General features: G+C 31.8%; 3 protein-coding genes and 2 long non-coding RNA genes across 6 annotated transcripts in view; all 5 read right to left on the bottom strand.

The window, feature by feature from the left end:
* Positions 1-9,673: 9,673 nt before the first annotated feature.
* Positions 9,674-12,748, bottom strand: LOC136276337 (uncharacterized). The gene is made up of 3 exons (XR_010714838.1): positions 12,603-12,748; positions 11,033-11,126; positions 9,674-10,927 (listed from the first exon to the last, which is right to left on the bottom strand). It is a non-coding gene; the product is annotated as an uncharacterized lncRNA (long non-coding RNA).
* Positions 12,749-13,826: 1,078 nt separating this feature from the next.
* On the bottom strand, positions 13,827-17,360 carry LOC136276131 (contactin-4-like). Its single transcript, XM_066087198.1, has 7 exons — positions 17,309-17,360; positions 16,581-16,701; positions 16,287-16,465; positions 15,982-16,167; positions 15,652-15,771; positions 14,191-14,607; positions 13,827-14,002 (listed from the first exon to the last, which is right to left on the bottom strand). The coding sequence occupies exons 1-6, from the start codon at positions 17,358-17,360 to the stop codon at positions 14,507-14,509; spliced, it is 759 nt and encodes a 252-aa protein (XP_065943270.1). The 3' UTR covers positions 13,827-14,002; positions 14,191-14,506.
* Positions 17,361-37,380: 20,020 nt separating this feature from the next.
* Positions 37,381-41,983, bottom strand: LOC105329637 (uncharacterized). Its single transcript, XR_010714971.1, has 3 exons — positions 41,850-41,983; positions 37,625-38,018; positions 37,381-37,479 (listed from the first exon to the last, which is right to left on the bottom strand). It is a non-coding gene; the product is annotated as an uncharacterized lncRNA (long non-coding RNA).
* A 15,150-nt stretch (positions 41,984-57,133) lies between these two features.
* On the bottom strand, positions 57,134-60,463 carry LOC105327487 (perlucin-like protein). The gene is made up of 4 exons (XM_011427991.4): positions 60,304-60,463; positions 60,134-60,213; positions 58,269-58,356; positions 57,134-57,448 (listed from the first exon to the last, which is right to left on the bottom strand). The coding sequence occupies exons 1-4, from the start codon at positions 60,356-60,358 to the stop codon at positions 57,213-57,215; spliced, it is 459 nt and encodes a 152-aa protein (XP_011426293.1). The 5' UTR covers positions 60,359-60,463; the 3' UTR covers positions 57,134-57,212.
* Positions 60,464-66,402: 5,939 nt separating this feature from the next.
* LOC105327558 (contactin-3) overlaps positions 66,403-72,089 on the bottom strand; it is a 10,344-nt gene continuing 4,657 nt past the window's right edge. The window contains exons 7-9 of one of the 2 annotated variants that reach the window (XR_010714714.1): positions 71,314-71,410; positions 70,936-71,117; positions 70,663-70,833 (exon numbers count right to left, since the gene is read on the bottom strand). Coding sequence is in view for 1 of the 2 variants with exons in the window: in XM_066087782.1 (XP_065943854.1) it covers positions 67,362-67,704; positions 71,314-71,410 (440 nt within the window). In the remaining variant the exon portion in view is untranslated. Of the gene's footprint in view, positions 67,705-70,662; positions 70,834-70,935; positions 71,118-71,313; positions 71,411-72,089 lie in introns of those variants that run through there. The other variant, XM_066087782.1, reaches the window with a different exon arrangement.

The following is a 72,089-nucleotide window of genomic DNA, read 5'->3' as shown; positions in this document are numbered from 1 at the left end:
TGTATTCCATCAAATGACGAGATAACTTTGTATTACTTCGTAATGCACAAATTTTAACCTCTAAGGATAGGAAGCTGCGTTTGGTTATAGTTCTGTTGTATTAATATAGGCATCAATCAATCACTGTTTGTTGATCGGTATTTTTCAGGCTTATAGTTCATTCGAGGGCTTAGACGACCTAAATGCATTCATTGAACGACTAGCTACATAAACCAATGAATGGGAAAATACAATACAAAATGCCCCAATAACAAAGTTTTATCCACGATCAAGTATATTCTGAAGTCTTTGTTTATATAATAAATACAGGGAGGCAAATTTGAGAAATGACGCTCAAAATAATTGCACATCATGTGCACATGCACATATAACAGAAACCACAATATTCTATCTAGCGACCTCTTATATCGATGGAAGAAAAATTGTTTCCACATAAAATAAACCGGGTTCCGTAGATATTTACTCATTAGATATCCTTCTGCTATCAGAATAAAACTCTATTATTTAGATTTAGTATGTACAATTCTATGTTAATATATAATTAATCAAGATAGTAAAAAGTGCAAAAAAGTTAACTCAAAAAAGAATTTCATGATTTTGTTCCGTTTTAAATTCTCAAAAACTCTCTGTACATTTGCTTTTATTATTCTTTGACAGCTAAAGTATCTCGATTTATCTCATTTTTTATCAAGAGCGCTGGATGGTCCTGGTCAATTTTAGACTATATTGTTGGTTTAAAAACAAGAGGAGCTCTGTATAAACATATAGTGAAAGGTTCAGATTTTAAAGCTCAAATAAATGAAATAATTTTTTGTTAAATAAAAGTTTATAGCTGAAAAATTATTTATAATAAAATAAGGTAGATCTAATGGCTAATTTGCTAGCCACCAAGCTTCCCTTTGGTAAATAAAAATTAACACCGCATACATTTTAATTGCGTAATTAACTAAATACACCAATACCTGTTATTTCTATGGTATTTAAAGTATAGATTGTAAGGTGCTAAAATGAACTTAAAAATTTCAAGGAAGAATGACCTTAAAGACTTTTGATTTATTTTCATGTATCTATCCTCTCATGAAAAAGAACAGGACTTGATGTCAATACACCTTATTAATCATGTGAAAATAAAATGTTATACAATGAGAAGGTCTGAAAAAAGGGCAATAGATATTCAAACTTCTTTTAAACCATATGATATGAATGCGCTTAAAAACTTTTTGTACACAATTAATGTCGTGTTTGATCATTAAGCTTAACGTCAATGCAATTAAAACTAAACAACATTGAGATGGTGACCATCTCAAAGGGCCCCGCTTAAATAATGGACATTAGGATGAAAAGCATTTCAGATAGTTTTTCTTTGACCTTGACCTATAACTATAACTAAGGCATTTTTTTTTTCAACCAGAGCAAAAATAAGCAAATGGGAAAAAATCTTCGGTCTTAAACTGATTTCAAAAAGACCAACTATGACCTTAACTTTGTTCAAATTATGAAGTCACTGCGTAACTTGAAACCAAAAGCTCTGTTAATGTGAAGTAAGAGCCGAATGGGGCTAAGTAGAGAGTATACATATGCTCTGAAAAAAAGAATTTTGTTTGATCCAATACGACCTTGACGCTTGACCTACAAACATCATTCAAGATCACTCATACATGTTATCTCTACCAATTTACGCGGAAGTCTGACGCATTTTAGCTTTGTCTCTTGTCTACCGCTTTTATTTTTAAAAAAAAACAACCGATTTTCTTCAAAATATATTCCTTGTCTTGATAGATAGTCATTTTTGAAGCCATAGTGTTTTAAAAATCTAGGCTGGTTTGAAATTTGCGTATGCCTTTGAATCTGGGGGACACAAACACTTTTCTAAGTCGGGTCAATGACAAGTTTTCAAGCATGTGTTTTACATTGAACGATGAGAGAAGCCACTTCCCGTGATTACATAAGTTACAAGACATGTCAATATTATCATTGCAAAGGAAAAAGAAACTTTACAATTCCACACGTGGCTTTAATGATGACTGAATAAAACTTTCAACTTGGCCATAACAGTTGACTTGACTTGCAGTTAATTGCAATGCTGCATGATTTGTGCTAAGCATGTAAACATCGTTTTGATATTGAAAAAGAATATACGATTCCCACTAGTTCTCACTGGATCATCATTACCCACCCTTTCATTGTAGGCACTCTTTACGTGAAGTATCAGCCAGATTGGACTAATAGGAGAAAAGATATCCTCCGGACAAGGATTTTTCATATATTCTGCTATGACCTTCCCAATTTTACCTTGAAACTTGGTTCAAAAAGTTCAAGGTCACTGCACACCCTTTACACAGAGACACTCTGTGGTGAAGTATGAGTCATACTGGGCCAAAAGGAGAGAACATACGCTCCGGACAAGAGATCTCGGATGGACAGAGGGAAGTAAGGACAGATGGAAGGAAGGAAGGACGGACAGACTGATCACTATAGGGCGCCCGCGGAGCTGGGCCTTATTTATACTTTTGTAGTATACAAGTAGTACAGAGTAGTACACGGCCAACCATACATTATGATATATTTATCAAGGCACAATGCCTTCACTGAAGTATATGCCTAAAACGTTAAAGCGCGAGCATAAGTCTTACGGGCTTACGGGCCACAGAAAATATCAATTAATATACAAATGTTAAACTATATATAGACGGGATACTTTGAAAAAAAAAATGCAAGTTTATACATGAAGTTTTCTGATAACAAAAGTATTATAAATATATTTACTTACATTGCACAAATCTTTTACATTTTCCGTTGATAATAGTTAAATTAATTTGAAGACAGAGGGTTTAATATAGTAATATAATTCATCAGGAAATTTTATCTTAAATTAAAATAATAATCAGAGGTTTTTTTTTTTACACAAAACAGACACCCATTCTTCTAAAATGGTATTGCACACCAAAAGCATCAAACATGTCATAATCTTATCAAGCAACCCGGTGTTTATATTTTCAATCACGAGTAGTGTGGCTGAACACGAACAATAACTCTGTTCTGAATATCATCGTTTAGTTTAAATAACCGCTAGATGATGAAATAAGACATACATCATAATATATTTTCATGTTTTAGGATAAATCAAAGTAGGATATGAGAAACGACCAGTCATCCGAACCCTACACCTAAGCTCAAAATTTCACAAGAACTGATCAAATCTGGGAATCTCGTAAATGTCCTTCAAGCGAATCTGGATTTATTACATACTTAACAACGATGAAGAAAACATTCCGCACACATTCGCAGGGGTGTTATTGTTTTACATAAAACAAATACATATCTATTATATGAAATGTTTTAATTTTGCACACGAAGAGTATCTCCAAATAAGATGAGCTTAGTGTACTGATATAAATTTAAACTGCTAACAAAACAAATTGTCGTTACACAGTTACTAGGTCCAAGAGGCAAATATTTGTGAATTAGTTATAAAAGTAAGCGACAGTTTCCCTTCGCAGGTTTTTAACTTATAGTTTGATGGTCTATTTGAAACAAACTAAATACATAATAATTTTTTTGCTTTGAATTGCAATAATACACAATGCAGAAGCATTTTGTTTTATTTATTAACAAAGATCAAAAACTAAATTAAACCGAAAATATATAAATGAAAAAAAATATATAAAAAAATAAATTTAAAAAAATGGTTTGTATTCCCTGAGAGTATACATATTTCATCTTGAACCATTGTGTGTAACGAAATGCTAAGTCGAGTACTACTATTTTGTTCTCATCAGGTGCGTGGATAACTATTTATAAATAGGCAATATAATATATTGAAAGGTTATGTTCAAATTTTCATATTCTCATACTTTTTGCACATTATCTATTTATGCAATGTGTCTCCCTTTAAATGAGCAAATTGATGCAAAGCCACTCTAGGTGCCTTATAGATGATATGATGCCCCCCCCCCCCCCCAAATAAAAAAGCTGGTTGTAGATTTCCCAAATTTAATCCGACAATTTGCAGATATTGTTACTGGTGACAAAACATGGGTTCACAATTTCGAACCAGTAAGAAAATTTGAATCAAGGTATGGCTACCTAAACACGGTAAAAGACCCGTGTGTCATTTTTAAAAAAAAGAATTAATTTGAAACAAATATTCAAAGAAAAATTCAGAACATAAAGTTTATCTATACCCATGGCATTCTTTTTCTTATATACTATACTATTGCCATCAGTGTTTGGATTATATTTAGTTGTGTCTTGAATTGTGATGAAACGAAATCGAAAGCGATAATACAGTTTCTTCCACATACATACAGAACTTTCTATTTACTATTTTAAACAATATTAAAAAAAAGAATATCAGACCGGGCGTAAAAACCATCCAACCCAAGGGAGGCGTGCTCTCAGTGTTCCATCATCTTTGCCTATAAAGTCTAATGGGGAAAAATCTTCTGGAGTGAAAAGGTGGTACATGTAGAAAGGGCATGTTTATGGCAAAATTTTAATTATCTCCTTTTTAAAATTTCCCATTCCTTGTCCATCTAACTCGATCAACCTGTGCATGCACAGGTTAACTATACTGTACATAATATCATTACTTTTCGCCTCGCCGTTTATTCCATTGATCAATCCTATATATGTATTTCTGTAGTCAGTCAGTATCAAACCTAATAAGCGTTTTGTTTTCTGGACTACAATCAAGTGAGAAAGTTATTCACATAATGCGATGGTCTACCCAAATCCATGTAAGAGCAGCCTTACATCTCGTCCATTTTTACACAGTCAAAGTCCTTAAAATTATCATTGATTATCACCTTTTAAATACTCTTTGAAAATATTTGCTGCACCATTCTTTAATTACAATGTTTTATTGATATTCAATTTTAGGGGGGATGTCTACACCAAATAAGTGTAGGAGATTTTTGTTGCATGCATTTGTTACTAATAATAGGCAAAGTATTCAACAATAATAGTTTGTTTAAAAATGAAAAACAAAATAATCATGAATGAAGTTTTTGTATGATTTTTATTGGAATCCACATAAATATGAAACTAAAATATTTAAAAATTCTTTTAAGGCAAACTGCTAGATGTTTCCCACAAAAATCTGAAAATAGAAACAATATTCGTTGGTTAATGAGATGAAAAAAAGAAATTGAATGAAATTGAAAAATTAAAAGGAATACTGAATTATTTCAAAAATCTTGGTTGAAAGATCCTGTTTAAGAGTTGTCTTTCTTGATTTAACTTGGTCTCAAATATCTTGGGAGCAATTTTATAAGTTAAAAAAAAATCACGAAGAAAAATTTTATAAAAAGGTAAAGGTATATGCTAAAATGTATGAATAAGGTTAGTAGTGCTTATGATAATGTTTGAATCTGAAAAATTATTTTTTTGATGAATGCGTTATATTTATATTTAACTCTTTAAAACAAATTGTTAGTAGTTATATTGCCTTTTACTTTTTTATATACAATACAAATTATAAACAACCATACATAAGATGTCCATAGTGATACACATGTGTGTGTGGTAATTAAAAACACGCTCTTTTTCAAGATTCTGTCGTTCCCTCATTTGGCTTGCAAATCCAGCTTCCACTGCTATTGCTAGCCTACCTAGCTATATCTATTTAAATTAAAATACATTAGTTAAGTTTCAAACTTTCAATGCAAGTCTTATACTGCAAATGTTTTAAATTTGGGAAGTTGGAATCAATTAATACAAGAGATGGTACTACGGAACTTTAGTTTTATATTGATCATACATATAGGGTTCAAGTGAAAATTATCTGCTCACCTTTATCGATAATCCGTCACATATTTATGACCGTCTGTTGCAGATGACATGACAAATATGTATTGCCATTAGCAGGGAAACAGTATATTATTTCGATTTCACGTTTTCTCTACATATAAGCTGATAATCAATGTTAGTTGAAAGCTTTAATCACGAAGGCAATTGACATATTTTCTAAGCGTTTTGGTGATTTCATTCTAATCTCATCTCCCTCGTTAGAAGAGTACAATTGAACGGTGTACATGTATAGCTATTTTGTACCACGACATAATGCTATCAATCCGGAAGAAAATGGCATTTCAAACGTATGTCAGACATATTGTGACAATGTAGCCTTCCACCTTAAACGTTTTCCCCCTTTAATTCCTCTACGGATGTTTGAGCAAATCTCGACGCTGCAATTTTATTCTGCTCCAGACATCACAATGTGACCTCAATTCAAAGGGTAACAACTCTGATTTAAACATTATACCAAAGGGCATTTACACCAAATATTTCAAATACTAATGGAACGCCGTTTCGGTATTAAATATTATGAAATGCAGGGAGGAGTGAGCTAATCATCGGCCATATTACCGAGTATTAATTATCACCAGAAGAAAAATAGATATATCCAGCATTTACGTGACATGTTTAAACCAATAAAAGTGTAACATTTCAGTCCGAGGGACAACAAAAATAATTACATTGCTAAAATATTAATATCATACTTTAATTTTAATGTAGATGGAAATCACTTACAATATTATTGCATGAATTTTGTTTTCTTGTGATATATTTGCATGGATTATATGCAAGTATACTAAAAACATGTACAGCACCTATGAATACGCTGTACAAACCCTCAATGGACGTTTTTCGTTCCTGTTACTTAGATCGGATTATTAAAAAAAAGTGAAATTATCTAATTCTATAAAATTTAGTACCCATAACAGAAATTCTCCATTATCTTCTCGTCATCGAACGCGAAGATGTGCAATGACTGCTGGTAATTAAATCCTTTTTGAATGAAGTCAATAAAGCGATGGCGCGATCACACGATGACGATAGTACGCTATAAAACTAACAATGACACGATAAAGCATCGCGTCGTTGCTATAGCAACATTGCTATCGCAACATCGTGTTATCGCTTTCTTACCATTGAGTCATCGCACAAACACTTCATCGTACCATTGCACCACTCTCATCGCATTGTCGCGCTATCATACTACCATAACATTATACTAAAAATTTAGGTACTATCTTCTCTCAATTTTTTTACTTGCAAGATTTTGATTAAGCCTACCCCTGACAATAAAACTTTCTAATACGGGTCTAACAGTTTTGATTTTACCTTAACTTCCAATGGTTTCTGACCAATTTCTTAAAACAAATGCGTTCTTTTTTTTTCAATGTACGTTTGTTTTGACAGATAAGGATCCAGTTAAAAAGAGATTCTACAGAAATTCTAGAGACAAAGTATCAAATAAATACCTGTGCTTTTGTAAGCCTGGCACAAATAACCTCTTTTACAAGCGTTCAAATAAATAATGCGTGAATCTAAATCCATCTGGTGTCCTTATGTTTGACAGCAACATGTGCTTAATTGTCCTAAGAGTTTTCATCAGATATTTAGCTGTATTTTAGAACTCCTTTTTGGTCATAGCTAGGTCAGAATCAACACCGTTTTTTAAATAGTGTCGGGAAGTGAATTTGGGAGGAGCATAAAAAAGTTAATATTAAAGATAATGTGACAATGCATTTCTAAAATCCATAATTTTCTAGGTCGTTAACAAGTTTTTTTTAAATTTTTTATTTTACCTTTTATGGAATCACATCTAAGTCGTTTCAATTGTCCTTCTTCATATAGTATAGAAATCAATATCATTTTATATATAATAGGAGATAAACATTGTATTGCTACTTGCCATCTGCCCTGAACCAATGACAAGATCAATTGATAGTTTTCAATAAAAACTTTTGTTATCGTTGCGAGTATTTTTTAACTTTCGTGTAAATAAACTTTAGCGCAACATGTTTCTAGAGGAATTGAAACATTACTTATTGTGTATATGAGAATGGGTTTGCAGATTATTGTGTGGGTGTATTGGTGTATTGGTGTGCAACACCTTGTCGACAAGGTTGGAAGATAAGTGTAGACTTAGAATCGTCGAACATTTAATACTAAATAAAAAGAGTAGTAAGCAAATGGTATACCCCAACCCTCTTCCTTGCGATTCAAATTGGTGAAAAAAGTCTGGAGATATCAAACATACAGTACCAATCAGACCCAACCTAACAGAAAGTAAACCCAAACTAAACCCATGTTTTACTCTCTGGGTTTACTAGAGTGAACCTAGAGTAAACTCGAAGTAAATTCAGAGTGGACACAGAGAGTAAACCCGGTCAGAAGTATACCCTTGAAATCAGACGCTAACTATGTATTCGGAATGGATGGTAAGATAAAAGACGGGTCTGCTTCACACTTCCTTTAGTACAGTTGACCTCGAAAGCATCCCTAAAGTAAATCCCGAGTAAACCCAAAGTAGACCCCGAGTGGACCCAAATTTTCAAAAAATAAACCCAGAGTAAAGCCAAAGTAAACACCAAAAGAAAACTCGGAGTTTAGTTGGATGTGCTCTGGTGTTGAGTTGGGTCTGATTGGTACCTTAATCAGTAGGTACATGTACAAATTGTACGATTCAGCTAACAATAGAAATCAAACTTAACACGTTTAATTTTTTAAGTTTTTTTTGTCAAATTGTCTGGATGTGTTGACGTTATTCAATAAACACCGAGTTTTTAACGATCCCCGATCTTCAGTGATGTTCGATAGCTCTAAAAATACCCGGCATTTTTTATTTGTACCATAAATCTGTCTTTTTATATAAGAACATTTATTTAGTGTTGAAGAGTTAATATGTTACAAAGCCTTTCAACGACCTGGTTAGGAAAATAAAACCATGTGAAAAAAAATTCAATAACCCCCCCCCCCCAGAAGACCAGAAGGTCTGGCAAGGGGGCAATGGATATTGAATCTACCTTTAAACCATATGATATGAATGCGCTTTCAAATATGCATGCACTATGTCAGTAGACATTCATAACATAATGCCTTGTTTAATAATTAAGCTTAACATCAACCCAATTAATATTAGACTGTGTCTTGTTAAATTACTCATCGATACGCTTTAGAAGATAAAACAACATTCCAGCTAAATGTAAAAAAAAATTGAAATTTTATTTTGGAGTAATATGATGTCAATCCTTGATTCTTGTTTTTTGATAGGTTCAAAAGATATAAGCAATTATATTTCTACATTCTTATGGGAGCATAAGATCTTCAAACCTGATAAATCATAGGATGAAATAGATATTCTTTTTTTAACACAGCGCAGTCAACTGAAGTGGACGTGTTATAAAAGACATTATTGGTTTGATATAGAAGTCAAGGAAGACATTACAAAACGAGACTGATATGAAAGTTATTTGGCAGAGGGAATGTACATTTTTGTAGTATATTTCACTTTAACCAATATAATATTGTGCGGGATTGGACATCCTGTAGTGCCTATGTAAGTCCTCTTCCCCGTGTGCATCCTGTCAGACATATACGTAATACATGTATATTTATCAAAAACCAAACACCTTCCAATGTCAATGTACGAGCAGTAATTTTAATAGCATCTGCCCGAGGCTGATATTCATACAAGATTTATACAAGGTAACATATAAAAAGATATTTCTAACATTATAGTAACATACCTTGTGAAAAAATATTTCTAACATTATAGTAACATACCTTGTTAAAATATATTTGGAACATAACTTGTGAAAGTACATAAATAACAACTATTTGGGAAAAAAATTCGCCATTATAATAACATGATCAAAAAAACAGGTAACTTGTAATTTGACTATCTTTAAAAAGATAAACCGTATCCAACAAACAAACTATTTCAAAGATAATGTGAACGAAAACTCAATTTGTTACATATATCAAATGGTTACACTTTCAATATTACATTTAAACTTTAATAAACTTTTAAAATTTTAACTACCTATAGAATTTTGCAAATACATGCATCACACATATTATTTCATAGCCCTATATTTTGTGTGTAATTTGGTGTTGTCGGAGAGGACATTTTAGTTAAGTTTTATCCCCGGCATTGGAACAAGAGGCAATAATCAGTTGTAGAAATTAAACAAAATATTTTTATAAAGATAATATGATTAAGCAAGATAACATCTGTGTCTTTTACCGTCAAACGTTTGCTGTATGACTGTTGCATACTAGCGCAAAATAATCCAATATTCTATTCATAATGTACATCAAATACAGCAAATTTCACAGTTTTAATTGCAAAGTACTCTTTAAGTGCACAGCTGATCACTACATAATATTTTCCGTATTGTATTTGATAAAAAAAAAAATTTAGACACACATCATTTGTCTAAAGAATGACACAGAATTATTGATTAAAATGTTATCATTTATATAAAATGCTTCTATTTAAAGTAGCTTTTATGACATACCCACTATTTCTGTCTTTGTTTTATAGATACAATGTTATTTACGCTTTCTGAAAATAAACCAATAGGACTCTCATATCACTTTTTTAAAAAATAGCTAAAATTTGCGTAACATATGGCATCTAAACCAAGTTAATAAATGAATTGATATTGAAAATTAATGATGCTTTTCGTATAACTATAAGTTATTTGTCTTCACTTTTTATTTACAACATTTGCTTTAAGACCCCATATCAAGGTTAATGAAAATGAGTGAATAGTCATTACTATAAGCACAATCAGGTATCTGTACTACTTTCCTCCGATCCTAGATTATCATATAATCCCAATATTGTTTGAAGAGGAAACTTAAGTTATATGTTCCAGAAACATTTTCCGTACAGTCGTAAAAATTGTTGTCTGCTTGTTCAACCTTGTACTCTCTTAAAACGTTGTAATCATTTTCAGGATAATCATGAATTGACATTTGTGGAGTATCATAAGACACCTCTTCACCACAGTATGAATTGTACAGATTTTCTGAGAGCTCAATATTAGGATCACTTTAAACAGGTTCTTCTTCTGCCTCAGCAGCCTCCTCTGGGATATCTTTAACCTTTGCTTTGCACATAACTCTTCTTAGATTTAAAAATAATATAGAATAGATCAAATGGTTATAACTGATAGACAATTACTCGGGTTATGTTGAATTTTACTTTATGTAATTCAATACGGATCCTTACTTTTTCTTCACGATAATGACTCCTATGTTGACTAGAATGACAATGGCTATAGAACAAACGGTGATGACTACGTAGTTCACTCTCTGTCTCTGACCTGCAAAGTTATAACATCATAATAACAAGTACCTCTATTAACTTAAAGCTAAACATTGCTCATAAATAGGCAATGTCAGACAGGTACCTGGTATATACTGTGGAATCATTAGATTCCGTGGTGGCTCAATTTTCGTGGAATTCGTGGGTACCTTTCATCAAGGAATTAACATCATCCACGAATTATATATTAGGTTTATAAAGTCATATTTCGTTTTGTTGGTATTAGAAAATACACAAAAATACGTCCCCACGAACCTATAAAACTTCAGCAATCGACGAAAATTGGCCCCCATCAAATTTAATAATTCCACAGTATACCCATTGATTTTCTTACACCCGATTGCACACCTGAAACTTGTGGCCAACTTGTAGTATTCCTTAGGTGGTCTTGGGATCTTATGCAATTAATGTTAGTATTCTCATGGCTTGAAAAAAATGCCTAAAACTAAATAATTTCATCGCGCCAGAGTAACAAGGTGAGACAAGATATACGTCTACACAGGTGAAATTTTTCTACAGCTAAATACTTTAAACTGTCAAGAGGTCTGCAGAAAGGTCTGCAGAAAGAGAAATATGGCAAACGGTACGTAATTACGATATATTCAGCTTTAATCTAAAAAGAAATATTCACAAAATTGCAATATTTTTGCTTATTTTACTGAAAACATATTGGTTTGCAAAGAACTAGGTACGGTACAGTCATGTTTTTGCTCTGTTTTAAAGTCTTTTTTAAAACATCACAAAAAATTAGAATGTAAAATCTATTTACACAAGAATACCCATAAATCAAGAATAAATAGTTACCCGATTAGACTTTCACAAGTGAAATTGTGGCGTCATAAACAGTGCATTTTCCCGTAATTTTCTTAAAACTGAGCAGAAGACACCAATTCTTCATTGGGTTTTTTAATACATAACTTTGTCCACAGCCGTCGCCGACGACGAAACTGACGTTATAACTTTATTATGTGATTTCACATAAAATATATTAATTTCGTTGTGGGAGACAACTGCGGACACATTTTACTCTTAAAGAAAAAACAAAAAACAAAGAATATTTTTTTTTCATCATAATGACTAAATCTTAGAAGAATGACAATACATGTATGTTATTCTTCATTTTATTCCTTGATTGAAAACAGGATAAAAGTGTATAAATTGGTACCTACAAATGTATATACAAATTTGTTTAAGATGGTATATGTGATATTTAAACAACTTTTGAATTTTAGGGCAAATATTGATAGAAACTGTACCTTCTTCTTTATCATTATTTTATATTGATAGAAATATTCTTGAATATACTAGTACAATTTATACCAAAAAGTCCTTAAAACTCCCTGTACCATTTTATAAGTAAAGTTTCAAGATAATGAATGACTCATTTCTCTTCATCAATTAATTCATTATATTTTATATTTCTTTTCCTAAAAAACTCATATTATTGTAAATGGTAAATTTAAACCCGAAATACCTCTGTCTTTAGAAGTTAAGATAAAATTTGCAACTCCAATTCCTTCGCTGTTTTCTATAACACATGTGAAACAGTCTCCATTCTCTGAAATTGGAACATTGGTTCCAATATGTAAATTTTTCTTTTCTTCTGAAAACCTATATAACGGATCTGCAAGTTCAATACAAAAGCTTCCACTTAATTTCAAATCCCTCAAAGTTTACAAATAAAAGGTCAATAAAAATTTTAAATTTATGATTTAAGGAGGCCGACTTTAGTTTGCATTGCGCATGTTTTTGCGCATTCTAATATAATACAGTTGATTTATACTTCTTATGAATTTTTTTCGATATCATTTATAAAATCGAACACAAAAAACAAAATACAGATAAAAATATTTAGATTTTTAAAGGAAATTCTTATTTTTAACACGATTTTTTACGTTGTGCGGTAGGGGAGCATTGCCATTGCGCTTTTATGACGTTATGATAAAATGAAGCTTTGTAGGAGTACGTTATAAGAAATAACATAAAAGAAAAAGTAAAAATTGTACGCTGTTGAAATTTTATATACAGAATGATGCTATCCTCGAGGATATTTTCCTTATTTTTGGAATGAATCCATTATACCAATCATCATTCGTGATGATCCAAATATATAGCAAAATTTGCCGCATTTTAATATTTTGAGATGGCCCCCACTAAAACCAGACGGTAGAATTTTGTGTTTTTTACATATAAGGTAGGACATAATATTACTAATCATATATAACAATTTGAGAAAAAAAGCTATTGTAGTATTTTTTAAAACTGCTTTGATGTGCGGAAAATGACAGTTTCCTATATATTCCTATAGTAAATGTACCTCTAATTTGAGATGGTCCCTAAAAAGAACCAGACGGTCGATTTCTATGAACCTTCGCAAATAAACTAGAGTTGGTTTAAATTACATATGGTTAAAAAATAAAGAGTTATGCTATTGTAGTTTTTCCGCAAAAAAACCCAAATCGGCCTCCTTAAGTAAAGGTATATTTAAATAATTTAATTTGTTTAGTTACTTTTTATAAAATGACAATATTTTGAAACCAATAGGATGCAGAAAAAAATATTAACTTTTTTATAACAAACTGACTTACAATTATTTTGTCTAGTATATTCAAATATCAATTCAGATAAGTTAAATATGAAATCCTGAAACATTATAATAAATTTCTTTACAACAATAATAAGTAAAAACATAAACTAGTATTTTGTGATTGCCTTTGTTTATGTTTCTTCCATTCCTCATCCATAGAATGACGACAGGTTCAGATTCATTTGGCGCCGAAATTGCATTGCATTGAATTTCTGTATCTTCCATGTGTGAAAGCTGTATTAACTTCATCATAAAACGATTACCAACATCAACAAAAATTGGCGGAGCTAAAAATATCAGTAAGACGAAATTATATGTTTTTGTAGCAGGGACTCCCCAATGGCCCCCTATAAAGTTATTAAACGTAAAAATAGAACTGGGTCAGATTTTTTTGTGTTGAAACGTGGTAATGGCATAAAATAAGCCTAGGTTTGTAATTGTTTTCACTGCGAATACGTGTAATTTATTTACTTACTTGTAACATTTAGATATGAAATCATGGTCAAGTTGCTTTTGTTGGCAACACATGTATAGACACCATCATCATCAAATGTTACATTCCGTATAAAGAGATGTCTTCCGTTTTTTTCACTTTTGAATTTTGAATTAGGTTTAACAACAGATCCATTTCTTAGTAGGCAGTCTATGTTCGGAACAGGACTATGATTTTTTTAAGAAATAAAATGTCACAAAAACAACAAATTTGCAAAAAGTTTAGAATGAACAATTTTAAGTAAAAAGTTGGTAAATGTGATCGTAATGCTTGTCATTTCATTAAAAATGAGCACTTCTCACCTTCCAGAAAAAGTGCATTGCAACGTTGCGTTCTCTCCAATTCTAGCCTTAGGATTGTTATTCCAAATAGCCTTGGAAGTTACTGTATCATTATTGTCTACAAAAAGGGAAAACAAAAGTAAAATGCCTTTTTGAGACTAAGAAGTATTTGTATACAAGCATGCTTACTAAAATTGATGAAGTGGAGATCACGATGGCTCTTTATTACATTATATCAAGTTGCTTTTATTTACCTAGTTAATTTGACATTACCCACATGATGTTACCAAAAACTTCTTCATATAATTCTATAAGTTTATCTCCCGGTTAATAAAAAAAAGTATGTAGCCCTGCTAATGAACGGAAAAGATTCACAATTTTAATAATAATATTATTATATAGCATACCAAAATACAATAGGGGATAAATGTATTTAACTTAATAATCTAGTATACTTAATTAGAGATACAACAAGGGCCCTGCAAAGCGAAGCATCTCCTCGCGAAATGAATATATTGTGCGGAAAATGGATTATTTAGGAATAAACATGTAATTGAAGAGACCAAATTTTTAACTTGTTAAATACCACTATGAATTACAATATTTCGTTTATTCCTTTTTCCATGTGGTGTACAATGAGGTGTATCCTTGGGGTGAGCGCATTTCCGTGCTTGTACAATTCCTCCCATCACTAGCGAAAACTTACTTAACAGAAAAATATTAAATGTCTGAGTTCAACAGATACTCTAAGTCGTGTTAAAATTTCAGGATATCTAAACATGTAGCAATCGAAATGGTTTTCATTTCGCGCTGCACGAAATGTTGCAATGATTTTTGTGGAAGCATTGAAACATTTTTGAAATGATGATAGTATGGTTTAACTTCTCAGATGAAATAATCACGAACGTGGTGAAATTAAAACCATCGTGATTAATTGCCAATCTACAGTAATTCTATGATGTAAAATGATCTGTATAAGACAATCACACTTTAGCTGAAGATGTTGTTTCATTTATATTTGAGGGCATTATTAATCGTTAATATTTTTAATTTCACAGTTTTTAAACCATTATTTGTCGACAATGGTCCTATTTAGTATATCTTATATCGTTTGAATAAGTTCAAGCTCACATATCTATTTCAGTAAAACTTATATAGTTACCATCTATTTTAACTGTATATGGTGTACCCTTCACAAATCTCATTAAGATTGCATTCCATACGCCACAGCTTAAATTATGGCTTTCGTAGGATCTGTTAATGCTCAGAAAATGTAGATCACCTACAATGTTAAAACGCTTTAAAAGGAGTTGCTAAAAATGTACATACTTAATACTTTATTAATAGAAGAACCCAGCACAAGTTTGAAAGTTTAAAAGAAACAAGAAATATCAATTGGATATGCAAAAATACAAATAGAAAATACACAATAACAAACATTTTTTTAAAAATTGTATCGACAAAATAAAAAAAAAGGAAATTTTATTCTTACCCTTACTATCAATTGTTACGTTTTCATTTGTTTTAACGGTATTTCCTATTCCTTCTCCACTTTTCCATTCAAATGTACATTCATTGATTGGTTGACAACTCGGCTGGTTGGAACAAGGAATCTTGCAGTGATGGAGTATCTTACATGTAATATTTCCATGTGTGTTTCCACTAAACCCATGAAGGACTTTAAAGATAATTTGATATATTTCGTAAACAAAACACACGAAGCATTTATTGACATGAGGCTAAAACATATTTGTTGCTTTGCAAAGAGCTGTATATTATTTCAAAATAGGTTTTTACCTGCCTCAAGAATTTTAACGAACGAGGATACAGAAGAACCATGCTTATTTTCGGCTACACAATAATATACTCCAAAATCTTCATTTGTTAGGTTATGAAAGGTAATATCCCCACTTTGCTCACTGACAACCACTCGATGATTTGTTTGAAGTTTCACGTTGTTCTTAAACCACTGGTAGCTGTAAAGTGTATAATCATACCAAATAACAAATAATATAAAAAAGTTTGTTTAAATAATCCCAGAATCTAAAACTATAGTAATATTATGTCTGAACAGAGAAACACGTTCCTCACCTTATAATCCCATTCTTTGCCTTGCACTGAAGAACAAAAGTGGTTGGATGTTTTGCTGGAACGTAATACTCAGGCTCAAACACTGATGTTATCCATGGAGGTAGATTGGCTGATTGTGATCCTTTAAAACCACAAAATGAGAATCGCTATGAAGCAACGGATCATGATACAGCACCGCTCAACAATAAAAGATAAAATATTTCAACTGAAAAATCGCTAGTAATTTATCCAATAGTAGTTCACATTGTCAACCATTAATGCGTTACTGCTGTGTTTTTGATCCTACAAGTTACCCTTACAAATAAAGACAATCAATTCTGCAAAAAACACAACATGCAAATTTGCCTCGTATTTAGACATGTTTTTGGGCGAGAATCTTAAATTCTGTTCACTATTCACTTAAATGTCAAATGAAAACTTTTTTGTGCGCGTTTTGCGTAATAAAAACAGGAAATATTCTCATGAAAACCGGACATGAATAATTCGGATAAATGAAAACAAGCGTATCCCCTTTTAACTAGGAATTCATTTAAAGGATAGCACTCTCTGGAACCTTTTATTACAAACACTTTCGATAGTTTTTCATCCTGTAGTCTGAAATAAAGAGATTTCATGGAAGTAAATTTTATATATATTAATAATAATGATTTAAAATGAGGGAGAAAACCAATGTTAACTTTTTTTTAATGAATTTATTAAACACAATACATTTGGATGCGAGATATTACCTCCGCAGAGGCTCTCTAGATATACATCACCTGGGGTGCCAGGGGCCCCCATGATCAGTAATGCTATTCAGCGGTATAAATGAATCATACATCTATATATAACATACAAAATATCTGTTTTCTTCATTATTTATAATTGTATTTTTTTAAAGCGTAAATAGACGTAGATATGAAATAACACAATGTAATATAAGTAATATTAAAGTAAAATAAGAGTACTATTCGGGGAGGTATCATTCAGTCAATTGATAAAATATTCGTATCAATATTGTATATATATTTGTAGAGCATTTATATATATTGTACAAGGTATTTGTTTTCTTCAATGTTTATAATTGTATTTTTAAAGCGTAATTAGACGTAAATATGAAATAACACATTTTAATACAAGTAATAGTAAAGTAAAATAAGAGTACTATTTGGGGAGGTATCATTCAGTCAATTGATATAATATTCGTATCAATATTGTACATATATTTGTGGAACATACCTGTTCAATAAAATATTTTTAGCAATAAATATACAATCGGTACATAAAGCAAATATGCGGCAGGACTAACAACAACATCACAGTCCAAAATTGCCTACCGCATATATGTGAAGAGGGGCAGGTCTCCCTCTTGTACATTACAATAATACATTAATAAAGTTTATAATAATTCCTTTTTCATATACTATTTGATAATTTTTCAAGAATGCTAAAGTTTAAATTTACACATTTCGATTTTTTTACAGTAAGATACAATTGCATTAGCGCATTTTTTAAAAAAACAGCGCATATCTTCAGATGACACATGTTCGTTTAAGATTCTACGTTTCATTTTATATTTGTAAATTTTGCATGCAATGAATGACAAAGTGTTGTCTAAGATAAGAGTATAATTGTTGCTAGTGAAAATAAAGCCAATAACAATCAATTTCCATGTAACATCAATATTTAGTATCAGAGAAATTTTCCGCCAAAGTGGCATTATCAAGTCGAGAGGACACCATAAAAGTAATCCACATCCGTCACGAGTGCCTGATCATTGAAGAACATGTGTTGAGCTTACCAGCGGATATTTCAGCTTACCAGCAGTGTTCACCTGGAATTTCTACCTTATTTATGGATGTGTTTTAAGTCTTAATGAGTATGGCTAAATTTATCAGGGTGAATATCTGCGCTTGACATAGTTACAAACATTGTGGCCATTATCGCTAGTACCGCTAGAACCCCTATGTGTTAGTTATTTCCTTCATATTTTATTGAAATTGATCTACAGTTTAGATTATATTTTTTGTGTGTTCACCAAAAATTAAGCCCCAAAACACAATAAAGCTACATGTATTGTAATTAATCATCATCCAAAGAATTTATTTCTTAAGTTTTTTAAACCTGTAGGGACCTTTCATTTAATAGTTTTTGACCTTAAATGTAAAAATAATAGGTCGTTTTAAAAAGAATAGGTAAGGAATTATAATAAGACAATTAAACTGAAATCAGTAAAACAGTTCTTCGGATTTGGTGGGCTGATTTGAGGCCGAAAAATAAAACATTATTATCCAAGGAATATGTAAATGTTTTACAAAAAAGATACATACTCATAACACGTTTCTCAAAATGAGTACATCAGAGTTTTGGGAGTTAATTTTAATCAACTCTCCTATGCACTTATTCTGGAAAACCGGAACTGAAACAATGTTTGTACCTAAGCACAAATCGTCATCGCTGAGAAGACTTATAGTTCTTGAAAATAATCGATAAATTCGATATAATGAATGCTGAAGCACTTATTTTTAAGGTAACGTATTTCTAAATACCTTGAAAAAATCTCTCAACTACAAACTTCAAACAATGCAAATCTGCGGCACAATCTGCAATGACCCTCGCCAATCAAAATCAACAATACTCGCAGAAAGCCAATATTAAATTTCTAAATTGGGCCGAGGAGAAAAACGAAAACCTCAGGAGAAAATTGTGTACAATCCTCAAGGAGGCAGTGAAGATGGACCTTGACCCCTCGGATGTTCCTGCGATTCATCGGATTCCTGGGGGAGATGGGAGAGGACCACGCCCTGTGATCGCCAAATTCCGTAACACGGAGGTCAAGATCGTGGTCATCAAAAATCGATCGAATGACAAACTCAGAAAATGTTTTACCATGCATGACCACCTATCATATTTCAACGCAAAACTTTTGCGCAATCTTAATGGTGACCCTCGAATCCAGTCTGCCTGGTACTACAACGGCAAAATTTTTGCGCTGGACAAACAAGGACGCCGCCACAGATTCGATATTCTGGACAATGTTTCTGAAAAACTAAAAGAGTGCTAGTACACTTTTTTGATAGACAGCGGAGTGGAACCCTGGATGCATCGGGATCGCTATCTCAATTTCGGAACTGTTTACTTTCTGTTTATGCATGTGTGTATCTGTGAGTGTGCGTGTTTCTCCCTTTATAAGTGTTCTGAATGAACTGGTAGGATGCTTCGTTTCTTGTGTGTGTGTAATATTTTTGGGTATGGTTGGATCAGAAAATTTGGTAATGGTAATTGGTTATTTGCTTCTCGCATGTGTTATTTTTGAATACTTCTTTGTTCTTGCATGTGTTGCTTTTGTTATTTTCTATTTAATACGTCAAAATGATGTCGTCTGACAAGATTTTAATAGCTACGGTGAACATGAACTGTCAGGGGCTCGCCACACCATCAAAACGTTAAGACGTTCTTAACTACTATTAACAAAAACATTATTCTATCATTTGCCTACAAGATACTCATTTTATTTCTGAACATGAACAGTTTATAGAAACACAGTGGGGATATAAATGATTGTGTGTTTAATTCATATTCATCTAACTCAAGAGGGGTCTGTATACTTTTCAACAACAACTTCGAGTTTAAAATTCATAGAGTGAAAGACGACTGTGAAGGTAATTTGTTGGCTTTGGACATGACAATTGAGGACCACAGGTTTACCCTCATTAATATATACGGTCCTAATATTGACAACCCTGAGTTTTATGAAAATGTAAGAAGTATCTCCCTTGAATTTGATAATGAATATATTATTTTATGTGGGGACTTTAATTTTACATTGAACCCCATGCAGGATACTTATAACTACTGTAGTGTTAACAATTCAAAGGCTCGAAGTAAAGTACTGGAAATAATGGGGGACTTATGCCTCATAGATTACTACAGAGTCCTAAATCCTGAAAAAAAGTTTATACATGGCGGAAAAAAATCCTCTAAAACAAGGTCGCCTTGATTATTTTCTCATTTCTGACAGCTTAACAAATCTTATTGAAAACTGCACTATCAAACCTGGATAGAGGTCTGATCATTCTATTGTTTTGCTCGAGCTTTAATTTAATCCCTTCTTGAGAGGGCGTGGTCTTTGGAAATTTAATAATTATTTACTTACAGATAAAGACTACGTTCAAAAGGAAAAAAATGTAATAAAATATGTTAGTAATCAATATTTAGAGAATGCAGAGAGTAAATATTTCCAATGTAAAAATGACATTGATGAAAGTTTATTTCTTGAGGTATTACTGATGGAAATACGAGGAAATACTATCTCATATTCTTCATATCAAAAAAGAAAAAGACCAAAAAGAAAAAAACACTATTGAAAAATTGAGGATTTAGAATCAGATGCTTTAATTGATTTTAATAAATTAGATGAAAAAAAGGAACTCGAGAGTATTAAAAAAGAAAAGTTACTAGGCCACATGATAAGGTCCCGAGCTCGCTGGATAGAGAAGGGTGAAAAACCATCAAAATATTTTTGTAATTTAGAATCTAGGAATTATTTAAATAAAACAATAAAAAAATTGAATTAGAGGGTACTGGCACTATATATGAACAAACAGAAATTTTAGATAAAGTTAAGACATATTATGAAACTCTGTATAAAAGTGCAGATTCAAGTTTAGTTAATATAAATTTAGAAGAAATGTTCTTGAATTCTAATAATCCTATAATAGATACAACAAGTTGCTGTCCTTTAAAAAAGGACCGCAATACGTGGACCATTTGCATGTGTTTCCAACGAAAACGTGAAAGCCTTAAGATTATCACAGATTCCATCACAGGATGAATGACCATCTTTAAGTCCTCCTTAAAGATAGCTTAAAGGTGTTTAAAGGTAGCTTAAAGACGATCTTTAAGCCACCTTTAAGCTACCTTTAAGCTATAAGTATTGCTTAAAGGTGGCTTAAAGAAAGCGTAAAGATGGCTTAAAGGCAGCTTAAAGACTATCTTTAAGCCACCTTTAAGCCACCTTTAAGGACAACTTATAGGTCCTTAATGTCCAAACTTCTTTAAGCCACATTTAAGCCACCTTTAAGCTACCTTTAAGCCACCTTTAAGCCATTAAAAAAATTTAATTCAATATTGTGCTTAATTTCCAACAAAATGTATTAACTTTATGAAAGAAAAGGTATTAAAACGGTTTTTGTTCTAGAAAGAAAAATGAAAAAAAAACAACAAAAAAAAAAAAACGGCCACGGCGAGAATTGAACCCGGGACCCTTAGTTTACTAGCGTTACCACGGCAACTTACATATATATGAGCGTTTTTATATCCTATATATCAGTGGATATTGAATCACTGTATTGAATGTGTTTACTTGAAAAGATTTTGACAAACCATTCAGTTTGTAACAATCAATTATATCTTATTTATAAATTACATGCATGCATGTATTTAGAATGAAATACGGAACTTGGTCTTCAGTGAACAAAAATATATTATACTTAAATGGAAACCGTTAGGTTCACAATAGTAGGCTTTCTTAGTTAATAAATTTAAACCGAGTAGATATATGTTCATCTAATTTATAGCTATAAAAATGTAAGAAAGAAAATGAAATCATTTCTTTTATTAAATGCATTGATACTATTAGGGTATTTGTTCAATTTCCCGCAATTTCCCGGTTTTCATGATCGCGGCGCCGTTCCAATATGTTTAAATATTTACATGTAATTGTATGTACATGTACATGATTTTTAAACTATCAATTCTATAACAAACAAAATTACCAATTACCGGTGACGTATTTACTGCATGTGGCAATTGCAAATGACTTGTACATACAATTGTATGATGTGCCAGGCCGGGTATATTTGACATATTTACCCTTATACATATATTTAAATAATCAACCCCTATTTATGATCACCGGTACATTAATTAATTAGCCTCAAGGTTTTACTCTTACATACATGTATCGTTAATTTGTAGACGTAACATCTTTGAAACCCAGAGCTAGGAAATAATACTTTGAAAATGAATTACAAATGTAAATTAACTTTTATTCACTAGACTTATCGTATACTCGTACATACTAAGATTCAACGCCTTTAGAAACCCTGACGTGCACCTTGGCACACGTCACACCTGTTGTGTATATCTTGTATATTCTGTGTTAGTTCCAGGGTTTGTCTTAAGTTGGACAAACAATAGACTTTAATTAGATATACACAAACATGCACCTGGGCACACGTCACAACTGCTGTGTATATCTTGTATATTCTGTGTTAGTTCCAGAGGTTTTCTTAAGTTGGACAAACAATAGACTCTAATTAGATATACACAAACGAACAAAACTATGTCTAGACAAACAAAGCAGTAATGTCCTGCCCGATATAACAAAGGCAGTTGAGAGTCTTTTCATCTTTAACATGTATCTAGCAGATCTAGAGTTAGAAATAATGAAAATTGAAAAAAAAATACAAACCTTAAACCGATTAACAAATTAAATCATGCATTTTTGGTTCATTATCTTTATTTTATTTAATAACCGGATGAACTGAGAGAGAGAGAGAGAGAGAGAGAGAGAGAGAGAGAGAGAGATTTTTCACCGATTAATTTATAATAGGAAACAAACATACTTTAATTAGTTTTATGCACATATTAAGATACAGAGACTGCGCTCATACCTACAATAATTTTGAAACCCCCAAAAAATTATAAAGAATTTTATAACGGCAATCTGTGTCCATCAGAGCGGTGCTGATGATAGCGATCTGTGTTTAATGGAGCGACGATTAAAACCGCCTGGAACACCCCCCCCCCTTCCTTGGAAATTATATTATCACTCGGATGACCCCCTCCCATCTCTATAAAAGAGCTTTTGCATTTAATATATGTTTTTATTGTTCAGCTTGATCAATATTGACTTAAAGGCCACTTAAAGACAGTGTAAAGGCAGTGTAAAGAGAGCGTAAATGCCACTTAAAGATGCTTAAAGGTGGCTTAAAGGTGGCTTAAAGGTAGCTTAAAGAAGTTTGGACATTAAGGACCTATAAGCACTTGCTTAAAGGTGACTTAAAGGCGGCTTAAAGGTTGTATAGCCTTTAAGCTCCTTTAAGTCACCTTTAAGCCACCTTTAAGGACTTGCTTAAAGATGGTTTTTCGCCCTGTGCATCGACTCTTGCCCCCTGCTTTTAACCACTAAATTTGTACGTTGTAGTTGTATTACGTATATATATATATATATATATATATATATATATATATATATATATATATATATATATATATATATATATATATATATATATATATATATATATATGGTTGACTTTTAATCTCAGAATTTAAAGGGTTCATACTTCTAAAATAATTATGATCTATATTAAAAGAGATTGCATGTATAGTATCAGGCATTCGGCGAGTTCTAATATATACGCACACATTACGCTTCGCACTACTCTGTGACATGTAACTACGTTATGCAGTGACAGCTATACTATAAATGTGTAAATCAATTTCATATTTTGATGCATCTTTCTTGAAATTTAAACTTTTATACAGTGACATAATCATTCAATCATCTATTATATACAGTCACATAATTATTCAATCATTTAAATGCTTAAATAATTTTAATCGGGAAGTACTCTAGCCTCGCCTTCTATAAAAGTAAGTCTACATGTGTATTCGGAAAACAACAAAACATTATAAATTATGCTAATTGATGCATGCTGTGGTTTCGGCATAACATTACCTTATTTCATAATACTGACAGTTTATCACATGCCGATCATTTCTTTAAAAGGAATACTTTGTTTCTGTAATGTTTACCGACAACTTTACAATTACAGCGCCTTTGAACTTATATGTGCATATGGCATGGAATCCCGATCCCGATTCAGATAAACCTGTGCTTGCCTGGTTCCCTGAGCTACCCATTACGCACAGGAACCAGGCTAGCTCATGCGCAGGCTGAATTTTCCCCATAGCATCCGGTTTAACCTCGCTTATATATTTTCTGCGTGGACCTCAGGGTCCACGCAATTACGTCCAAAGGTCTGGAGAAAGACATTGAGGAAGGAGAAGTTCTTAACGTATTAAAGCACATGAAGAATAATAAGTCCCCTGGTAGTGATGGGTATACTGCAGAATTTTTTAAATTTTTTTGGAGTGATATTAGAATTTATGTTGTTAAAGCTATTAACTGTATTTTTCTTAAAAAAAGAGCTTCATATCTCTCAAAGACTTGGAATAATTTCATGTTTGCCAAAAGGGGACAAACCAAGACAGTTTCGAAAGAACTGGCGACCAATAACCCTTTTAAATGTTCTCTACAATATCATATCTGGTTGCCTAAGTTTTAGAATCAAACAAGTTTTGACATTATTATTTCAAATACACAATCTGGTTTCATAAAAGGTAGATACATAGGGGAGAATACTCGCTTTGTTTATGATCTGATGTCGTACACAGAGATACAGGGCTATTGGATCTCATTGATTTCGAAAAAGCCTTTGACTCTATGTCATGGTCGTTTATTTATAAAGTTTTAAATTATTTTGGGTTTGGAGAATATATTATCCAGTAGATAAAATTTTTAAACACAAATTTCCGTGCCTGCATTTTACAAAGTGGTTTTTATCAGAACAATTTGACATACAAAGGGGTTGTAGACAAGGAGATCCTGTTGCTCCATATTTATTCATTATATGTGCAGAAATCCTTTCAAATTCTTATAAAGCAGAACAATGATATTAAGGGCATTTTTGTTCATAATAAAGAACATAAAATATCACAGTTTGCAGACGACACTTTGTTAGCCCTTGATGGTTCACCAAAATCCTTGTTCGAAGCTTTAGAAACTATAGATTTTTACTCCAGCTTTTCAGGACTTAAAATTAATACATCTAAGACAAAAATTGTGTGCATTGGTTCAAAAACATTTTCCGATCAAGTGTTTCATCATACCAGATGGAAATTAGACTGGGGATCTACATCTTTTAATGTATTAAGTTTCCAATTTTCCGTTGAACTTTCTGAAATTGTTGATATTAATTTTGGTATTCAGATTCCAAAAATCATTGCACTTATGGAACAATGGAAATCTTACTCCAATTGGTCGTGTCACTGTCATTAAGAGTTTGTTAACTCCAAAACTAAATCATTCATTTATATCGCTTCCTACTCCCAAAAAGGAGCTTGTATCATTTATATGCAAAGCTATTTCTGAGTTTCTATGGAAATCCAAAACGGACAAAGTTAAAAGGTCTCTTATAACACAAGACTACTTGTCAGGTGGTATGAAAATGGTAGATGTTAGAAGTTTTATTACATCACTTAAATGTACATGGATTAAAAGGTTAACTTGTTCACATAAACCATGGGTGGATATTTTCTATGCTCTCAATGGAGATGACATTTTACAGAAATTGTATGATTTTGGAGATAGTTTTGTGTTTGATTGTTTGTTAAAAGAAAATAACGCCTTTTGGAAAGATATTTTGATTGCTTGGTCATGTTATATGAAATCTTTTACTTACTCTCCGCATTTTAAAAACAAATTTCATTATATTCCAGTGTGGTATAACTCTAATATAAAAGTGAACAACAAACCAGTTTTTTTAAATCCTGGTATGAAAAGGGAATAAAGGTTGTGCAAGATTTTTTTGATGATGATTGTAATCTTTTAGACTTTGGAGTTCTTAAAAACACATACAATTTATCTGACAGTTGTGTGATGCAATACAATAGCATTGTTGCAGCTATTTCAAAATATTTGAAATCATTGTTAATAGATAGGTCTTCTTTCAAAAGACTTCCTAATCAATATGTACCTTTATTTTTTGAACCTCTCATATCTTCTGAAAAATGTTCAAAAATCTTTTATAATTTTTTGAATAAAAATGAGGCTATTCCAACCTCAATCAGCAAGTGGGAGGCAGAGCTTATGCCTTATGGAGTAGACACAATATCAGTGCAAGATGTTTTTAAAATTTGTTATAAAACCTCTAGTGATTCTTTTGCCCAGTGGTTACAATTTCGAATCTTGCATAGAATTGTTCCTGCTGGAAAATACCTTAAGAAAATTAACATTAAAACTTCTGATTGTTGTGGTTTTTGTATGGAAAATGTTGAAACAATAATACATGTTTTCATTGCTTGTGATAAAGTACAAACACTCTGGAGTGATTTAAGTCTTCATATATACAGAAAGACCTCTGAAAGAGTTGGTTTTAATGTTTCGAATGTTATACTTGGTGAGCTACCATTGTCAAACAATAATAGGGTTATAAACTTCATAATTCTATATGTAAAAAAAATATATTTTTATATCCTTAATGCAAAATAAAATGCCAAATTTTCTTGGATTACTCAGTCATTTAAGAATAAAATATCATGTAGAAAAATATGCTGGTATCCAAAATCAAAAGCTGCGCAATTTTGAAAAATTGTGGCTTACATGGAAAAACATTTTAGATTAGTTTATGATATTATGATTATTACTATTCGTATTATTATTTGTTATTTATTTATTTTTTATTTTTTTTATTTTTTGGGGTTTTTTTTTTTGGAAGCAAAGTAACCATTTACCACTAATATTGAAAAATGTATGTAAATATACTTGTGTGTGAGTGAGTATGCATGTGTATAAAATTTATAAAAACTGAATTTATTAAATGTCAACATTAGTATTAGTATGTATGGAACAAAAACAATAAATTATAAAAAAAAAATACCTTGAAAAAGTCAGATTTTAAATAGTACGAACAATTTAGATATTGTTTTTTGCAGTCGTGTGTATTCCTACGCCAGAGTTCAATATAGTCTCGTTCAACCATCGGCTGTCTCCGTACAATTCGACGAGTAGAGAGTCATTCTATATTTAGAGGTCGCGTCATCAAGCTCGTGACATATGCATGGTGATCACATTTGCAGAATGTCTCTTGTTTGTCGGATATTAACAGAGACAGCCGAGCATCTGGTTGAATAGAGTTCATTATTGCTTGGATCCATACAGTTTTTGGAATACTTGGATTACTGATACATAGTTTGATGGAATCATTTTTCTCGTCAAATATTACACAACATGATTCATGCGGGGCTCTCTCGAAATTCTTGTCGGAAAAGTCCAATAAAAACATGCATAATTCAAGTACAGATTTTAAACTACTTGCCAAGCAAAATAATATATATTTCATTTTAAAATAAATATTAATCGATAAAATCAAATCCCTTCAGTACTTCAGTACTTTGATTTTTTGTTACAATTTATTCTTTTCATTTTTTGTGAAAGGTGCATTTACTTTTACAATCGTCAAGAAAATCCAAAAATACGTAATTTGACTTACAAAATAGAAAATTAACACCCGTTAAATAAATGCATATTCCTCTATCACAGAGATATAACAGTGTCAGGAAATGTCTCGGACTACGAGGATAATTTTTTAAGCCAGGGTTCATTTTAAAAATAGGTTAAAAATAAAAATGCAGTAAATGTATATGAGTAAATGTGAAGCTTACGGACTTAAATAGAAACATAAGTATTTTTAATAGTCAGATGAATTTTTTAAAGTACAAATTAAAATAATAATAATAATAAATTAAAAGATTGTAACGCATTCTTTTCAATTTTTGTGAAAGGTACATGTACTTTTGCAATCGTTAAGAAAATCCAGAAATATGTAATCTGGCACACAAAATACAAAATCAACATGCGTTAAACAAATGTCGCTAAGATTACAAAAATGTCCAGAAATGACTCGGACTACAAAGATAAAATTCTTTACGTCGGGATTCTTTTCAAAGATAAGTTAACGTGAAGCTGACAGACTTAAATAGAAACTTAACTTTATATACAAATCAGAAGACTTTTTTCAATGAAAATTAAAAAAAAAACAATGCAATAAAAGATACACCTGATAAAATGAATACATATATAATATTAAATTAAAAGGCCTTTTGAACCAATTAATTAAATATGATGGTTATACAGTGCTGCTATCCTGAAAGTTGGCAAGGATAGGATAGGATAGGATGCAGGATGCACGATACATGATAGAAATATTAATTAAAGTTAAGTTCTATCCTATCCTATCATATCCTATCCTGTATCCTGTAGCCAATCAGATTCGAGTATAAATTTCAGAGTTATTTTTGAGAAACGAAAATTGGCGTAATGTTCAATGTATTTTCAATGTCAATTTAATACGTTTTACAAGTTAAACCATTTAAGAATTATCATTATATCAAGAACGCGGTGCATCACATTGATGCGCGCTAAGGTGGCAGGGGATAGTATTTTTGGTAGAGGAAATGTGAGGCAGATAGTGCTCATATATGTGATTTAATTTTTCAGTGAATTTTTAAATTTGCTAAAATTGGTTTGCATGCAGGGGACACATGGTCCCGACTCTCGAGAATTTTTAAATATTTCAGAATAAAACAAGTACAACTTACATATAGCACTATATAGAATAGTCAGGGATGGTCTCAAAGTTTTCTGAAAAATTGCCCTTTTTTCACATTTTCACGGGTCCAGCACCACGCTCCAGTCCCGAGCAACTGCCATAAACTACCATAGGAATTGTAGCTTAATGTACACCCAAGCAAATAATCACCAACTGATTGGGGGTCAATCACCTTCTTTTCGAGTGACATTTCGTGTTCTGATCCCACCCTACTTTTCAAGCACAAAACCGAATGTGAAAATTTTGGCCACAGTTTCGCATTTTCATTCCATATCTGATGAAAAGTGCTACCAGTATTAAAGTGTCATATATCAACGAAATTGACATGAGCTCCTCTATCCACAAAATGAATGCAATAAATATTCTAGCAATTTATACCCCTCAAATAACCAGCCAAACCCCAGGCTTTCCCTTTAATTCAAAATTTTAACCGGGTCTTTCCTTCGAAACTAACCCCTGCCACCTAAAAAGTCGGCGCTACATCTTTGTCAATTCGTATGCAAGTACTGAGTTACTGCGAGAATTCGATGCAACATTTGACAACATCAGAAATAGATTTCTGTATTTACTTCATTTTAAGTCTGCAAAGTTTATTAATAAAAAGCGACCAGTTCGGCATTTTTAAAGATACACATGTATACAAGAAACAGACATTGCTTCACGTTTCACATAATTTCTTCGATGCCAAATAACAGGAACGCATATTTCTGTCCGATATTAACCTGAACATATCGAATTAATAAATGTAAGCTAGCTATAAATGCTTAAGAATTTATACTTTAAAAAGAATTCTAGACGTTTCGTGACCAAGACGGTTCGTGACCCGGATGTTCCGAGACCTGATAAGATATTTCGTGACCAAAATGTTTCGTGACTAACATGTTTCGAGACCTAGAATAAGATGTTTCGGGGCTTGAGAAAATTTAAAGATTTAACGTTAAGTATGTTATACAGTAAAGTAATTATTTTTTGCGTAATTAATAATGTAAGACAGTTAATCAATTCTTAATAAATCAGAGGAAATGCGGATTGATCGTACGTGATATCGTGAGTAAAGTAAAACTTTTTCATGGATGATAGAAAGTAAGTTTAATTCGTCATTTTTATATGATGTTAAATTATTTGATTAATAAATATAAATAAACTGTAGCAATGTAGTTATAACATAATATGAAATTAGTTCTATGTCTATGATAATATGGTATTCCGGTGTCTTTTTATTAACGTTATATAATGGATACCGTTGTACCTAATGTGTATAATTCTAACATTTCAAGACTTGTACCCTTATTATATTTATTAGGGAGTTGTCTTCATTGTCATTGTTAATCATATAAACCCATGTATAAGGCTTGGTGGACATATTATGCATTTAGGATCATATCATATATATAATTAGTATCTTGTTGCTTGGATGTCTTTTTTTGACAATAATTTATATATTTTTTCTTCTCATCGAAGTCAATATAGTACAATATACTAAAAAAAACCACTGTGACAGGCATCCTACCTTCTTTATCATTGACTTGGCCATTATTTAACATTATGAAGGAAACAAATTCAATGATAAGTTGTACTCATTTAATATTTAATAAAGCTATTACAGGCATAGAAACAGTAAGACATGACATTATTTAGAGGTAAATCTGTTAAAAAACAATACTAGTACTGCATCTACAAACAGCTATAAGCACTACATATCAAAACATATTGCATCATCAAAATCAGCATTACACATCAAAACATTATGTACATCAAAATCAATCACATGCGCATGAACAAATACACAAAGAGAATCATTTTTAGTAAAGAAACATATATTGGAATTTAACAGTAACATAACAAGCACTAAAAAGTTATGTACAACAGCATTGCACATCACTACTGCATAACCACATTAACAGCTACGGTACTTCCATTTACGCTGGAACTGGTCCATACAGGGATGCACAAAAACGCAGGAGTTGTGTAGTCGAGACTCCTCCATTGTTGTACTCCTCCCACTTCTGGAAAAAGTCTTCCATTCAGTTCACGAGACTTCTTTCGGTGCAGACGTTCCATCTTTCCCTTCGAGAGCAGCCTTGCCTGCAGGGGAATGTTCTCCGCTTACTTGTACAGCTCTGTCAGAAGAAGATAGAACGGCATAGGCCATTGCTGGTTCACATGTCGGTTGAAGCGGTTGTGCCAGCCTTCAAGGTCATTATTAGTCCTCACAGAAAGCATGAATACACTTCAGTTCTTCACAGGAAATACAGGATTGGTTATCCACTGTCTCCAGATGTAATCCATGAATGTGATCAGCAAGTTGGACCTTGCCCTCTGCTCCAAGTGTTGGAACACTGGCACAATGTGTTCAGGCGGAAGAAAGGGTAGTGCCATCACCTGCCTCAGGAAGGAGAATATGTCCCCTGTCTCATTTTAAGCTCTCTGAAAAAAAATGAAAAACAGTATTACTTTCCAGTGATCATAAAAATAACATTATACATACATTATGTTCAATTTGTTATCATTATTACCAATTTGTTATCAAGCTAATAGAATTTTTATTCCAATGGAAAATCCAAATTGGCAATCTATTCTACAATCATCCCCAAAAGCTCTAAATTGTAGAATTTATAAGGAAGAGTTAAAATTAAAATCTCTGTGTACCATTGTGCAATGGTGTTGAGATTGAAATAAATGAATGATTATTTTATAACCCCACTTCTTGACTTTGTATTTTGGAGAGGGTTTATATAGGCTTTGCCTGTTGCCTAATCCATTTGATTACTCAATAAAATATGTTTAAATTAAATATCAAAACTGGAAGGTACAATAATACACACAGAACCCAAAGGAACTTCTATTCATGTAAAAATTATGTTGAAGATGAATTCCATTTTATTTTAGTGTGCCCAGTATATATTGAATACTGGATGGATAAGAAAGTTATCCAAATAATTTAAAAACTTAGAGACAAAGCCAAAGTTTTTTGGTTTTGTTAAGTCCACGGGTTGCATTTAACAATGATGACAGATGTGTGGCTCCTCCTGCGCTCGCCCCAACGGTCACACCATAAAACATATTAGAAAAAGAAATAAATGTATAATGTACAAATGATACTTTTGGAGAAACATTTGAGAATATTATATTAACCTCTGTTAATGAACAAATCTGCATCAATATAAATAATAAAATTATAATCATTAATCAACAAACCGGTCATAGTAGATCTTCTCTTGACTGTGTACCCAGTAGAAATGGTAGGTGGTAGCGCGTGTGTGTTGACAGGGGGGGGGGGGGTCTCTTCATTAGTCTCCTCATAATTAACACCTGGGCACACCTATACTGGCTAGGTAACAAGGTGTGATTCGATTGTTTTTATAACAATTATCGGTAGCCCACCCTCCTTAGATGTTTCTAATTAATGTAAAAAATTACGGTTGTGATGAAAGGCCACCGGTTTAATAAAGAATTTCTATTGAATTGATTAAGTCCCTAAGTATCTTTATCGAGTCCCTAAACGTCGTAATGTAAGTCACGAAAGGTCCAGGACCCGAAAGGTCTGGGTCACGAAACGTCTTGTGAACCAAGAAACGAAAGGCCCGGGTCACGAAAAGTCTTGCATCCTTTACATATATCGCCGAACAAATCGCTCGAATAATGATAATTACGGTCAGTTATATGTGATAAGAAAATAATTTGATAAAAAAAAATATGTGACTAAACATTTCCTCAATAAGTGCATCGAAGTTATTTATTAGTTTTTTATGCATAAATATAATAAAATCAAAAATCGAATCACTTACCTGTTTGTTTGCGTTATTGTGTCCATCCCGCGTACGATTTAATTTTACCGTAGCACAGGTAAGTAAGTTATCTCACTCGAAGAATATTCGGTTTTAAGATTTAATTATTCATTTTGAGTACTACATTAATTGATAAAATCATTTAATTCTTAAATTTCGTTGCATTCCTATATTTTGAATGTATAGGATAGGATAGGATAGGATAGAGCTTATTTGCAGGATAGGATGCAGGATACAGGATATAGGATAGGATCGGATAGTTTTGTCATCTTTCACGATAGCAGCACTGTAGATGAGGCATTGAAATAGGGCCTCAATATAATCTTGATCAGTTTGTTGTATTTTGAAGAAAGCAATCACATAGTGATGTTGAATTTAAGTTTTTTATGCGATGTTGAATTTGAGTTTTTAGTTCGGATAATTAGATTATAAAATTTTAATTGCTTGATGCTATTCAGTTGAAAAAAAACCCCAAAAATTATACTTTTCAAATCAGAATAAATCATCCTTGATTATTTGGTGTTTTTTTTAAATCCATATTATCAGGATGTTTCATGTGACAAAAACAAAACTGCCAAATTTTATTCAGGGATCATGTTATTTTTTCTAAACAATCAATAATCTAATAGGTTTTAACGAGAAAAGCATATTACCCATAAAGAAGGCCTTTTATCCCTAAATTATTTAATGTAGATTCCTTATTTTATGCGAGTACTTAATTCTGCCATTCAGCCATATTACATTAAATCGCGAAAACATAAAATCGCGAATGTCGAATTTTATCATGGTTTCATATAGTTTACATCAGTCCAAAAAATAAAAGCCAGACTTTGGAATTTGCTAGATGTGCTTCTCGCGATTTTACATGGATATTAATTCCTCGCGTTTGGTTAGGAATACAGTAGCATTCTGACGTTTGGTTTTTTTGTTTACGCTTTTTAAAGCGGTGTACTTGATTTGGTGATATAATATCACTTAGAAATTGTTACAGTTATGATATGAAGCTGATATTTGTTTCAAATAAGAACTCCCCAAATTTCCTTTCCAATTGTTTTGAATTTGATCAACCAATGAACCAACAGAAGAAACTTTCAAAGTAATGTAGCTGTTTCAGATCTCATTTCTCACAATGCAACATCTGTATATGTTACATGTATTTTAAGCTAATGCTTGTTATGTCCACTTAATGCTATGCTAACTACTTTTGGTATAAATTACATATTAAGAATGCATTTATTGTTCAAGTAGCAGCACCCATGATTGTCTATGCGCGTTAGGTACAATGTGGCATTTGGCTGGTATTGTTTTGGAAACCAGTTCTGAAGCGGAATTACAGCAATCGATGCGTGTATTATAAATACATATAGAAGTATGTTGGTATTATATTATTTTTATTAACCAATACACTGCAAAATGTTTTTGTATTTTGCTAATATAAACCGTCTTACTTCCCAAATCATTTTCAAATTACAGACAGTTTTAACCAGATAGGATAAGTCACGCTTCACTTCACGAACTTGGTTTTCTTTACATGTTCACCTGTCAAAAGCCATAACATTTTACAACATCCCTTTATTTGAAAGGAATAACTAGCTTAATGAATCAAAGAAAACTGAAATTTTGTTTATATAACTTCGCGGGTTTTTAAATAGTTTTTTTTAAAATTTAAAACAAATTATTTTATGAAGACCTTAATAGATTAAGTTAAAACCGAACTTTTAGAAGAATAAAAAAATAAAATAAAAATAAATCAGCAATTATTGTGATAATTGACGTGTCTAGAAATAGGTTTAAAAATACATATCCTTAAATCACTCATACCACTTGGACACAAAAAATTTAGCTTTATTCGTTTAGAGCCATAATCCGATTAATATTTCCTGACAAAAAAAAACAATATAAAGCGTTGTTCCTTTTACACCAAAAAAAATTGAAGGTGAATTTTGACGTGCCATTCTTATTTGTTGCCTTTAAGTATGAGAGGCAAAGAAAACAGTATTGACACTCATTATAGATAAATATATTATCGATTTATGACGACAATACACACATGTCATTTATCATTCATCTGCACTCATCAGGCCGTATGAACTTGAGAACAAAAGCTTCCAGATGACTGAGACTCCACTGTACTTGATGTTGAATTTTATTTTGGTTCACAAATGTATTACCACTTTGTATCAGACATATTTTTGTTCCAAGTCGATAGCATCCCGCAATACTTAACAATTGAAACTCAATTGTTTTGTGATAATGGACTTTGTAAACCAATTGACAAATAAGGCGCCAAAGTTCTCTTTATATTGAATTATTTTAATCCTCAACAAACGTTAATTTAGCAAGTGTTTTTAAGATAAAGAATAATAAAGACACAGCCTTAATTATGGTTTCTGTTAATGATTTAAATTCATGAAAACTTCAAGACTTTTTTTTTAACTTTAAATTTGCAAGAATTTCAAAGACAATATCGGTGTAAATCCTTTCTTAGAATAGCGATTTTTTTAAAATAGTGGTAAGTCTATTCGATATCTTATAATCTATGTGCCACATCTAAAAAGGTTGCTTCCACACCAATGGCTACCTTCTTTACTGAACACGTAATGAAGAAAAATTAATCAACTTAAGATATAATCGTTTTGAATTTGTTGTTAATCAGTTTGTTTGCAAATAGGTAATGCAGAAAATATTATTTAACTTAAGATATTAACTTTTTGAACTTGTTGTTAATTAGTTTTTAAATAGGATGGTACATCAAAATAAGACAAAACGTCATCTGCAGCCTCCAAAGAACCCTCTCCCAATCCGTTATGTTCAGCACCCCAGTAACCATGATTTATGTATATATTTTCTTGTGGAAAAGGTCGAGTGAGATATCTCTTGATATCGTACCACCTTGATCCAGGTTTCCACTCCACCCATCCACCATTATAAGGATATTTGTTCCAGATAATCATCATCCCATCGATGGGATCTGGAATACTATTTACATGTATGTTGTACACTCTGGATAACTGTAAGTGAGCCTGTTTTACAACTTCGTCCGTGACTCTTGTCTCGTCACATTTCTTACTGATTAATTTTCCAATGTTCTGTAGTCGGCTCCAAAATGGTACAGCATTAGTTTCTGCATATGAAATAAGAAGAACTGCCTTCCCAGTCCGTGAAATACCCCAATTATATGACTGTCTGTACGGAAGATCGGATTGGGTATAGGTGAAATTATGTGATCCTCCTAGCCACCATGGATAGTTGTAAATCAGGAAAATCTTTGAGGATTGCACGTCTACCACTGAATTCAGTGTAGACAAGAATTGAGGATTACTAAACTGTGGCATCTGTATTTTTAGGACAGGAACTTTTGGTATTGCAAGTATAACATTTCGAGAATAAACAAAAAAGTAATGTTTAGTAGGCATAATATTGCCTTTGATGGAAACAGTTTTTCTGAACTTCAATTGATATATCCCTTTCTTTTTTCTTAATACTTTCACAAGCTGGCTATTCAGATGGAGGGCATGGCTGGAATGAAATACAAAGCATAAAAACTCGAAGAAAAATTGGTCACTGAGATGTTTTTAGATGATAAGCCTTAAGCTTTTTGGTTTTCAATAACATTATAAAAAATTCATGATACGAGTCGGCGTCAAAATTGCTGCGATATTCTATTAAGTCAGATAAAATATTACCACTTTGGATTAGATACAAGAAACTTCCTCATGAATTCTACAGGGAAGGAATTCATCCCCGTCGGAACTGTCACATATGAAGGAAGGTCTGTAGGTCTAGTGTTTTCCTCCTCGAATCCTTGTCGAGTTTTTAAAAAACGTTCATTGCTCTGTGCAAGACCCAAGCCAAAGTGAAAAGCACTGCTGTCTCTGATATATTTTCGAGCCTCCAAACTGATACCAGTTTTCTGTATAACGTCTTTATAGCTGTTGATGAAAGATAAAATTTATTGTTTAGTAAAAAAAAAACCTGTGATAAATCGACAAAAGGTAACTGTCTGGAGTTTGGATTTTTTTCAGCACAATACTGGATTGTAAAACGTGCTAACATTATTCATTAACATTGTTGTTTATGCCAATGGGCACGCGGTTTAATTCAAATTATTATTACATTCACTGAATTTTTAGATAAAGTTATATTTGAAAAGAAAATAATAAATTGTTCATAGCGAGGAGACAAAGTAGGTTAACAACAACACTAATATTAACTTTATCCAAGCAAAAAACTGGTTCTGCTACACACAGCTGATGAGGTTCGAAGAAAAAATCAATTCAACAAAATAAAATCTCTTTTAAAAGAAAATATGCATGCATATAAGCTAATAAAAAAGTTCAACTTTAGCGCAATTTATAAATAAGTGCTTCAAGAGAACGTTATCCTATTGTAAGAATATTTGTATCCCCGTACAGATTTATTCTACTATATAGAGACACTGATCTTCACAAATGCATTTATAACCGTTCGCTGGGCATTTATACAAATAAAAATATTTAAGGGAAAATTATATCAAGGTATAAACAATTAAAAAAAAGACTGATGCATTTGTCTAATAGAAAGAAAGACAACCTCTGAAGATATACAGAAACTCCATCGATGGTGGTAGCGTTAAAATGTTCGGCCCTTGGGTTCGTACCATTATAGTTAGTGTAAGTTTCAGAAAGTAATCTGAAACAAAATGAATTAAAAACCATACGGTATTGATGTTTGAAAAAACAATTTACCTCAATTAGTGTAGTTAATCATTTGATGAGATGAAATGATTTAACAAACAACCATGTTTCTCATTTAAATGATGATTCTGAGCAGAAACCTTGACAAATCTCGAGGGTCCATGTGCTCCTCTGGTCTTAGTTTGTACGGAGTTCGGGGTCCTCCTAACTCGTATGTTCTAAGACGTGTATTACGCAGGTATAGAATCGTTCGCTCAGGAATTCTACCTCCACCTTCAGGAAAAGGAACAAAGGTTAGCCCAAGCTCCCGTCCTGCCTTGATCATCCTAACATGGTCTTCGGGTCTTAGTCTCATTGCTCCAAAATCGACAGGAAGATCCGGTGCATCAGGAAAGTATTTTGAAAACATCCTCCCTCCTACCCGGTCTGAGTATTCATATATCCCAATCTTCCACCCCTTGTCCCGGAGTCTCCATCCTGTATATGAACCGCCTATACCGGCTCCTATTATTGTAACGTCTTCAATGTGGTTTCCTTACAAAAATCGGTAAAAAAATAAAATTAAAATTCTAAGACATCCCATACATTTTCATTTAATCGATTTCTTTTGTGATTAGTGAATAATGGGAAGAAATTGATTGAACACACTTTTTTAAATGTTTAAAAATCTCAATATGATGTGTTTGTATGGTTATTGGTTTGTGAATGTGGGACTGTTGTAGATGTATTTAAAATTAGATATTTAGCTTATTCAAAATAAGTTTTTTAAAATAAAATATCATGTTAAGGGTCCTCTATACACCCGGGAAAAGTTATGCATACAAGCTCGTTGTTTTACATCTTTTATAAATATGGATTTCTAGCAAGTGTTTGAATTAAAAATGTCAGGAAAAAAATCAATTGGGGGATGACCTTTTTTAAAATTTTATGTTCCCCGTTATTTTATATTTTATTCGTGAAAATCAAAGTCCCTTCGAGATTCGTACTCGGGGCCTGCGATAAGGTAGGTCAAAGCTACACCCATTGCGCCACAGAGATTGACACCAAATTTTGGAGATTTTAATTGTTACACAATGCGTAAAAATCGCCATACCGATTTTGTGAATTTTATATATTTTTATACAAATTTTGTGACATACCGTCATAAAAGTAGAAATTACGAGATGTCATAAAAGATTTGTATCTCATTGAATACATATTTTTAATCTGATCAAGAAAAGCTATATTTAAAAGTATTGTTGGCGAGGTATTTAAAGCTTGGGAAACCTTTTTTTAATCATATGTTAACTTGGTTGTTTAGAACTTCATGCTTGTATTTTTACGAAGTAAAAATTTTTGAGTTATTGAGTAATAGACAATGTATTTCGTTTTTATAAAATGAGGAAATCAGACATATCATATTGAGCGGTTAATAATATGTTTTAAATTTTTACCAGGTGAAAGTGTTTAAGTTTAGTTTTTGGCTGGAATGAATTGCTGAAAATAAAGACAATGTGTTTAAGTTCGACATTTAAATTATGGTTATATATACAGGCATCATATTTTGATTGAGTAATTTAACAGTTTATATGTGTTGATATAGATTACGCCATTTGTTTATATGATAATTAAAGATATATTCACATATTCTGGTTGTTTTAATTTCACAGGCAAAAACGAGCTGCGAAATGCAAGAATTTCATTTTCCTAATTTGTAAAATATTTCTTTTTTATATTATAAAGAAGTCGCGTGCTTGCTAGCAGTAGGAAACGTGTGTCGCGAATTAAACATGATTCCGGCTACTGATGTTTTACAATACGATTACATGGTTATGACTAAGTTCTAAAATTTGAATATATTTTTTCAAGGTTTCTGGTGATATTTGTTGTCTTTAGTTCAATGTTAAAATTCATGACAAGTATAACTATTTTTCAGTTAAATATAGATATAAACAGCTTTGGTTAAAATTACGTATTTTATTCTGGTAAAGTAATCCCTTCCTGTCGGTCTTACTGACCAGTATTATCATACATATGACAACCAACCTGCATCCTTGTTTATTAGTGCCTCAATCCATTATATGCGTCTTTTCATTCCAATAACTGCTCATTTTGTCAGTACATAATTGTACTTTTGAAGTATAATTGTAAGGTGATTGTTATTTTACAGATAATCAATTATTATAAGTATGTCACGCCATTAGGGTCCTAAAAGTAATTTACATTTACTTCTAAGGTTTATAATAATACATGAAGTTTTGTATTGCTATTTTTGTAGATTGTTTTCTATATTTGTTGTAGTTTTTACCAAATTTTTACACGACGGCAACCTTTACCACACAATAAAAATTAAAACAGTGTGACTTTTGCAGTGCGTGGTTACCTATCTGCCTGCACGAGACAGAATGATATATAAGCTTGGAGTAACAATTGACCACATCTTCCTATTAATAGTAAGTGCATTCTTTTTTCAAATCAGTATGTTCAGCAGGATTTCAAGATAGTGCGTGAATTACATCAACGAATAAAGACCGTATACATATTATGAAAATTAGCTGTCAAATTTAAACAACTTCCGACAAAAGTTTAAAAAGGCCCTTCAAAAATTAAAAAACTTATTAGCATTACTTTAATTTATTATCTCATTAGAAAAAAGCACATTTTATTTTGGGAAATATGACATTCCACACCGAGCTTTTGAATGGTAAATGAAAATTTGATTAACTTTGCGTCAAGGGTTCCCTGACTGATGAAAATAATAGGATGTAACGATTAAACATGAACAGTTGATGTATCAATTTATGCATTTCAAATCAATAATAATTCAGAGTCGTTTTTCTTACTAAAATATTAGACAAATGGTTTTTAAATCATTATATTGTATCATTTCTTTTTAGTTTTTTAACATCGTATTCAAGCATTGAACGTTTGTTATGTTAGCCATATAACACTTACTTGTGCAAACACATTAAATAAGGCGCTTTAGTGCGGATTGATAAATTTTGTATATAATCAATGCGTTAAACTAGTACAATTGTGCCCTAAAAAACTCCAAAAACCATAAAGTTGTACAGTAATAATAGGCATTAGCAGGAACATTCACGAAACTTTCCTTCGATATGAAATAAGTGTGTTCCTAAGATATAACTTATGAAAAAAGTTAGAAACATCCTATGACCAGCTTAAGACACATCTTGAGACGTAGCTCGACGGTAACTTAGGAACATCTTAAGTTAGGATATTTTAACCTACTAAAATCATTCATAATTTTATAGTACTTCATATAGGTAGAATTTCAGAGACTCACACAGGAATAAATCATTAAACATTTCGACAGGGAAAATAAAACACGAGTTGTTATCTATCTCAAAAATATGATAATACAGTTTATCAACATTAAGAATTTTCTTTTGATTATTTTTCAGAATGAAGTGATTAAAAATGAAGAATGATAATACATGACAACAAACAGATGTAGATTTATCTTAAGCATAGGAGATTTAAATAATTTTTGGTATATGATAAACGCAATGAATGTTGCTTATGCAGTGTAGTTACATGTATTAAAAATAAGTGAATACTTTTCATCTATCGCCAAACAGAGACGAGGCAGTATTTGTAAAGAAAAAAATTCGAAAAGAAATTCGTTTTATTCTTCGGCGTTAAGGCACACACGTTGCAATAAAGAAGGCAAATATTTCGGAGTCCCTCTCCAGATATGTTGAAATAAACGTACACGATATTTAAGTTGATAAAGTGGGTATTGCAGTAGAATAAATTAGTACCCCCCCCTCCCTCCCCACCCCCGCCGGATTAGGAAATTTTTTGGTTGACGTTTGAAAGGAAAAATTGACCGGAAAACTTAATCAATGCGCGTAACAATATATTTACAAATCAGCGACAATATAATTTATCGAACTCAAGAATAATTTGCCACAGATAAACAACTTAAATCCAGTTCAACCCAAACCCCCCATCCTCTTATCTATCCAATTCGCCACCCAAATATAAAATATCTTTTGATTCCCCTGTACTTATGCAATATTTAACATATTTTGTGGTCAAAATAGCAACTCAAGTCTTGAAATTCTGTAAATTAGCAACAAGTTTATTTCAAGGGGGGGGGGGGGTGTTGTTTCCTATATAATTTTTGACCGCCCCTTTTAATTACTGGCAATATATGGAAGACTGGTTTTACAAAAATACCCGTTTTTCTGTTTTAAGCACATGTTGTTCTGTAATGTAATCAACGTTTGTTTATCAAGAAAGTCGTTTTATGGAAAGAGGACTTCAATACGGTGTATAGTGTTGTGTAACGAATTTTTACTTTCGACTTTCAGTATTTTGTACTCAGTCTGTTTATATTACCCAAAATAACGATCTTACCATTGCATTTTCCTAGAACAAGCCATGCCAAACAGAGTAATTCCGTTACGACAATCATCACTGTGCCACCACTAACTGAAATGTCTCCCTTCTTTTGTTTTCAAACTTAAAAAAGGGTATAACATAAATGATGGTTTCTAATGAAAAATATTTTAAGGGTATTCAAGATCTTTTATGATATGAATAAAATAATGTATTTTGAAAATGCAGATTATTTTAAGTGTCACTGAGACACTGAAAATTTTTTTTCTTTTTAAAGAAAAAATAAATTTTCAATGTTTTAGAAATGCATTTCATAACAGGTCTAGCCTAACCACATATTTTTAAATTTTATCTAAAGGACACATTTTTAAATTTAATACACGAAGGAAAGAAAAAAATCGTCACTTACCTACCAAAAAAAACCCAAACACAATACACAAAGAGAAATATTATGACCATTTATATACAACAGTACATGTTAGCATAAAAACCATTATGAGAAATACATTTAGAAAAAAGGTTAATGAATTTCATGATCGATGTCATCAACGGGGAACAAACGTTGGCTCATTTTATACTCCATTTTAAACCATAAACTTTTCTTAAAATAGATGAACTGATAATAGTTTTCTAAGCAAAGGTTTTACATGTCACATTTTATTCGGCAGAAAATTCGCCTCACTGCTGTTTACCACAAATTAAAAGCACAAAAGACTCGCATTGAATCTAATAAATTTTAAAGTCAGAGAGAGAGAGAGAGAGAGAGAGAGAGAGAGAGAGAGAGAGAGAGAGAGAGAGAGATTTAATTTGTAATTCACTGAAAGGAGATATTGTTTTCAATTCAGTTTTCCAGAGACCTAAAGAGTTGACAAGGTTCAGCATTAGGGCGCATGGAGTTCATATAATCTGACATTTGTAAATGACAACTACACCTAAACATATTGAGAAAAGAAAGCAAAGGCTAGGTAAACCATAACATACTGAGAAAGAAAAAAAAACCCAAATCTGTTATGCATTTAAGTTAACTAAATCTGGGTTCATTATTGAAATCATACTTTTTAATGGATAACGATAGAAAAAATATATCATCTGTATGAGTGAGCTAGAGGAAAACGACCAAATGACAGAATGTGTGATTAGTTTAATGCTTTTCGTTAGTGATTATATGCTTTTCTCGTCTGAAGAAGATAAATTACATTTATATTTAAAAAAAGAAATTTATTACTACATCCATCATAACAAGAGGTAGTTTTGATAAGATTAAAACACATACATGTATTTAAATACATATGAAACGCCAAGAAGAAACGATATCAGTGAATTACTGCACTTACATGTAGCGCCGGGTTTCGGGGTTTTTTGGGTCGCGTCTGTTGCGTTTATTTTTTAACCTAATATCACTTTTGCTTAATTTATTAAAGAGTCTTGTCAACTTTTAACATAAATTAAGATTAAGACTGTGAAATATTAAGCTCATGTTATGTTTTTCTACTAACAACTTTCAATAAAAGTAGAATTTTCGCTTATCTACGAAAGACGAATAGGGCCACAAAAAAGAATAATTTTATCTCGTCATTACTTACGTACTTACGAGAAATGATCTCGTTATTACGAGTTAATTATCTCGTTATTTGTAAATTTATACTATTTAATAACATACTCAGTAAACCAAAAACTAATGTAGTAGTGTTAAGAGAGTATATATAAAACATTCTTGAATCATTGTGTGTAACAAAACACCAAGTGATTGATTGTTTTGTTTTCATCAGGTGCAAGGACATTTCACAACAGCATATCATATAAATAGGTCATATTTGAATTTCGTCATCTCAAACTTTTCCCCAGAATTGAAGTATATACATTTTTCCTTTTAAAATGAACAAATTGAGGTCACTTTAGACGCCTAATTAATCGTCTAGAGAATATAAAAATGTGTTTTAACACAAGACATTATTGCATTAAAATCTAGTTCATTTTAGATAATGATTAAGAGAAATAAAGTACGAGTTATCGTGAATGTTGCAGAATAACCTCCGAGGTTAAGAAATGTTGTTTTGAAATATAAAAGCCGAGGCGTTAGCCGAGGCTTTTATATTACAAACAACATTTCGAGACCGAAGAGGTTTTCCTGCAACATTCACAAAAACAAGAATTTGATTTCTATTCTTCTAACAGCCCAGTATTTCTACAGTTCGTTTCTCCTATAGAGAGACGATTTAGGTCATTTTGACGGCTGTTCTGTGTAACCCCAACAATTTTGTTAGTGATTTTTACATATGTATCGATCAAAGGAATCACATGCAGACGAAAGAATTTTTCTTTGGATTTTTAATACTCTTTACTTAATTATCAAATATCTTTGAATCATGTTCCTAATATTTTAAGGACAATTTAATACGCTTGTTACTACTACACGTTATATATTTATTGTAAAAACACGCAGTGAAAATGTGCTTGGGAGGTGCTAGGAACAGCCGCATTTATATCTTAAAAATAAACATTTGAGTCAATAAACATCGTTTTGACTGGAACTAACACGTGAAATTGACATGGTTTGAAAACTTTTTACGTTTTGAAGTTGTACTTTCATGATCACTGCGAGACAAATAGGTATTTCTGATCTGATAATTTACTGATGACGTTCGTGGTATATTGGAGAATAATGTCCGCGGCATCTCTTTGAACTTGGCAATAACTGTAGCAGAATATTAGATAAATAAAATTACAAAACACATACACTCGTATCAAAACCTCACAGATCATATGTGGTTCTCCTCATAAAAAACAAAACAAAACATATATCTATTTTGGTGGGAATTCGGGTTTTTTTCGTTATGTTTTTGTGTTTTGTATTTGTAATGTACTGTTTTACTTTTATTTATTATTATTTATTATATATATAAAAAATAAGAATTCATGGTGGCTTAATTTTCGTGACATTTAGGGATAGCCCTTTCCACAAAATTAAATCGACAGAAACAAATTTTGAAAGAGGTACTTACCAAAACTGAAATACGACGCATCGAAGACATATCATATAGAGCAAAAAATCAAAAAGTCCAAAATCACGAAAATTGGCCCCTACAAATTTAAATGATTGCACAGTATATGTCTAGATCTGTAATGGATTCAAAGGATACTCTGGCATTATTTACTCTGTGAATATCAAAAAAATGTTTCCTCAAGGATTTAAGAGACTGTGTAACAAACAAATACAAAAAAAATACTCGCTTCCACAAGCATTTAAGTAACATATACCTGCATTTAAATTCAACTGGTCTTCTGATGTTTGACAGCAACATGTATTTAATGTTATAACAGTTTTCATCAGATATTTAGCTGCATTTTATAACGCCTTTTTGTCTAAGCCAGATCAGATTAAACAGCGTCTATAGCCGGGCTCTCTTGGAAAGCAAATCGACAATGATACTATAAAGAGCACACTTCAAAGGTCAACTTAAAACCATACAGCGTCAAAGAAAAACCTCCTGCTACACCAAATATAAGAAATAGAGTCATGTTTTGTCAGATATGTCTAAGCATTCTGGACACATTTACAATGCGCATGAATTTCCATGAACTACTTTATTAACCATTGGCATTCGGTAAATCGAAGAAATTGGGGATTCATTTCATAACACTTGTTTCAAAATTCAATGCACTGTTGATTTATTTCTTCTAGACAGAAATATTTTTGTGATAGCTTTTTACAAAATTTAGTCGCCGCTCTCTTATGCTATACGGACATTAAAAGCATAGAGAGAAAAGGAGAGAGAGATACTGACAGTCTTAACTACACAATATATATAATAAAAAATCAAAAGAGCTTGGCTTTCGGCATTTCAATACTTTGATTTTAAGTAGTATCAAATAGTGAATTTTGGAAGAACATAAAAATAAAATCCTTGGTTTTCTAGATATATTACAAATTTTTGATAATCGTTTTACCTTAAAATGGAATGACATCTACATCGTTTCATTCATGTTGTAAGCTTCCTTTACATCTAATAAAAATCAATATTATTTTCATGGATAATAGGAAATAATCATTACATTAATACTGTGCCATCTGTCTTACACCAAGCTCAGAGCCAATTAATATAATTCAATATAAACTTGTAATATAGTACAATGATGGCCGTTTTGTTATTGTAGAGAGTATAATTGTAATCTTGTGTAAAACTCTAGCGCAGGTTGTTCCTAGTTGGATCGAAGCATTGCTTATTGTGTATATATACGTGTATTTGGGTGCGTTTGTAGGTTATTGTTTGGGTGTGTTGGTGTGCAAAACCTTGTTGAAAAGATTGGAAGAAATTAAAATATTGGAGTTAGAATCATCAAACATGTAATACTAGATAACTCGTCATATTCCTTCTCATGTAATTGACAAAGCCTGAAGATATAATATATAATTAAAAAGATACACACCAGATTCAGCTAACACCATCACTCGAACTGAACAAGTTAAATTTTTAAGTTTATTGTCTATTTGTATTGATAACACAGGATGAATCTCTGCCATTCAGTTAACTGAAAGGTGACTGATAGGTAACTGAAATGTGGCTGAATGGTATAGCTATGCCATTCAGTCACCTTTCCAGACCATTCAGTTATCATTCAGTTGACTGAATGGCAGAGGTTCATTCTGTGTATAAGTTGACGTTTTCCAAGGACACAACGAATTTAAAAGCATGTGAATTATGTAACTATACATTAGAATACTTTGTATTACTGCGTATTGCACAAATTGTTACCTTTCTGGATGGGAAGCTTCACTTAGTAATAGTCCTGTTGTATTAATGTTGACATCAATTAAACAGTTTGTTGATTTGAAAATACCGGATATCGGTATTTTCCAAGCTAACAGTTCAATAAATAGTTTAACCGACCTATATGGCTTTATTGAACGACTAGCTACATACGCCAATGAATAGGAAAATACAATACAAAATGGACCAGTGCATTTTTTTTTATATACACGATCTAGTATGTTCTAAAATCCTGGTTTATATAATAAATACATGGAGGCAATAAGAGGAAATAGGTTCTAAATAATTGCACATTAAGTGCACATGCACATATAACAGTAACCACAATATTTTATCTAGCTACCGCCAAAGATCTTAATCGATGGAAGAGATATTGTTCCCACATAAATGAGAAAAAAAAACGCCATTAATTTGTATGTACAGTTCTATATATATATATATATATATATATATATATATATATATATATATATATATATATATATATATATATCATCATCAATCCAGACAGTAAGAGTATTAAAAAATGTGATACTTAAATAAGAGTTTCATAATGTTGGTCAGTTTTAAATTCTAATTCTTCACTGGACATTTGCTTAAAGCTTAAGAATCTCGAATTATTTTATTTTGTGTTAAGAGGGTTTGATGGTCGTGGGCAATAATGACAATACTGGTCTCCCAAACAATGGAGCCCTGTATAAAGATAAAGGGAAATGTTCAGGTTTTAAAGCTCTAATAAATAAAATAGTTCTGAATTATAGTTTATAGCTAAAAATTCATATCTAAAAAAATTAGGTAGATCCGATAGCTAATATAGATTCTTTTAGATTAATAAAGGATATAACACTGCATACAATTTATTTACGCAAGTACTCCAATACCTGTAATTACTATAGTATTTAAATATAGATTGTAAAATGAGAAAATCAAGTGAAATAAATTTTCAAAAATTTATCTTAAAGACTTTTAATTTATTTGCATGTATACTCTCTTATGAAATAAAGACTTTTAATTTATTTGCATGTATACTCTCTTATGAAATAAGAACCAGACTTAATATCAACTACATCTCATTTATCATGTGAAAATAAAATGTTACAAAATGAGAAGGTCTGTAAAAAAGGCAATGGATATTTTAACTTCTTTTAACCCATGTGGTATGAATTCACTTTGAAAAAACGCCCTTTGTACACAATTAATGTCGTGTTTGATTATTAACCTTAACATGAAAAAATGACAGTAACAAACTGCCAGCTATCTAAAATATCCATAAAACGAAATACAAATCCAAAGCAAAACAACAAGGACCTCTAAAAAGATAGAGGTAGGATCAGGTACCTAGGAGGAGTGAGCATCTTCTGATGACATCAATTAAATTACAATTATACTTGTACAATCGCTTCTCAGCGATATAATATGTTATAAGTCCCTGGTCCTGTTTTCTATGATGGTTCAAAAGATAGAAGCAATTATATTTTTACCTTTTCTTGGAATTATAAGATTTTCAAACCTGATCAATGAAAGATTTTAATAAGTATTTTTTAATGTCTAAACATTCAAACGAAATTTAAGTGTTGTAAGAAAATGTAGTTGGTGTGAGGTCAAGAAAATATTGACAAGTCTCCCTGAAATGTAATTTTATATGACGTAGCGGATGTATATTTTTCAAGTATATTTTACTTTAACCAATATTTTATCATGCAAACAATTATGTAAAGGGTTTGACATAAGACACAGCATATTCATTGAAGAATATGCCTAAATTGTAAAAGTAGGAACCTAAGGGCCAAAGAGAATCTCAGTAGTATTTGCCCGGGGCTGAAATTCATCGTGGGTTGATATAAAGTGGCAAATAGAAAGATTTTTCTAACATATATTTGTATCTTGTAAAATCAACTAAAAAACTATTTGGAAAAATATCTGAGTTTCCCATGATAAAACCTTACATGTATATCAAATAAACAGCTAAATTGTAATCTGATTATTTTTAAAAAGATGTAACGTATTTAACAAATATAAGCAATTGTACCGGATTATGGAAAGGAAAACACAACGTGTTACAAGTACATATATCACATCCTAAATAAAAAAATGTTACAATTTTAACAACATTACCAATTTTACGAGTACGTACAACACATATATTATTTCATAGTGTATTCTTTTATGTAATTTTGTGTGTCAAATAGTTTTGTGTTTGATTTGGGTTAGTCAGAGTGAACAAATAAGCAAGTTTTACTCCCGACAATGAAGCGGCAGGCAATAATCAATTTAAAAAAGTTACTTATAAAGATAATGTAATTTTGCAAGATATATACTAGTTTATGTTTCTGCTATTAACATTTGTTCTATGAGTGTTGCAATTTGTAATACTAACGAAAAATATTCCTATTTTCTTAAATATAAAATAGGCATTTAATACAGCAAATGTTAGACAATGTATGATGCAAAGTGCAGTTTGAGTGCAAGTTTGTTCAATACGTTGAATTTTCCTTGTACACACCACATGTTTATAATAGAGATAATTCATACAGTCACACATATTCTGCCGATCGAAAAATAAATTGATTATATTAAATATTTCGATATACTGTTCTTTTTTATGACATGCCAATGATTTCTTTTGTTATTTGGTAGATACCAATACTATTAACAACGATCCTTATATCAATTTGACATGGCTAAGATGCATGTTAAACTAATGCAATACAGGACACCCATTCCAAAGAACAACGGAAGTTATTGACCGAAATATGCCGTGTTTAAAATATGCACAGCACAAAGTATTTTTAAAAGCCTTGATGTTATCAAATCTAGTAGTATATAACTTATCGGTGTGACTTAAACATATAAATCATGGAATTTATGCTGAAAACTTCTGTTTCAAACAAGACGTTGAAATTTTAAACGCAACGCCATGCATATTTACGAGAGAAGTTTATCAGTGTTGTAAAAAACACACAGATATCTCTGCAGTTTCAGGCTTGTGAACCGCAAATAACAAGTTTAAATCTGCATGCGGCTGATTTCATTGAACTTTTGAAATTATAAGTTTTAAATACAAAATTATATATATTTTCGCCTACATGTATATGACATAGATATATACTTCTGATGCATTATGCAACATTACATCTTTCATAATCAAGTAATTTTATGTTAATTTGAGAAACCATTCCAAGGTGTACTGAGTCAGTTAAATACAAGAACCTTACGTCTTCCATTGGTTATTCACTAAAGTCCAAGAGGCAAAAGAAAAACTCTAAAGCTTTCATAACCTTTCTGATAACAATTTTTAATTTTAAATGCATTAACAAAACGAAGAAAGTAGGGAACCTTGGGTGGGGGATCCTCGACTGTCAGCAAGTTTCAAAAGAAAATTTAACTGGTCATTTTAATACATTATTTAAATGATACAGCGATTACAACAACTGGGCATTTGTTGATAACAAGAAATGTTATGTTTGTCTTGATTTGTACGAGTTCTTTCTCAAATTCCGCCATTATCAGGTTAACCGTCAAGATCGTTTAACGCCATTATACGTTTATCATGAACATCGTTTATCCTTTTCTATCCTGTATCAATCCTATCCTGTCGTGCGTGTTTACTGTCCTATCGTGTATCAATCCTATCATTCGTGCGTGTATACTATTCTATCGTGCATTCCTATTTTATCGTGCGTGAATCCTATCCTATCGTTTATCTTGTAAAAATAACGTTGCGGGTACTGTAAGTATAGACCTTGTAAGATTTTTTTAAAGTCGAGGAATTAAAGTAAAAATCGATAGAAAATAATAGCCTGGCACTGTAAATTCTTCATACTTAGTAGAGAGACTAGAGAATTCAATAAAAGCAGTATGTGTGTGTGTCTGTGTTTGTGTGTATGTTTTACGAAGTCTGATTACAATGTTTAAAAAAGTACGCTAGAGCATACTTTTAGCATTCCATTGGAAGACCCTATGTATAAAAAAATCAACTTTAATCTGAATGTAATCTGAATACTATTAGCAAGAACATAGAATAGCATACATACAAGTAGGCCTGATTATTACAATCTAAATTAAGAATAAATAATTTATTAAAGCAAATCATCTTTTTGTTTCATACCTTCACTATCGATTGCTATGTTTCGATTTAATACCAAAGTAGTACCAGTCCCCTCTCCACTTTTCCATTCTAATTTACAGTCATCTGATGGTTGACAATCTGATATCTTTGAACACGGGATCTTGCAGTAATGGAACATCTCGCATGTAACTGTGTCACTTGGTTCTCCACGAAAGGCAGCAGGGGCTTTAAAGATATTCTTTTATTTTCGAGATACACAAGACTGTGCACAAGCTTAACATTTTTATGAAAATTGTATGTATTAGAGAAACAGAAATAGCAAGGTATACAAAATATATTCTCACCTGCCTCATTTAGTTAAGCAAACGATGATACAGACGAACCAAACTCATTATGGGCTAAACAATAATACATTCCAAAATCTTCTTTAGTAAGGTTTTTAAATGCAATTTCACCACTTTCCCCATTTACAACCACTCGATCATTTGTTTGAAGTTTGACGTTATTCTTAAACCACTGATAACTGTAAAGTGTATTGTATATAATAAGATAAAAACTCACAAAAATACCAAAACCAAAATCGGTATTATAATTATAAAAAAGAGAAATATGATCGGTACCTTATAATCCCATTCTTTGCCTCGCACTTTAGAATAAAAGGAATTGGATGTTTAGCTTGAACGTAATACTCAAGTTCAAACACGGATGTTATCCATGGAGGCAGATTTGCTGATTGTGTTCCTTTAAAACCACAAAATGATAATGTTATAACTTTTTTAGAGAATTGCTATGAATCAACGAATAATGATACAACACCGCTTATTGATGAAAGTATAATAAAGCGTGACAATTGAAATATTATCGTTATCAATTTATGCATTGGCGTTTGATATTGTCAAACACTAATGCTTTACTAAATAAATGCTATTGGAATCCTACAACTTACCTTCAGAAATAAAGACAATCAGTTCTGTGAAAAACATCACAATGAATTTTGCCTTGTAATCAGACATGTTATCGGAGAGAATTTATCATCCTATTCACTATTGGATCAAAGGTTTTTTTTGAGTATTTTGATACTGTATAGTCTATCTGTATCACAGTTACGAAAAATATTCTAATGAGAACCGGACACTGATGCTCAAGTACATACTTCTACGAGCAAGGAAATCATGAAAGATGTATAGATATTTTGCCGAGAAAATGTAAAATAAGGCGACAGTGTAATAGTGTGTTTAATAGGCTCAGTATTATCAAGCTGCTTTTAATACTTGCTATTACGTGAAGTGGTTTGAAAAGTCTCGTGTGTAAGATTTTTAAGAAAGAGAAAACTCAAACGAAAAGGGGGGTAAAATTTGATAGTGTATCTAATAGACACGTTACTCATATATCACTAGCTAGTTGGTAAACAAATTAGCTCAATAGGTAGAACATTAGTTTTGAAACTGAAAGGTTCCCAATTCAAGCTTACTTTTCGTCATTCCACTATTCTGTTAGTTGTTATAGAGATATTATTATCAAACCTTATACCTTGAGTACATAGATCCTGTTGGATGCATGCAGGAGACTATTCACCTCAAATATTGATATTAGTTTCAATATCACAATAATGATCAAACACGAGAGGAAAGGCACGTGTGTAGGTTTATATAAGATATACAATGAAAATAAATCGTGTGATTAATCTTCTCCAGACAAATATTCGATTTAATGGCATCACTATCAGAGTTCGAGTAATCCGATACAGTATTTCGTTTTCTGTCGCCAAAATTACTGGATTGGAAAGTATGAAAAAAATTATTTCATATTTTAAATACCTTGAAAAATTAAAAATCCGGGTTCTAAGGAATCAGGAACCTTATAACTCTTTACAAATCAAAAAGATCAAAATGTGTATTCACATCAAGTTGATCGTTTTGTCATTTCACGTGCATTAAGATGTCTAATTACAATAAATACGTGGGTACATTAGGTCACAGTGATACTGGAGTAAAGCATGATCTACGATATAAAATTGAGTTGGAGATCTGATAGCGGCATATCATTTTCTATCTTTTCTCTTTATTTTTTCTCGACTGAGAAAGGCGTCGTCGTTAAGGTTTGTTTTTGTAAAAAAAAATGTATATGTTAGCTAATTTTATAGTTATTAAACTTTGAAAAAAAAATGAAATATATATAGATGATTTGATTATTATATATTCAAAATAATTTCGAGTTGAAAAAAGTGGAAAATAAAAATAAGCAATATTATACAATATATATAGAATAGAAAATAGAATAACTATAAGATTAAAATTTAGAACAAAAGTTTTTTATTATTCATTAAATTTGGGTTATTTTATCTTTGGGAGGAAAAAAGGTATAAGTAATAAACCAAGTTGTTTTCGCATATTTAAGATGAACAGAGAGGTTGTTCAATTGACTTGATTTTAATCTAAATTTATTTTTCATAAATGTCATAATAATACTTTTGTTGGTAAAAAAAATGAATGGGGAAAAACGCATAGATCTACCTGAAAGTTTTAAATATGATTTATAATCTATGAACTTGTATTGGGTTAAGAAATTATTATTATCATTATAAAGAACCATTTTTTTAATCAATGACATCAATATAGCCACGACCATTTATCCCTTTTCTAATTAATCAGAAGATAATTTAAACAATATGTTAATATATCGTAATGTGTGGCACGGACATTGTAGTTTTTAGAATCGCCAGACTTTGAATCGTTCCTTAATCCCAAAACAGCTTTCATCATCATTTAAATACGGTATTATACCCCTTAAAGTTTTGTGTTATTGACCAATGTTGACCCCCCCCCCCCCACAATCAATGATGAGCTGAAAGCTCAAGTGAGCTATTCTGATCACATTTTGTCTGTCATCCGTCCGTCTGTCTGTCTGTCTGTCCGTTTGTCCGTAAATTTTTTCACATTTTCAACATCTTTTCCAGAACTGCTGGGCCAATTTCAACCAAACTTGGCACAATGCACCCTTTTGCAAAGGGGATTCAAAGATGTGAAAATTTAGGACCACATCCTTTTACAAGGGGAAATAATAAGGAGTTATTGAAAACTTTTGAAAGAGCTTTAAAAATATTTTTCTCAAGAACCATTTGACCAGAAATGCTAAAACTAATGTTTTTCAAGGCAAATGGTTTTTAGAAGATTTTAAGATTTTATTTATAAATTCCAACGTAAAATTGCCCTCCCCCCCTATTGTGACCCCATCCTGCCACGTGGATCATGATTTGAACAAACTTGAATCTACACAGCCTGACGATGCTTCCACACAGGTATCAGCTTTCCTGATTGATTAGTCTCTATATACTCCTATGTAAAAATTTGACCCCCTCATTGTGGCCCCATTCTACTCCGGGGAGTCATAATTTTCACAGCTTTGAATCTACACTACCTGGGGATGCTTCCACACAAGTTCCAGCTTACCTGGCTGATTGGTTTCTGAGAAGAAGATTTTTAAAGATTTACTCTATATATTCCTATGTAAAATTCCACCCCCCCCCCATTGTGTCCCCACCCTACCCCCGGGGGTTATGACTTTAGCCCGTGGACGATTCTTAAGCCTCACAAGGGGTTAAGAGTCTGATGTAGGTTTATATCCCGTTTGTAAACAATTGTTTAGGATCTTTTTGAGAAATGCAATGCTCAACATGTGATATGACTATAACATCATCTGGGACTGGATCATAAACACAAGAATATCCGGGGGGGGGGGGAGGACTTTTATTTATACAGGATCTATATGTAATATACCACATTGTCCACATAATCTTTTATTATGACTCCATTAAGCTGATTTTATCATGCCTATTGTTGCTCAGGTGAATGATGCGGCCCATGGACCTCTTGGTTTTTTTGCCATATACTTGAACAAAGGCAAAGATTCTGACGGATGTTTGACTAAATAGATTGACTAAAATATGAGTAATACATCCATCAACAGAGATATGTTAACGTTTTGTTGTTCTTTGGTCTTTGGCTTGATTTGAAAAGTACCATTCTCATAAACTATTTGACTGGTTTGCGTAGACATGCAAGAAGTCATGATATGGAAGTTTATTCAAATGAAAAAATTCATTGTTTTGAATCTTTTATTTCAACCTTCGAGAATCATGAACCCTGAGCGGTAAAAGTATGCTTATAAATGGTAATAGCATTTTCAAAAAATCGAACGAGTTCAGTGTTCCTTGATTAGCCATGATGCCTTGTCCGTAATCTGCCAAGTGCTGGTAAATTTGCTATTCTTGACTGCTTGAGGAAAGCAGCTTATTCACGCTAGGAACACTGGGGTCACTGTCGGCATCGTGCAGGTGACTGATACAGCTTCACTCCCTCTAATGGTCGCCCTGATTTCTGATGTGGTCACCACATTTGAGGTCGTACAGGCCGTAGCAATAGATCCTATCACACTTAGGCGGACATATGGACTCTTTGTCTTTGATTTTCTTGAAGTTCGCAACTTTTTTTCAATTCGTTCACCGTTGAAAACGATAGATGGCGATTTTTGTATCAGATTTGAGATTTGCAATGTTTATTGCAGCGGTTGATGAAAAAAAGCAATAGTTAATTGCACATGCTCACAACGTAACACAATATTCTAGAATGTTCTGAAAAAACAGAAACTAGAGGGGGGCCTCAAGGGCTAATTCAATTGTTACCGACTACTAAGAGTCATTGTCCTTTCCTCATTAATAATTAACTAGTAATTGTGCATAATAACCTGGTTAATCCTTATGAGATAAACCCTATCATCTTGCACTCGAAAATCGTTGGCAGGCAATTAAAAAGTGATGTATATTCCTTCTTCCGACATATAGAGTTTTAGAATCAATGATATTTCTTCTGTGTATATCATAATTCAGTAAACAATTTGCATAATTTTGTGTGAATGAAGTTAGTTGCTCTATTATCTATAGAAAATATTGATGAACTTTTGTTATCGCTGGTATTATTAGAAATGCCCTTTGAAACTGAGGGATGGATGTTGATTGAAGCGATAAAGGCCGATGTGTATGCTCGATGTCTTAAACAATGAGCTGAAGGTCTCTCTTTCCTGGATTGGACACAAATCATTCAGAGTGAATCCCAACGTCAGCCGGTGGAAAACTGCAACAGGGCTGACGGAGAACATGCAGGTAAAGTAAAACAACGCAACGTGTCAAGTAAATAACCGGAAGTCATCAATTCGAATGTGTCATAATAACATGTAGTCAATGTTAAAAAACAACTGAGGTGCCTATTCTCTTCTTAGATTCCATGAAATTTATTAATGACTATACTCGGTGGTTGGTCATGTATTTTACTATATGAATTTATGAAAAATGTTTCCTTCGTCACTACAAACGCTTATAATTAACATCCTAACAGCTTATCACTGAATTATATTTGATTTTATTTGGAAAAGCGATTACAAAATTGTTTTATTTTGTTGTTGAACAAACTATGAACTCAGTATTTATTATGCGAGTGTTCTTGCCATTTAACGCAATACAGTTGATCAAGGAGATGTTTAATTTTAACAACTCTTCTACCGTTATACTATCCTATCTGAGAGATCCAGGATAGGATTATTTAACTTCCAAATTTGGAGCTACGTCAGGCAAAGTATATGCATTGTGCTGAAAAGGAGATTGTATGTATCTTGTGATTACCGTGACCTTGACGCGACAGAATCTGGATGCATGCGTTTTACAGTATCTTTAAAGTGCTGGATGGTTGTGGCCATTTTTTAAACTTTACAGGTATTTTGATTTCCCTTTGAAGAATTTTTGTATACATGTAGATACATGTACATAAAAAAATTCAAATTTTTAGAAGAAGATTTTCAAAATTTTATTTATTTAATATTAGTTTGTAGTTAAACAAAACATTTTTGAAAATTTAAGGCAGCTCTGATGGTTATTTGTTGATCACTGATTGTTGTCAAGTGTATTATGACCTTTTAACTGGATTGTTTTAATATTCAAAATATTATACTTTTAAAAATATTTTTCGAAGATTTGTAAATAGACAATGATTTTCGCGCATGTATTTTATTTTCATTAAGCGTTTATAATGCCAAGACAGGTTATACATGTCGACCATTTGGAAACTTAATTAATTGATAACGAATAAGACTTGTATCAAGGATATTACAGGTTTATATTTTAAAATTTTAAATGTTTGATAAGTAATTTCTAAAATTCCTTGGATTGAAAGTTTCATTATTACCTATTAATTGTGTTTCGCATCTCTTTTAAATTCGTAATAGATTTTATCAAACTAAGTATATATTACCAATTCTGCCTTCTACTGAATATAAAAAAAAGTGATAAAACGTTATTGCTCCTTGTATCAAAGGGTTATGAACAAAAAAGAGTATTATCATGTCAGGGACCAACATTATTTAGTGACAGTGTATAGATTTCAAATATCACTTTTTGTGAATAACAAAATACCCAATTAACTTGTAATATCTTTTAAAAGAATTTAAAAAGACCAAAAGAAAATTTTTGATAAAACAACTACAATGTTCCTCGACTCACACAAAGTGTTTTGCAGGTTTTTTACATACGTAAGAATGATTATCGCTACAGGGATAGTCGTGCCACTTTCGTTGTGGCGTGTGAAGGGCAGCACAGTCTTCATTGTCCTCTACACCGCCATCTGGTTGACTCTTTTCCCAGTTCGAATAAAACGGTTTCAAGCCACTTGATGAATAAACGTACTGACCCTCGTCTACCAAATCAGTAAGGCCAATCCATAAATTTGTATAATCTGAAACACAGGACATAACAATTGCAAGAATTACTAGTATTCGGAAACTAGTATATTATACGCTGTAAAAGAGATGATTTTGTAGCCTTCCAAACATTAAATATATATGAGTGAAATTTCGCCCACCCCTCCCTCCACCATTATTTGCCATTTTTAAAGAGCTTCAGTTACAATAATTGTTTATGCTATTTCAAAGAAGAGTTGACATAATTTATATTTTTTAATCTATCTTATTAATTTATATTCACTTGGATAGATAAAAAATATTTTGTCTGTTCTTAGGTGCACTTTTTGTTTTTAAAAGGAAAAAAACTACTTGAATTTAAGCCGTTTTAAACTAAAAATGCGAAAATGGTTTACTTTATAATGCCTCTAAACAAGTGCATTAGAATGAAAATGAGATGTGATAGTAAGAACAAATGAGAAAAATATGCTACAATAACATTTTATTTGTTTAACTACACCCAGTTTGTCTGGGATTTTTTCAAATCTGATTTTTTATTTCACAAAATGCAGGAACACTTTTATATTATTCTAAGTGTATTGAATGCAAAAACAAAACCTTCAAAGAACTATAACAATTTAAGGCCTCCATACTGAAATGCTGTACATTATTTTATACTTTCAAGTTTCAGGTGGAGTTTATCTTTAAGATCAGAGAAATTCAATTTTCAAAATAAACATTACAAATGTGTAGGTGGTGGTAAAATCAGTATCTATAACCAATGCAATAATAAATGGAATAACAAGAAATTATCAAAACATTATCAAAACAAAGACCTATTTCTGAACAACAAAAATGACAGTAATGATATCTTACTGCGAATCAGACTTTGAAGCAACACCCACTTTTCTTCTGCTGCGTCTTTTATTTCAATCAGAATTGATCCTTTTCCAGAACAATTGACCTACAAAAATCATATGAATAACTCAAATAATGTGCTTGTTGGAAGGAATGGAAAAGGTTTCATGGGTGTATTTACAAAAGGTATATATCATAAAGTCGAAGAAGCAAACTGAAAAATGATTTAATTTACCACATTTGTATTCTTTTAATTTTTTTCAATATAATTCAAATTTCATATATGTACGAGGGTCAATCAAAAAATACGAAGACTTTTGTCATAGCTATGTTACTTAACGTCATATCATTACTAAATTTGGTAGACATAATTTAGCAATAGTTTCAGACAATTTGCAAGAAAAAAAGTTAATAAATTTCTTTATTTCTAAGAATTATTTAGAATTTAATCCTGCAAAAATGAGTTCACGGCGCACGGTCAAAATGTGTGTTATGTCAACAATAAACCATATAATGTTGAAAGTATTATCTCTGTAAATTTGGCTTAAAACCAAATTATATTGAAACCTCAAATTAAGTTATGTCTTGGTACTCTATGTTCCAAATAATGATGGGATATATTGTTTTGTCGAACAGATATTAGCAACTAAAGTCATATAGTCCTCTTTAGAATTGACTAAAAACATTGACGTCGCCTGACGTCACGGCGCGACGAGAAGTACAAATAAAATGAATTTAACTCAGGAAAAAGCCGATACAAGCTGTGAAAATGCTCAATGGTGCAAAAAATAAGTCAACAATTATTTGCAACTTTGTGTTTAACTGTAATAAATTTTGTGGGGGTGGTGATCATTGTAGTTTGAATATAAAACAGTCCGAAAGAGAGTAGAATATCTGTAAATATTTGGTCATAAAAGAAGTAACGTCAACCGACGTGCAGGGTTATCCTTACTGTAAACTAAGAGATACACGGTTAGAAAATGAAAACATTGAAGAACTAACTTATGATTCTCGAGCAAATGTGTGCAAATAAGATGTTAAGTGGTTTAGTGCCATTTTAAATTGTAAGAAGAAAGGCACAAGAGACTAAGCGTGATATAAAGATGGGGTATATCTATAAACTGTGCGTGTTTAATTTTGACGTCATGTTTTGAACGTAACCGTGCCCCAGGTTGTTTTTAAAAAGGGGTAACAAAAATACCCTTTCATCAAATGGACTAAAACTTCGCATATCAATAACATAAGTGTTGGTGCACAGATTAATCTGTTAAGTATGACTTTCATGAAAAATATATGATAGACAGCCGCATTGTTTTCGTATTTTTTGATTGACCCTCGTATATATCAAGCATTTAAGATTGAAAAATCTTGAACATAATGTACATACATATAACATACTTTGATAGCCTCTTAAGTGGTGGTATTTAAAATGCTCACCAACACCTACATGTTGTATCGACTGCTAAATTTTCAACAAATTGTATTTTTTTTTACATGCATGCATTTTTGGTATTGTTTACATTGATTCTTTTTAGAACGCTTAAAGAGAGATTTTGAGGAAAACAGTATAGATGATCACTGCTTAATTTTGTTTGAAGATTGAATGAAAGCGCTAACGTTTTACTCTGTGTTGTCTTTCACTTTTAAAATTTTCTTTATTTATATATATATATATATATATATATATATATATATATATATATATATATATATATATATATATATATATATATATATATATATATATATATATATATATATATATATATATAAAATGGAATATACATACGTATAATAATCTACTGCAATAATTAAATAAGCGCTTACTGACAAAAAAAAAGCATGTCTGTGATAATAGGTAAATGAATGCATTTAAATCTTACCACTGCATTGTGAAAATTATCCGGATTCGGTGAACACCAGTAGCAATGATTTTCGTAAGGTATCCATCCGTTGTCACAAACTACAATTGACAAACCCATATACATGTATGCTTTGTTTCACAGTTTCTATTCCTCTCAACAATCAAGGAAATTGCTCATACTTTACTTACCACGGTCTGTGCCCACGACAGTTACTACAAAAAAGAAACAAAATAAGAGCGTCATATTGTTCGCTGGGAAGGTTACTATTGCAGAGTACTGTTGCGTTTTGATAAAACAAGACTGAAACGAATTTGTTTAATGCAATACCCACATGATTGCAGTGTCAGTATATATAATAACTTTTGTCATTTATTTAATGACGCTATGATATATGTGGGCATTTAACTTATATTTCATTTTGACAGATGTATTGATCGCTGTTATACAATGCATATATAAATATTAACTATGGTTAAATACACAATGAAATATGTGTTCAATTATCAAATCTTTCATCTTGACAGGTTTTTTAAACCCCTGTTACACTGGGGATGGGTCAAGGCAACAATGCTGTGTCCTAAAAATGTAAAACGCCAAGGGTCACTCAGCTGAGTCTCTAACAGCGTCACAACAACGTAGCGGCAACTTCATTTGTTTCAGTAGGATCACCTAGAACGTCATGCTACGCGCACTTTGAGCATGCACAAATATAGAGAGCCACAAAAGTTCCGTTTTTGTGCTCAAGTAACGCACATAATCGTTATAAGAACACAGTGATAAGTCAATTGTACCTGCACAGGAGTCCTTTGTGGTTTCATTATGTCTCTATTGCGCTCTCATCGCGCATCCACATTGTTTGAACATGTTGTTCTTCAGTTTGCGCTCCTTTAACATATCTTATGCGTTTTCAAGCATCTATGACGCTTTGTGGGCCAGATCACAAAAACTTGAACTGGCTGTTGTACAATATCAAACGATATACAGTTAAAAACGTTTTTAATTAACCGCCAGGGACGGGTGATTTTACTTCGTTATAAACGTTTTTCGCTATATCCGTTAGCTTCACAATTTTTTTAAACACTGGTAATGATATTACTTCACTAAAAGCGTCAATTCATTATAAGCGTGTTCGCTAGAACCGTGTTTTACTTTAGTATTCTCAGACTTGATGTGGATGACCATATGTATGTAATAATCGTTAAGAATTTGCAAATTTTCAGGATCTATTTGAAGATTTTATTCATGCCATTATTGTCTGTTGTCATTAGCCCTTCTGTTTTCTAACAGCTTAGGGCGTTTATTTTCTTTACATCCGTATACTAACTGTAATAATGTTGTCTTGTTACAAATTATTTCAAATTTATGTTTCAATTACCTTATTTCATTAAAACAAACAAAAACAATTTTTTTTCATTTATTCATTAGGAACGAACTTCCACTTTCTTGTTTGTTTCGCGTAATATTGTACAGATGGAATTTCCTTAATACAAATACATAAAATGAGGGAATTTTAACGTTTTTAATTCTAAAAATGAAGATGTGCAAAATTATATATGATTAATGTAATAATAGATATATCCTTATTAAGTTTTTTTGTCAATAAATAAATTCAAAAATGTATTACTTTTTTGATTTTTTGAAAATAGAAATAGACAAAAAGAGATCATGATTCCAGAATGAGGGGTAGATGTGATTTCTACTGTAGTAATTCCTTCGATTGCTAAAAAACATGCTAGCCTAACATCTGGGTACTCATCTAAGTACTTTGAAAGCTTGTGAACCCTAACAGGTGTTCTTCCTCCTAGAGCCCATAAATCTTCGGGGTCGAAAAGTTTGCCGAAATGAGGTAGAGATGTGGAGGGGAGGCTGAAAACGGGGTCGACTCTGTCCTGGGGGTCTAAACTGTGGTGAATGGGCCCCCTTTGGGGCTTGAAAGCTAGAACTTGACTGGGGGCAAGAGTATTTAGGGAGACCCTCCACAAGTCTGATGCATTTATGCTTCAGGTACACCGTGTTATGATTTAGGATTGCAGGTGAAACTTTTGCCATTCTCCCCATGTTCTGACCATTAATAATCTAATGAATAAAATTAACAATACAAACATTGCCTCGTATCGATGTTTTTATTTGCATTAAAGGCCCCGGCTGCTTATAATGAAAACAATAATGGAGCTAGGCATCAATTATTGTCTTGTTGGGTATCTCCAAAAAATACATGTAAAAAAAAATGGTGAGTCCTGGAAACAGATGATCACCTAGTATACATTAAAATGCAAATTCAAAGTTAAATAGGAAACAGTTGTGTAATACTGGTTAGCAAAATAGACGCCTGAACAGACCCCATTCCTGGTAAACTTGTTTACAGCCGTGGTGATTGGTTGGTGTTAATTAAGTTTGATGGACCAATAAATATTTCAATAAAATTATAACAAGAATTAACACAATAAAGCATCAGAAATAGTTAAAGCTCAAATTTAATAAGTTTTAATAACAAAAAGGGACATGGTTTTGGGAGGGAGGGATGATTTTTTTTCGAGAAGACTGACGAACTTGTGAATGAAGTCACGTATATCTTTGTATTAAACTAATATTCGAAAGTACAAGGAGTCTGGGGGCACTGATATCGCTTAAGTAGGGACAAGACCCATTTGAAACTTAAACAAGTTTATTGGCCATTTGATAAAATTTGGCCCTAAAGATTAAATCCAAATAATTAAAATAAATCACAGAAATGTTCCCAAAACTTTAATATATGCTGTTTGTTTTGTTTTCAGAAAACGTATGTTACATTGTCATCTATCAGGGCTAAAATTCCTCATGGTAAAAACGCAATGAAATATGTGGTCAATCATCTAATATTTCATCTCGACAGATGTAAAATGAATTAACATTTAATAAAATGTCAGTTACATAAGTTGTAAATCATACCAAAATAGAAAATTGCTACATTTTATGGTGGATTTCAACATGAGTTATTAATGATGAAAGGCTGATGTGACTGAAAGATTTCTTTTGCTGTTTACGGCGATTTTCAATCTCGTTGTTTAGTATCAGGCAATTGTGTATATATGGATGATCAAAAATTAATTTCCTGTTTAAATAAACTCACATGAAATGTAGCGTATTTACAATTACACATGTAGTAACATTAACTTCATCAGGCGACTCCACATTTTTTTTTTACTTCTGTTGAATTCTTTCTTAGATTTGTAGATTTAAAATGCATTCTCATTGATACCAGTAATGCCAAGATATTGATTTGTTAAAAGTATACGTTAATCTGTTATTGTTTTATTAAAGTATCTGACAGCTTCAATGTATGATGTTACTGATAAAAAAAACCGAGTTGAACTGGCTGTGGTGTATATTATTCAGAAGTCTTGCTGTGCGAATATAAGCGTTTCAACGAGTTGGATATAACTCAAGTTTAGATGTTCTCCTAAATAATCTCATAAAATTTGAATCACATTAAAAAGTTAAAAAGCTCATTAATGACTCGATTTTACTAGCCTAATCGACGATCCAACGTAAGATAATGCGGTTTGTGTCACATTTCGCAATACAATAGAGTAATACGTCATATCGGAGATTAATAGAATCACTCATTATAACGAGTGTGGGAAAGTGAAATACTGGAAACAGAAGCTCACCTGCTTGATCATATAGTATACATCTAAATGCAAATACAAAGTTAAATAGGAAACAGTTGTGTACTACTGGTCAGCCAAATAGACGTCTGTACAGTCCCCATTCCTGGTAAACTTGTTTACAGCCGTGGCGATTGGGTTGGTGGTAAGTTTGATGACCAATCAATATTACATTAAGATTATAACAAGAATTAACACGAGATAGCATCAAAAATAGTTAAAACCCAAATTTAATAAATTTTAATAACAAAAAGGGACATGGGTTTTGGAGGAAGGGATGATTTTTTTTTTCGAGAAGACTGACGAACTTGTGTATGAAGTCACATACATCTTTGTATTAAACTAATATCCGAAAGTACAGGGAGTCTGAGGGCACTGATATCACTTAAGTCGGGACAGGTCCCATTTGAAACTTAAACAAGTTTACCGGCCATTTGATAAACGGATTTAACCTAAAAGATTAAATTCAAATAATTAAAATAAATCACATAAATTTTTTTCCTAAAACTTTAAAACATCCTGTTTGTTTTGATTTCAGAAAACGTATGTTACATTGTCATCTATCATGGCTAAAATCCCTCATGGTAAACACGCTATGAAATATGTGGTCAATCATATAATATTTCATCTCGACCAATGTAAAATGAATTAGCATTTGAGAGGGAAAAATACAGTTTCATTTGACTGTTGTAAATCATAACAAAATGGCAAAATGTTATGGTGGATTTCAACATGAGTTATTAATGATGAAAGGCTGATGTGACTGAAAGATTTCTTTTGCTGTTTACGGCGATTTTCAATCTCGTTGTTTAGTATCAGGCAATTGTGTATATATGGATGATCAAAAATTAATTTCTTGTTTAAATAAACTCACATGAAATGTAGCGTATTTACAATTGCACATGTAGTACCATTAACTTCGTCAGGCGACTCCACATTTTTTTTACTTCTGTTGAATTCTTTCTTAGATTTGTAGATTTAAAATGCATTCTCATTGATACAAGTAATGCCAAGATATTGATTTGTTTAAAGTATACGTTAATCTGTTATTGTTTTATTAAAGTATCTGACAGCTTCAATGTATGATGTTACTGATAAAAAAAACAAGTTGAACTGGCTGTGGTGTATATTATTCAGAAGACTTGCTCTTCAAATATAAGCGTTTCAACGAGTTGAAAATTACACAAGTTTAGATGTTCTGCTAAATAATCTCATAAAATTTGAATCACATTAAAAAGTTAAACAGCCCATTAATGACTCGATTGTACTGGCCTAATCGACGATCCAACGTTAGATTATGCGGTTTGTGTCACATTTCGCAATACAATAGAGTATAATACGTCATATCGGAGATTAATAGAATCACTCATTATAACGAGTGTGGGAAAGTGAAATACTGGAAACAGAAGCTCACCTGCTTGATCATATAGTATACATCTAAATGCAAATACAAAATTAAATAGGAAACAGTTGTGTACTACTGGTCACACAAATAAACGCCTGGACAGCCCCCATTCCTTGTAAACTTGTTTACAGCCGTGACGATTAGGTTGGTGGTAAGTTTGATATATAAATAAATATTTCAATAAAATTATAACAAGAATTAACACGAGATTGCATCAGAAATAGGTAAAACCCAAATTTAATAAGTTTTAAAAACAAAAAGGGACATGAGATTTGGGAGGGAGGGATGATTTTTTTTTCGAGAAGACTGACGAACTTGTGTATGAAGTCCCAGATATCTTTGTGTTAAACTAATATCCGAAAGTACAAGGAGTCTGGGGGTACTGATATCGCTTAAGTCGGGACATGTTCCATTTGAAACTTAAACAAGTTTACTGGACATTTGATAAACGAATTTAACCTTAATGATTAAATTCGAATAATTAAAAAAATTCGCATAAAATTTTTTCCTAAAACTTTAATACATGCTGTTTGTTTTGATTTCAGAAAATGTATGTTACATTGTTATTTACAGTAATCTATCATAGCTAAAATTCTTCATGGTGAATACGCTATGAAATATGTGGTCAATCATCTAACATTTCATCTCGACCAATGTAAAATGAATTAGCATTTGAGAGGGAAAAAACAGTGTCACATGACTGTTGTATATCATAACAAAATAGCAAATTGCATTGCAAAATGTTATGGTGGGTTTCAACATGAGTTATAAATGATGAAAGGCTGATGTGACTGAAAGATTTCTTTATCTGTTTACAGCGATTTTCAATCTCGTTGTTTAATATCAGGATGATCAAAAATTATTTTCCTGTTTAAATAAACTCACATGAAATATAGCGTGTTTACTTTTGCACATGTAGTACCATTACCTTCATCAGGCGACTCCACAGGATTTTTTTTTGTTTTTTAATTTTCTTGAATTTTTATTAATTGGTAGATTTAAAACACATTTTCGTTGATACAAGTAATGCCAAGATATTGATTATTTAAATGTATCCATTCATTTACTATTGTTTTATTAAAGTATTTGACGGCTTCAATGGATGATGTTACTGATAAAAAACCCGATTTGAACTGGTTATGGTGAATATCATTCACAAGACTTCCCGTGCAAACATAACCGTTTCAACGAGTTGGATATCATACAAGAATAGATTTCCCGCTGATCTCAATCTAAAAAGTTCAAAACGCTTCAATGACTCGATTTTATTAGTCTAATTGATGATCCAACGTTGTGTTATGCAGTTTGTGTCACATTTTGCAATACAATATAGAGTAGTACGTCATATCAGATATTAATATTAAACCATTCATTATTACGAGTGCGGGATAGGGAGATTCGACCGAGGGGACAAGATTCATGGTTAAGGTTGAGATTCCTTGACAGTGAATCATGGACCACAGGTGGAATTTCCTTATCCAACACGAGTTTATAATGAATGATTGTTTTTCCCGCATTATTTTAAATAAAAAAACGATGTCTGAAAACTTTTTGTTATGACGTTTAATAGATAACTTTCAGTTTATCCCTCCACGTGCTTTAAATGGTGAAAGTCAATAAGAGAGCATATGACAGTTGGTTTTTGGGAGTTGATTTTAATCAACTCTCCTATGCACTTACTTGGGCAAAACGAAAGTGAAACAGTGTTTGGACCTAAGCACAAATCAATACCGCTGACAACACTTAGTTCTTGAAAATAATCGATAAATTCGATGCTATGTATTCTGAAGCATTGTTTTTCAGGAAAACTTATTTATTAATACCATGAAAATAATAAGATTTTAAATTGTACAAACAGTTTAGATATTTTTTAAAGTCATATGTATTCCCACGCTAGAGTTCAATGTAGTCTCGTTCACCCAGACGCTTGGCTGTCTCCGTTAATATCCGACAAAACAGAGTCTCTCTTGCTTGTCGGAGATAAACGGAGACAGCCGAGCGTTTGGTTGAACAAGACAATCTTGCCTGGATCCATACAATTTCTCAGAAATATTTCGATTACTGATACTACTTGCCATGCAAAATCACATATAGTTTATTTTGAATAAATGATAATCGATAAAATCAACTCCCGTCAGTACTTCAGTATTTTGTTTTTTCAGCGAACAGTGAATATTTAATGCCATACGCACAATCAAGTATCTTTACACCTTTCCACCGATCGTAGATTATCAGATAATCTCATCATCGTGTGGGAATTCCTCCGGAAACTTATGTTATATATTCCGGAAACGTTGTCTGCGCAGTCGTAGCAGTTGTTGTCAGCTTGTTCACCTATACACTCTCTTAAAGAATTGTAATAATGGTCAGGATTATCGACACTGGGCATCATTTGTGGAGTATCATAAGACAGCTCTTCGTCACAACAGGAGCTGTAAATATTTTCCGAGAGCTCAATAACGGGATCACTATATGCACGGTCCTCCTCGACTTCAACAACCTCCTCAGGAGTATATTCGTTCGTTTTGCAGATTACTCTACAAAGATTTTAAGATTCGAAAAAGTTAAAGTAGATACTATTTTTATTACTCTTAGGTTAATACACTGGATATTTTGTGCTTTACTGGAATTTATTTGACATGATTTAATACGGATCCTTACTTTTTTCTCACGATGATGACTCCTAATATTATTACCATGACAGCGCAAACGGTGATGACAGCGTACATGTGGCTTATATTGTTCATCATTATGTCTGTAAGTTGTAAATACAATGAGAAGTAGTGCAATATTACTTAAGCCAAAATACCATATTCAAATATACATTACTAGTTCTGAGCTTGTTTATAACAAGTTTTCTTCAATTTGTTTTCAATTATCCAAAGTTTTTTTTATATAGTTTCATGACTTACTTAGTGTCTTACATTATGTTACAATCTAATGGATTAGAATATTTTTTACTAGTCATATATAAAACTTTTTTGGATATTTTAATGTCAGTTCATAGCCGAAAAGGTAAGCACCCGCTTTAAAGGCCCTAGATCGGTCTTCTTGACCTGTTAGATTCATATTGGGCATTACTTTTGCAACAGCTGATCAAATGAACTTAAAATCTTAAAGAAATTGATTAAAAGTGTGTATAAAATGAGTTGCCAATTTGTTGTTGCGATATTGCAAAATTATTATCTGTAAGCTAGGGAACATGTAATACTGCATATCAACTGAGATAGTTTTTGTGTTCATTATAAACATTTGAATTTAAATACAATGCTCTGAATGTATAAATTTAAAGGCGTTTATCAGCAACATAAGGAAAATGTCCTGATTGACAAATTGAATTTTCTTTTTTACATAATAAATAAAAATATACTTTTTTTTTTAGAATTTATATGTGTGTCAGTAAGGATCAACTTATTTAATTTTTGTGAATTTCTGAGACTCTTATACGCCTTCAAATAACCCGTTTATGTATAGTTTATGTTTAAGTTCACATTGTAGTATTAAATGCATTGGGCGTAATTCTTGTACTTAAGGAGGCCGACTTGGTTTTATTTCCTTTGCGGCGTGACAACTACAATAGCAAAACACTGTAAATATATTTAACAATGTGTAATATACAACAACTCTGGTGTTCTTGCACAGTTTCGTAACAATCTATCATTTGCTTCTTTTAAGAAATCATTTCAATTACATATGAATTACTATAGGAATGTTTAGGAAATTTCAATTTTTCGCACTTTTCGAAACGGATTAATAAATACTACAGTAAAACTCGGTAATAGCAAAGTCCTAGGGACCAATAGATTTACTTCGTAATATCCGTATTTCGTTATTTCCATATAACAACGATTTCATATAATAACTATAGCAAATTCACAATATACATGTTTTCTTTAACCATACTATAATTTTTGCTAATCGAGGCTTAGAATGAAAATACTTCCTTTTGATACCTTTAAAAATCGGATTGTAAATGCAAAAAATCATGCAAAAATTAATTCATTCAAACTATTATGTTAAATGGTAGTGCAAACCTTCTTTTAACTGTAAACAAATTCGTTATAAAAGTGTAAAATTTCGTTACAATTCACTGCTACGAGACTCAAAATCAGTTCGCTATATTCGTAAATTCGTTATTTTAGAATATAACTTTCAAACTTTGCAAAAATTTCTTAATAATATTATCGGGGAATTAAAAAAAAAAATTCGTTTTAGCAAAGAATTCGCTATATCCGTGTTCGTACTAAACGAGGTTTACTGTACTAATGTATTTTTTTTCAAATTGTGATAAGTACAGGATTTATTAAAAACTTAGAAAAATTGACTCCGAGGTTCTAAAATTTTCAATGCGTAAACTTTTTATTTGTAATTTTATTTCAATTTTGAAAACGTAATACTGCAGAGCTTCATTTCATCGTAACGCCATGAGAGCGCAAGTGCGACATTCAGCCATATAATGACTAAAGATTGGGTAAGCAATGAAAATAAATTGAAATTTAAAAAAATCCACAGTTTAGTTATTGTAAATACTTATAAACGGTATCAAAGCAATTTTTAAAAAGGTGTCAATGCACGGTATTTTCCAGGAATGAGCAAAAGCTAGAGCAATGGAAACAAAAGTCGGTTACCTAAATCATCTTATTATTCCTTTAAAAAGGTTCGATAGCCCTGAACATTTTACAATTAGAATATTTTATGTCTAATGTCATTTCTTAACTCACATATAGACACTGAGTTATATTTGCTTTTGACTATTTTGTTTACAAACCACAAAAGTAAAAATAGAAATGAAATGATTGCTATATCAAAATTTCAATACCACTGTTTCTTGTTGTTAAGATGAAATTTGCTACTGCAATTCCTTCACTATTTTTTATCACACATGTGTAACAACCGCTGGTCTCATTGATTGTAAGATTGTATGCTATATGCAGTTTACTTTTTTCTTCTGAAAAAGTAAACGACGAATCTGCAAAAAGAGCAAATACTGTAAACGTACTACATTTTGCTGTGTATTCTATTTAGCGCTTTTGGCGGAATGTGGCTTCCGCTAAATCAAGTACATCGCTTAATGCCATTCATATATGACAAGAATAGTCAAATTCAGGAATACGCCAATTCAAATCTACGCCAACTTGTTCAAAAACTAATCTCCACCAAATATCGTACAAGCCAAATATAATACGTTTACAGTAATTTGTTCGAAGTGTTTAATGACAATTTAACAACAACAGTCATCAGAAAAAGTTAAAATAAAATGCCTTTTTTGGTAAATCATACTCATGGTATGAGTTATTCAATTTTTATAATTAAATAATTAAGAAATTTTTCGACTGATTATTTTAAGTTAACAAGACCCCGTAATTTGAATTACTGAGAATGAAGTAAGTAAACTTCTTCATAATTTTTACATACCAATGGGTGGGAATTGTCTGTCTTAAATAAGCGTAAAAGTACAGTTCACCAATATCTTAACAAACACTTAAAGTAAATAAAATCAATGCCTTCATGTAGAATTCTTCCATTTTTCATCCATTGCATGACAACTGGTTTGAGTTCATTTGGTGCAGATATTGCGTTGCAGGAGATTTCGGTTTCTTCTTGGTATGAAAAATGTAGTAACCTCATCATAAATCGACTACCACTATCAGCAAATATTGGAGGCGCTTAAATTTGGAGAGAGAAAAAAACAAGACAGAGGTTGATAAACTGGTATTCTTGAAAATAGTCAAATTTTACTTGTAACGTAAGTACCTTATTTTACTCACCGGTAACATTAAGATATATATCATTTGTTAAGTTGCCATCAGCAACACATCTATAAAAACCATCGTCATCAAACGTAACATTTCGGATGAGTAACTCTCTTCCATATTGCTTGATCACATACTTTGAATTCGATGTTATCATAGATCCACTTATAGATAGCCATTGTATATTTGGAACTGGACTATCATAGAAAAATGACAATAACAAACCGCCAACCATCCCAAAAAATAGAAATAATAGAAAAAAATAGAAAATTAATAATCGTTACAAAAACAACCTATTTCGTATAAAATGAAACACGCCTTTTTTAAAAATAAAAATTGATGAAAAAAGAATTTTTTTAATCCATGTTTATTTACAAATATAGTGCTACTAACCTTCCAGAAAAAATACATTGCAACGTTGCATTTTCACCGATAACGGCCTTGGGGTTATTTTTCCAAATAGACTGTGAAATAGCAGTACTGTTATGTTCTACAATAGGAAAAAACAACGTTTTGATTCCCTGCACATAAATACTTAATAGATTACAAGCATCGTATAACTAATTCATTTGATACGTACAATCAGGGTATGTGGTATTTCAGCATAACAGTGTGGGGAAAATCAGTGATCTCAAGTTACATTTTTTTAATACATACTTAAAACAAAGTTTGTTCATCTTGATCATCTAATTATATTAATTTTAAATAAATCGTTCGAAACAATTTGAATATGTTATAACAAGTATATTGATTTTGAAGAAAAAAAAGAAATTCAAAATAATAATTCTTTATTTTAATTTCAGTGTTTAATCAATTCAATTTATCAAATTGTCCATTCCTTTGTTATACAATGTATATTTACAAAGTCTTTCATCTCAAATTGTTGTTTTATTTCAATTTCAGTGTTTTACCTATTCAATTAATACAATTGTCCATTCCTTTGTTATAGATTAACAAAGTCTTTCATCTCAAATTGCTGTTTTATTTGTATTCATATTTAGACCACGTAGTTAACTTTCAGATACACATACTACATGTATGAATCGTCGCACACTCACAGTATATTTAGATAAAACGTTTAACTTTTATTAGTTTACGATAAGCATCTGTATAGAATTTAAACTTTCAAAACATGAACTTTAATTTACTTCTTAAAACATTTTTATAAA

This window comes from Magallana gigas, chromosome 6 (genome assembly GCF_963853765.1).
Source record: "Magallana gigas chromosome 6, xbMagGiga1.1, whole genome shotgun sequence".
Taxonomy (NCBI): domain Eukaryota; kingdom Metazoa; phylum Mollusca; class Bivalvia; order Ostreida; family Ostreidae; genus Magallana; species Magallana gigas.
The sequence above is the reverse complement of the archived record's forward strand: the minus strand, read 5'-3'. Positions and strand labels throughout refer to the sequence as shown.

What these genes read in the sequence shown, in the direction of transcription:
- LOC136276131 (XM_066087198.1), bottom strand. Translation starts at nt 17,360, where the DNA reads ATGGGGGCCCCTGGCACCCCAGGTGATGTATATCTAGAGAGCCTCTGC. An exon ending in TCTAGAGAGCCTCTGCGGAG is followed by an intron (nt 16,702 to 17,308) that starts GTAATATCTCGC and finishes GTGGTTTTAAAG; the next exon opens with GATCACAATCAGCCAATCTA. An exon ending in CGTTAAAATTCTTGAGGCAG is followed by an intron (nt 16,168 to 16,286) that starts GTAAAAACCTAT and finishes TTATCTTTAAAG; the next exon opens with TCCTTCATGGGTTTAGTGGA.
- LOC105327487 (XM_011427991.4), bottom strand. Translation starts at nt 60,358, where the DNA reads ATGACGCTCTTATTTTGTTTCTTTTTTGTAGTAACTGTCGTGGGCACA. An exon ending in TGTCGTGGGCACAGACCGTG is followed by an intron (nt 60,214 to 60,303) that starts GTAAGTAAAGTA and finishes TGTCAATTGTAG; the next exon opens with TTTGTGACAACGGATGGATA. An exon ending in ATAATTTTCACAATGCAGTG is followed by an intron (nt 58,357 to 60,133) that starts GTAAGATTTAAA and finishes TGATTTTTGTAG; the next exon opens with GTCAATTGTTCTGGAAAAGG.